At 35.8% G+C, this 72,089-nt stretch overlaps 3 protein-coding genes and 2 long non-coding RNA genes across 8 annotated transcripts; all 5 read right to left on the bottom strand.

Annotated features, from left to right (window-relative positions):
• Positions 1-35,844: 35,844 nt before the first annotated feature.
• Positions 35,845-39,606, bottom strand: LOC110930490. Of its 3 annotated transcripts, XR_002587863.2 has the most exons (8): positions 39,065-39,606; positions 38,389-38,503; positions 37,960-38,055; positions 37,105-37,174; positions 36,885-36,935; positions 36,742-36,798; positions 36,551-36,668; positions 35,845-35,884 (listed from the first exon to the last, which is right to left on the bottom strand). It is a non-coding gene; the product is annotated as an uncharacterized LOC110930490 (long non-coding RNA). The 3 variants fall into 3 exon arrangements; XR_002587862.2 differs by lacking the exon at positions 37,105-37,174; XR_002587864.2 differs by lacking the exons at positions 36,885-36,935; positions 37,105-37,174.
• A 4,303-nt stretch (positions 39,607-43,909) lies between these two features.
• On the bottom strand, positions 43,910-46,132 carry LOC110930491. Its single transcript, XM_022173803.2, has 2 exons — positions 46,025-46,132; positions 43,910-45,149 (listed from the first exon to the last, which is right to left on the bottom strand). Exon 2 carries the CDS (start codon positions 44,907-44,909, stop codon positions 44,028-44,030), a length of 882 nt encoding a protein of 293 aa, XP_022029495.1. The 5' UTR covers positions 44,910-45,149; positions 46,025-46,132; the 3' UTR covers positions 43,910-44,027.
• An 8,949-nt stretch (positions 46,133-55,081) lies between these two features.
• On the bottom strand, positions 55,082-56,535 carry LOC110930492. Its single transcript, XM_022173804.2, has 2 exons — positions 56,434-56,535; positions 55,082-56,313 (listed from the first exon to the last, which is right to left on the bottom strand). Exon 2 carries the CDS (start codon positions 56,227-56,229, stop codon positions 55,258-55,260), a length of 972 nt encoding a protein of 323 aa, XP_022029496.1. The 5' UTR covers positions 56,230-56,313; positions 56,434-56,535; the 3' UTR covers positions 55,082-55,257.
• A 7,181-nt stretch (positions 56,536-63,716) lies between these two features.
• LOC110930493 lies at positions 63,717-66,278 on the bottom strand. 2 transcript variants are annotated; one of them, XR_002587867.2, is made up of 5 exons: positions 66,218-66,278; positions 66,017-66,087; positions 65,029-65,156; positions 64,089-64,196; positions 63,717-63,997 (listed from the first exon to the last, which is right to left on the bottom strand). It is a non-coding gene; the product is annotated as an uncharacterized LOC110930493 (long non-coding RNA). The 2 variants fall into 2 exon arrangements; XR_002587866.2 differs by having other exon boundaries at positions 65,029-65,193; positions 66,218-66,234.
• Positions 66,279-67,078: 800 nt separating this feature from the next.
• On the bottom strand, positions 67,079-70,689 carry LOC110932461 (ketol-acid reductoisomerase, chloroplastic). Its single transcript, XM_035988255.1, has 6 exons — positions 70,638-70,689; positions 67,992-68,059; positions 67,848-67,874; positions 67,689-67,754; positions 67,443-67,583; positions 67,079-67,357 (listed from the first exon to the last, which is right to left on the bottom strand). Exons 1-6 carry the CDS (start codon positions 70,687-70,689, stop codon positions 67,094-67,096), a joined length of 618 nt encoding a protein of 205 aa, XP_035844148.1. The 3' UTR covers positions 67,079-67,093.
• Positions 70,690-72,089: the final 1,400 nt, after the last annotated feature.

Here is a 72,089-nt window from a genome sequence, read left to right as displayed (position 1 = left end):
CTCGCTACAAGAAGAAAGCAAAAGATGTTAAATTTGTAGCATCAAAAGGTACGGATAAAATTGAGACTTTTGAAAACAAATCAAACACTGATTTTGTACAACAAGTCAAGATTTTGAAACGTAACAGTGATAACAATTACACCCAACACACAAACGGGTGTGATGAAAGAGCAAGTACCTCAGGTTCTACAGGTTCGACATCTGCTAGTCGATCAAGTTCTCCTAAGTTTGTTGAAAGGAGAACTTGTTTCAAATGTGGGAAGTTTGGGCACATCATTAAAGACTGCACAAACTCGCCCAAACCAAATTTTGTTGAAAGAACCCCTTCTGAACAAGGTCACTCACAACGTCGTCCTGTTTCTCCAAAACATGATAAAAGAACTGTTAAGGAACAAGAAACGAAACAACGACGTCATAACATCAAAGCTGTTGAAAAGGCTTTAAAATCTGAAGTCAAAACTGTTAAAAGAAAACCTAGTTTGTCACAACCATTAAAGTCAGAAACTGTACATAATACACAATCTGGTAAACAAAGACAAACTTGGAGATCTAAAAAGGGTGATAGTTCAGGGGGAGTTAATGAAGGGCGCTTCGAACAAAATAAAAGCAAGAAGGTCTTCTTTATTTCTTTTTCTATTTGGATCTTTCGAGCATCTAAATGGAATTGCTAATTCTATAATAACGATAAAGAATGTGAAAGAAATACTTGGGTTAAGGATTTACCCGGTGTGAGATATCACATTGTTCGAGGAACCCTAGATGCTGGTTTGAAAACCATCAACAGATCGAGCTCACGTTTCGAGATGCTCAGGGACGACCCAAGACCACTAAGGCTTGGGTCCCCATCCTCAACTGATGTTTTTAAATGACATGTGCAGGATGTTCTAGGAGGAACTATTAATAGTCACTGGATTGTTGATAGTGGAGCATCCAGGCACATGACTGGCGACTTACGGCTCCTATATGACGTGAGAAATATTAGAGGAGGGTATGTTGCTTTTGCGGGAGACAAAGGCGGATTCATCACTGGAGAGGGAAGTATCTCAAATGGTTTTGTGTGCTTCGATAAGATCAATTATGTTAAGCAAATTGATCATAATCTTCTCAGTGTGTCGCAAATCTGCGATAAAAAATTCTCAGTGCATTTTGATGATGCCGGCTGCTATGTGCTGAAACCTGGATTCAAAATTCCACAAGAATGGATTCTCTTATCGGCTCCGAGAGTTAATGATCTTTATATTCTCGACATGAGCCAGGCGATTACAACATCTGCACAAGTCACTTGTTTTGTCTCAAAAGCCACGGAAAAGGAGTCTATATCTTGGCACAGAAGAATGGGACACATTCACTTGAGAAAGATGAACCATTTGGTGAAAAATAATCTTGTGAATGGTGTGCCTGTGAGAAGTTTTCATCTACAAGATATCTGTGTCTCGTGCCAAAAAGGGAAGCAAACAAAGAAGTCTCACCCTTTGAAGAAAATCAACACTGTCAGCATGCCTCTCGAACGACTTCATATGGACCTTTTTGGACCTATGAAGCACAAGACAACATTCGGAGATGCTTATTGTCTAGTTGTTACTGATGATTACTCTAGATTTTCTTGGGTATCCTTCATGGCACACAAGAGTCAAACTCCTGGCATCCTCAAGGATCTTCTTACAATGTTGGAGAATCTCTATTCGTTGAAAGTGAAGAGGATCCGAAGCGACAATGGAACCGAATTCAAGAATCAAGTTATGGATGAGTTTTGTACTTCTAAAGGCATTCTTCATGAGTACAGTTCTCGTTATACTCCACAACAAAATGGTGTCGCGGAGAGAAAGAATCGAACGATTATAGAAACTGCAAGAACAATGTTAGTAGAGTCGGAACTCCCTATTCAATTCTGGGGGGAGGCTGTATCGGCTGCATGCTACACGTTAAACAGAGTTCTTACAGTAAAGAGACATGGCAAAACTTGCTTCGAACTCCTTCAGAAAAGGAAACCGGATCTTTCTTACCTTGAACCGTTTGGTGCTCCATGTACTATGATTGAGCCGGATGGAAAGTTTGGAGCTAAAGCTATCGAGGGTTTCTTCCTTGGATATGCTACTCCGAATTTTCGTGTTTGGAATCTTGCTACCAAAAAGATTGAGCTATGGAGTGAAGTGAGGGTTCAAAGGTATACGAGTCCTGTTAGGGCTCCGGGTGATCCGTGGATGTTCGATTATGATGGACTATTTGACTCCTTCAATCTGCCAACCTTTGACGAAGAGTCAGCAGCGGCTAGGATGTTGTTGGAAAGTGACAACGCTGCTGTCTCGCCTTTGGTTAGACCTATTGTTGTTGACCCTCAAGCTTCTTCGTCTGTCAACAATATGGTTCAAAATGAGGTTTATGAAGATGCTGCTGATTATAATGAATCTTCTGAAGATGATGAATATCATGATGCAGCTGAAGGATCTTCGGCTCCAGCTGCTCCTGTTCAAGGTGCTTCTGTGGATACACCTCATACGCAGAATGTAGACACTGCTGAAGGGAATGCATCCACCTCTACACACATTCCTGGTGTGGAGTTGGTTGTTGATCTTAATTTTAACAATTTGGGTATCAATGCTCGTGTGCCAGACAATCCTGAAATGAGGATTCATGATACCCACCCCCAGCAGAATATTATAGGAGATGTCCATCGCGGTGTGCAGACGCGTAATCAGCTGAGAAACAACCGGAATGCTGGTTTGTATTCAGCTATAAGAGAATCTGGCCAACAGAATGACTGGTCCTTCGCGTGTTACGTGTCACAAGAAGAACCAAAATCGTGGAAAGAAGCATTGAAAGATAGTGCTTGGGTTGAAGCCATGCAAGAAGAATTGCAGCAATTTCAAAAGCTTGGTGTTTGGAAGCTTGTTGAAAGACCTGAGAATTACAAGAAGATTGGCACTCGATGGGTCTTCAAATGCAAGAAAGACGACCGTGGAGTGGTTATTCGAAACAAAGCTCGTTTAGTCGTTCAAGGTTTTCGACAGATAGAAGGAATCGACTACAACGAAGTCTATGCACCTGTTGCACGTCTGGAAGCTATTCGGATCTTTCTGGCTTATGCCTCATTCAAAGGATTCAAGGTTTACCAGATGGACGTCAAAAGTGCATTCTTACATGGTGTGGTTGAAGAAGAGGTGTACGTCGAACAGCCTCCAGGTTTTGAAGATCCTGTCCATCCCGATCGGGTTTGGTTGCTCAACAAAGCTCTCTATGGTCTTCATCAAGCACCGCGAGCTTGGTATGCAACCTTATCTACATATCTGCTGGAGAACGGTTTTCGAAGAGGTCTTATCGATTGTACTCTTTTCATCAAAGAACAAGATGGAGATCTTCTTCTGGTACAGGTATATGTTGATGATATTATTTTTGGTTCTACTAATGATGTCTTGTGTAGGAATTTCGAGCGCATTATGCAGGATAAATTCGAGATGAGTGCTATGGGGGAAATGAATTTCTTCTTGGGCCTACAAGTGCAACAAACGGAGTCTGGGATATTCATCCATCAGACTAAATATGTTGGTGACATCTTGAGCCGGTTCCAGATGTCCGATGCAACGCCCATTGGTACCCCATTGCCAACTAATCACGGAATTACTCCTGACTTGAAGGGTGAAGCTGTTAGTCCTTCATACTACCGCGCAATGATCGGATCTCTTATGTACCTCACAGCATCAAGGCCAGACATAATGTATCCAACGTGCCTGCTAGCCAGATATCAAGTCCACAACGGCTAGATGTCAGTTTTTAGGAAATCGCCTAGTCACATGGCAGTGCAAGAAGCAGACGTGCGTCGCTACATCAACATGCGAAGCTGAATACATTGCTGCCTCAAGTTGTTGCTCCCAAGTTCTTTGGATCCAACAACAATTGCGGGACTACGGTTTTGAATTCCTAACTACTCCTATTTACGTTGATAATTCTGCTGCTTTACAGATCACTAGAAATCCTGTACAGCATTCAAAGACCAAACACATCGAAATCAAATATCACTTCATACGTGATTGCTTTGAGAAAAGGCTAATCGATGTTGTTAAGGTCCACACCGATGACCAACGTGCCGACTTATTTACCAAAGCATTTGACAAATCTAGATTTGACTTTTTATTATTGGTAAACGGCATTAAGGTCAAGCAAGAGTAAACCAACATCGGAAAATCATTTTTGTAAATACCTTTGTGTTTTTAAATTTATCTTAGTTTATTGATTTTAGGGGGAGTAAATCCAAAATTCGGAAAATCCAAAAACATCGAAAAATTTCAAAAACACAAAAACAATAGAAAAACAAAAATGAGTTTCCTGGCGAGCAAAAGAGAAAATGATAGTACATCAGTGGTCTATCCAAACCTCTTTAAACCTTAAAATGAAAAACGATAAGCAGCTCTATATAAGATGTATCGGTAGGCTCACAATCATTTTAAAGTGTGCAGGGTGATATAAATCTTAAATCGACTGAAGACCAGGTGGGAACCATTCATTGGCATATGGTCTTAGTACCGAAATTTCGTTTGATAGATTGCCGAGGTTCTGAGATATTCGGTCTTTATGCTGCTTATCATCTGGGTATCATGGTTGTATCTTTTACCGAAAAATAACGGGGACGCAAGTCTAGATCTTCCATGATACTATACATACGTGTACATATTGCATACTGCATTCGACCTCAATAAGTGATAAACAATCACATGTCCAAACAAATAAGTGATAAAATATCACATTTATCCGGGAGTCAAGTTCGTCTCTCTGCTGTACGGAAGTACTGACCTGTTCACGGACTTGCTCCTGTGCCCTCATGCATATGAAAATCAAGTTCCTCATCAATAAGTGATTATATCACATAGGGCTTGTTTTCAAATCAAAATAAGTGAGAATCTCACATCATATACGGTCAAACAGATGATAATCGGTATACTCACCGGTAAGATGAACTCTCGTGCATACCTTGATACGGGAATGTGTCGTGATGTGGATGAACACCGGTCGGTAAGTATAAATTATACCTTAACGTATCCCCTCGCCATGATTACATCTGATAAGTTGAGCTTAAGTGGACAACAATACCGATAATTGTTATAGGATGCTTGTCTTAATGTTAACTAACTGAACAACAAGAATGTTTTGACATGACCGTACACTGATATGATTCTCTTACCCTCGAAACTCGCAAAAAGAATGTCTGTATATATTTATTTACTGCTTAATTTTTATTGTCTTATTTTAAACAGTTTCGTCGTTTGGTGCATATCAGCACGACATTAGCGGTGATGTCGTTTGATAACACTCAAAAGATATTAAAATTGTTGTCTTTTAATTTATTCAAAAAATACCAAAAAGATTTTAGGTGTGTTTTAATATAAACTTTATAAAAACCAAAAAGATTTCTCTTCTACTTTATTTTCGATCGTACGATGTTGGAGCTCGAGTCTTCGTTACCTGAAACCTGAACGAAAACCGAATTGACTAAATCTTCATAAACGGTCGAAATTTGCAAGTTTTGAAAGCTAAATCTAAAATTGAGAAATTTATTAAACTTTCAAACTGTCGGACGGTGTTTGATAGTGACATGGTCATTCGTGTGTCATTTGTTTATGTTTACTATATTCCAAGCAGTTGTTCTCATTACGCGTTTAGATTTCTTGCATGTGCAGATTCTAAAGGCTAGGAGAACATGGTCGATGACAAGCTTTGGAATGAAGACACGACGAGAAGGCGCTCAAAAGATGAAGATGATCGAGTTGCTGCTGGCCATCATCAACACCACAAGGATCTCACTTCATAAAGATCAAGTCATTCACGAGCATAACTCAAGGGGGAGCTTATGTTAAGGGGGAGTTTGTCAACACACTTCCTACATGATACGGGTAGTTTGTTGATACACTTTCTGCTTTCAAGACGTGAAGACTTTGAAGATCCTCCGACATTGAAGACTCGAAAGGACATCAGAGTCTTGAAGACATGAAGATCAAGGATGATCAAGGTCAAGACAAATCTGCAAACATCGAAGATCGAGACAAAGCTACAGCCAAGGGGGAGTTTGTTGGTGCACTTGTGTCTGTACTTTGTCTGTATTTAGTCACGATGTAAACGATGTCCGTGTCAGTCCTGTAAGTTGACCAAGTCAACCATCCTCCTGGTTTGACTTGGCCAAACAGTTAGTTTATGAGTGTATATTGTCTGGCTCGAAGGATGTCTCATCGAAGGATAGTTAGATCCTTCGATGAGCTCGAAAGTTGAACCTTCGATGGATAGACCTCGATAGATCAACCTTCGAGGTCACTGTGAACCCTTCGATGGAAGTATGATCGAAAGATGATCTTTCGATCAGTATTCCTGATCCTTCGACAGGTCCAACATCGATAGATGATCCTTCGTGACATCTATCGGATCCTTCGGTCAGACCTGCTGTGTATGGGTATATAAACCCATGCAGTGTGTTGTTTTCAGATAAGAGAAAAACAGACAGAAAGATAGAGAGTGTTGAGAGCATTCTGTCCGAAACACACACACACACTTTGAGAGTTTGCAAGTTTGGTTTGTAAACATTGTGCTTGTAACCGGAACCTTCATACGTATTAATACAGTGGTGTTAATCGGTGAATCTTTGTGTGTTGTGCTTTATACTTGTTTCATCTCGGTTTGCTTGCTAGCTTGGATTCCGCACTCGCTAGTGGGTTTGTATAACAAGGTTTAGGTTCGTCATCCTCCGAGAGGGACCTACAATATCAATACTTTTATCACTATCATCCTGCAATAAAACACACATATAATAACATAACGAACATGTGAATATGAAAGATGTACGCAAAAATAATACTTAAAAACCAGCAAAATCAATACCTTAGAAGCTTGTTTGTAACACCCGTTCTTATAATTAAGGTTTTACGTAAGAAACCCGTGATTTATGATTAAAATGATAGGAGATATTGAAATTATGAATCACATGAGTTTATAGATCAAATAAACATGTTTGTTTGATAAAAATCACGAACGGGTCAAAATTTGGTAAAAAGGGTAATAAGCCGAGGATTAAAAGTCTGAAATTTTATTATGTTGGATGTTGGGTTTTAACTCCATAAGATGGAGGATTTAATTACGGACGCATAGGAAAAAGAATCGCGTAAAACGGATCAATAACGAAGAAGTTATGGCCGTTTCCGTGAAATCAGGTTGAGCTGGGAACATACAGCAACAGCTGAAGCAACATTCTGTGAAAACAGGGGCTAGGCGTCACGCGACGCCCCTAGGCGTCACGCGACGCCCCCTAACTCCGAAAATTGTTGAATTTTGTCATTTTTAACCCCTGTACTTGTTTGAACTTAATATTTGATTATCGAAACTAACTTTTAAGTTGGTTTTGATCATAGGTGAATGCCAAGAGTGCACGGATGAAGATCAAGCTCGACGAGGAACCAAACACGATAAAATACAAGCTTCCGCGCGGCGTTTTGTCGTATCTTTAAAACGACGAATCCAATTACATTATTGTTCAAACTTTTAAAAGTGTAAAAGTTTTAGTAAACTCGTATTTTCTAGGATACTTAATAATAATTACACGTTTATTTTCGTAAATGATACGTAAAACCTTAATTATAAGAACGGGTGTTACATTGTTCGACAAATGTGTTCTTTAAATTGGCATGTTCATCATGCAACTGAATCTGAAAAATCAAATAAGTTAACATTCACATAAAAGTAAATAACAGAAAAAACATATTCACTGTTGCGATATAACAAAACTGACATTTCGCAACAATTGAATTCAGAATTGGATCCATTTTTTTAACTTTGTTTAGCAATAGATATAGGAGTATCCTGCTATATTTATAGTAGTAACTATAGAAGTGCATTAGGGTTTAATTTTAGATTTGCCACCCCTTTATTTAGGAAGTTTGTTGTGGTTAGTTTTAAGTTTCTATAAGATATATCTAAGTACAGATATTAGGCAGTTTTAATAAAATAAAATGTGACAGAAAATATCTTCATTTTATGTTACGGTACTTTTAATTCCTTTTGTTTTTGTTTGCATAGATGGAGCCCAGCTTTGTAGTTTAGGCGCATTAGATCACAAGTATTAATTACTTGTACATTAACGCATAATCGACTTGTACTTTTTAATCCGTGCGTCGATATTGAACAAGACAATTACCGAAACGTCGACAAAAATGTGTATGTCGTCATGCTATCTTTGGATTTTTTTAAACAGTATAGTTTATAAGATATGTCAAGAATACGTAAAAAAATTATAAGTTTGTTATGGAGGGATGAATTGTAACTAATTATCTATATTTTTGTTAAAACCTTAGGGATTTAAGTGTAATAATTTTAAGGGCTAAAAATAAATAATGTTTAAAAGACCAAACTACCCTCATTTTAGGGGTCTTTCTATAAATAGAGGGAAAAGTTCTTATTTTTTTGGTATCTTAAAATGTCCCTCCCTCATGCATTATAATATAGTATAAATAAGCAAATATATCTAACTAGTGAGTTTAACCCGCTTTTTGCGACGGGGATGCAACATGCATTTAGTCAAGTCACTAAATACTCTAAAAAAGGTGGATTTTAAGTACAATTTGAAAATGGTTAATTAAAACTGAGGTCACTAAAAAGTAATAAGGGTCTGTTTGTTATGATGTAATGGAATGGACGAAGGAATGGAATGGACGAGGTAATGGAATGGACGAGGGAATGCAATGGATCATTACTTTTCCATGTCTTGTTTGGTTACCATGTGTGAATGAAATAAATTATTATTGTGTATTGTTCAGTAGACAAGAAAAACGGAGTAACAAAATCAGCGGTGAGTGGTGGTCGGTGGTAGTGATTGTGGGTGGTTGTAGGTGGCTGTGGTGGGTGTCGATGGCGGCGATGGGTGGTGGTGGTGGCGGTGCGGGGGTGACGACGAGTGGTGGCGGCAAGGTGGTCGTTGGTGGTGGGTGGCAACAGAGGTGGCGGCGACGGTTGTTGGTGGTGGCGGTGGTAGTGGTGGTGTCGACGATGGTGGTGGTGGGCGGCGGCGAGTGGCGTTGGCGGTTGGTCGCAGCTGTGGGTGATAACGGAGGCGAGTGTGCGGCAGCGGTGGCTGTCGGGGTGAGATGGTGGCGGGTGGCGGTGATGGCGTCGGTGGTGAGTGGTGGTGGTTGTGGGTTGTGGCGAAGGTGGTGGGTTGTGGTGTTGTTGATGAATGGTGCAAGGGGGATGAAATGGAAAAAAACATCGGGGTGGAAGGAATGATTTTGAGGGAATGGAATGCCTTTTGGAATGGGTGATTCCATTCCATTGACCAACCAAACACCCTTTTCTTCATTCTCTCGTAATCATTCATTACATTCCTACCCTCATTCATGCATACCAAACACTACCTAAATTTATAACATTTATTATTTTTTTCTTAGCATTCATAACTTCAGTTTACGAAATATTTCTTTCGAACTTTTTAAAGGATTTTACGAAATATTTCTTTAGAACTTTCTAAAGGATTTTGTTTTCTTCATAAATTTCAAAGTCAATAATCATTGTATTATTTTCTTAACAAAATAATCCTTGTTTTTTTCCCCTAAGAAATCATGTCTTTAAAAATCTAAAATAATTAAAATATACAAGCATTTTGTATTTTGTTTATTACTTACACGCGCCTGGTTAAATTCGATAAATTAATCATGATTAGACGTTCATTTATGTATAACTTTTATAGTCATTTTTTTACAAATATCCGTCGCAACATAAGAGTCTTTCTACTAGTTATTCTACAATCTACATCTACAATGTAGTGATGACACGATATTATGTTATATTAAAAGGTTAGAACATATTAATGTATTGCGTCTTAATATTTATCGTACTAAAAGAGCACTAAAAAACAAATCACGATTACTACTGTAGCTGGTTGTTGTGTTTTAATATATACTAGCTTTTTTAACGTTATGCTTTGCGACGAAAACGAGCAAATAATAATGATCGGATGGTTCCGCTGGTGGCACGATGATACTCCAGTGGTTCGTCAGTGATCCAAATTTGTCATTAAAAAAAGTGATTTAAAAAAATAAAGCATGTTGTTTAGAAAAAAAAAAAACAAAGCATTAGAACGGTTTATTTATCATCGTACAATTTTATGATATCAAATAAATACTTTATTTTGAGTACAGCTTCGTTTTTAACAAAAGTTGTAACGGAATGTCAGAGAAAAGATCAAGCGCAACTACATACTTAAGTTTTTAGAAAAAAGTTATAAACGTAAATGATTAAAGCATTATCAAATTAATCGATAAATTAATATATGTTCTAAAAAAAGAAAAAAAATATATTAAAAAAATGGTAAATGAAATATATGGTTTTAAAAAAGAAAGAATATTAAAAAATATTCTAAAAGTAAATATAATAATAAACTATTATAATATATTGAATAAAAAATAACCAAAAGCTATATATTGTTATAAAAATAAAGTTACTATTCATCGTCTTTAATCAACAATATATAAATATATAAATATATAAATAGAGTAGAATTTCCCCACCGCGCGTTGCGACGGGGAATCCGCGTACGAACTAAACGTAAAGACCAGGATAAAGCTGTAAAATATAAATATGTAAAGGGAGAAGTGAATATGGGGCTGTTACACACCTAAGCTTAGATGCGAAACCTTCAAAACTACGTAGTTTTGATTAAAAACCCTAAAAATTCACTATTTTATATCTATCTTCTGTTTTTCTACGATGAAGAAGTTCTACAGATCTCTATTTCAAAAAACATATAAAAGGTAGCTTTAATTAAATACATGTTCTTCAATCCTATAAAGCAATGAACTTTAATTAAAAAAAATCAAAACTATCAAATCAAATTGAACGAAATGAAAATCAAAATAGATTGAAGATAAAATCCTGATGACCGGAACTGGTGGTGGCATGATGTTACAAAATTGAAACATATTTCACTATTTGAAGAACAGAGACGTTTACTTTGCTTAGAGACTAAGGTTAATTTTTTACATATAAATGCTTAAAAATGTGTGAAGGTTTGAGCCAGTTGAATCTTTAAAACCAAAAACGATATATGAGGATTTAATTTGAGATTTAAATAGTCAAGATTTGATCATTTGTCTGTTCTGTTTTTTCTTTCATTTGATATTGATATGATTCTTAGTTTTGATTTTCCATGAAAATTTCGTGATCTTTAGGTTCAGAATGTATTTGATTAAGCTGCCACTTTTATATGTTCTTAGAAATAGGATTTGTAGAACATCAAAATCACATAGAAAAAGGAAAAACCGAAATGGTATGTTTTGGTTTCCAATATTAGTTTTTTTTAATTAAAATGAAGTAGATTTGTGGGTTTCGCATCTAACCTTAGGTGTGTGACAGCCTCATATTCACTTTCCCCATATGTAAAACAACAAAAAACGAAAAAATGTAGCAAATAGAAGAAATATTGTGACGTGGTGTTACGACCCGACATGTTGGATATTACCGACCTGCAACAACAACCACTCGCGATAATAATAACTTTTTTCAGTGGGGACCATGTTTGTCCGTTAAAAAAAACGATATCGCGTATTTAGTTTTTGTAAAAGAAAACAATTACCAAAAGTTATAGAAGAAAAATAAAACTATTGTATTAAAGACATATATTCTTTAAATGTAAGTGGTTAAAATGAAATTTTAAAAGTAAGAAAAAAACATTGTAGCCGATCAACATAAATAATAGTGCAAATTAAATCATTAGGAGGTAATTTAATATATATATATAATAATTTCTACCTCTTAATACTAATTAATAACTAGTCAATAGACTCTCGCGTTGCGGGGATATGGTGTAAAATCATTGCAGAGAGGCGGCGTAAAACAATTGTAAGTAGCAATCGAACGATGATCAACATAATATAAAAATAAGAATTCTAACACTAAGTGACTCACATAACGTGACACATAGACGAAGTAGAATTTATACGACACATATTAGAAAATCGAGGCTGTAAAAAATTCTGACGAATCAAATATGACCACTAAATACCGTTCTAAGTAGCCACCGGACGACGACCATATCCGAGAAAAAGCCTAAAGAAAAACTAATAAAAAAATTTAACTCGTTTTAACTATTGTGGAAAAGTTATAAAAATCTAAAGTTTTATAATGTAAAACATTAAAGTTCAAAAAAAAAAAAAATAACAAACCTATAAAAGACAAAATAGACACTATTCCTCATATTTGTTATGGATTAATACATATATATATGAATAAGAAATACAAAAGTTTTGTGGCAAATATATAAAATCAAAAAAGTTTCATGTAGTAATCATAATAATGATATTTAATTTAATATATATAATAATAATAGTAGTTGTTTCCCCGGTGTTGCGGTGAGGTGGCGTAAAACCATGCTATCAACGTTGCAGGGGGGGTGTCAAGCCATGCTAAGTAGCAACTGAGCGACGATCAAAATTAGGAAAATTGTAATATAAAAACAACAATTTCTAACACCAAGTGACTCATGTAACGTAAAACGTATACGAAGTTGTATTTATACCGATACATATTAAAAATTGAGGGGGTAAAAAAACTTGAGTCACCAAATGTGACCATCGAACATCATCAAACACCGTGCTAAGTAGCAACCGAACGACAACTAAATTCGAGAAAAAACGTAAAACAAAACTAAAAGAAACTAATTTAGCTTTTGTGGAATAATAAAAAACAAAATCTTATTACAAAATTAAAAACCTTAAAGTTTACTATGAAAAAAAAACATAAAAAATCATAAAAAGACAAAGACGTTACTATTCATTCTAATGTTATGAATATGAATTAACTAGTGGGTTACTGTCGCGCTTCGCGGCGGGGCGACCTGATTTTTGATTCGATATAGCAGTCGAAAGAGAAAACCTACACAATAAAGTCGTCGTAAGTACAAAAATATGTCGACACGTGTTTTACACCGACCGGAAAACTCGATTACAAAAGTACTTAGAAAGTTAAAGGGTTGTCAGTGTCAATGCTAAAAGTTGAGAAAATATAAAAAAATTATGTCGAAATGAAAGTCAACTTAAGTTTATATCGACACGTAAATAAAAATAAAGACGTAAAAGTCGATTAAAAAGTATTTAGAAAGTTAAGAGGTTGGAATAGTCAATGCTGAAAATTAAAGGTTAAAGTAAAATAAAAAAAAGCAAAAAGACAAAAAAAAGAAAAAAAAATCACCGACTACAAAAGTATTTAGAAAGTTAAAGGGTTGTCAGTGTGAATACAGAAAATTGAGAAAACACAAAAAAAAATATGTCGAAACGTAAATCAACTTAAGTTTATATCGACACGTAAATAAAAATAAAGACGTAAAACGCGGTTAAAAAGTATTTAGAAAGTTAAGGGGTCGTAAGAGTTAATACTGAAAATTAAAGGTTAAAAGTAAAAAAAATAAAAAGACAAAGTCAAAGATCAAAAAAAAATTACGGTAGCACTATTCATCCATATGTTTCAAATTAATACATGAGTAAATTGTCATTTTAGTCCCTGAGTTTTGTCCAAATTTGCCATTTTAGTCCAAATAGTTTTTTTTTCGCCTCTGGGTCCCTGACTTTTCCATTTTGTTGCCATTTTGATCATTTTGTCTAACTCCATCCAAAAACCCAATTTTTAACAGGGGTATTTTTGGGATTTCCTTAAAAAATGTTTTTACTTGCATTTTTGATCCATTCTTTTTATCCCATATATAAAGACATTTTACCCCAATTAAAACCCTATTTCACCCTAAGTGTCAGCTTCTTCCTCATACGATCATAAAAAATCTTCCATAATCACACAGTTCAGGCGACGACGATTGGAAATCAACAACAATGTGGATTGCTCGGCCTCCTGGTTCAAACTTTAATCCCGAATTAGATTATGGTATGTGCTAAATTAGTGTAATGATCCCCTGTTTTCTTCGATTAGGGTTTTTTAATGGTGTGTTTTGTTGTTGATTTCAGCTGACGAGCCAGACCTGTTCACGTTTGAGATACATCATGGAGGGGAATTGATTGACTTTCCAGAATTTGGGTATGAGGGTAAAGTATCGTATATCGACAAGGTTAACCCTGACTACTTTTCTTTAATCATATTTAATGATATGATGTGTGAGCTAGGTTACACAGAAGATGAACTAGGGGGATTAAGATACAACTTTAGGATTCGAGGGGAATGTTTTGAATTCGGGATAAGATCTTTAATGGGTGATAGTGATGTTATTAGAATGATCAAGTATACGCAAACTAACAAGGTCATTGAGGTGTATGTTGAGCATATTTGGGGTAATAAAAAGCAAGGTGATGCTACAAACTTTGGTGATGAATCACAAGCTGATCCTGCAAACTTAGGTGATTTAACACAAGCTGAAGTGCAGGGTAAAGAAAAAGAGGTTAGGGATGATGAAAAAGAGGTTAGTGCAGTAGATGTAAGCTCTGACTCTAGTTCAGATGACAGTGATGAAAGTGCTGATGTAGTAGACAATGAACAGAGCAAAGAAACTGAGGTAAAATATGCAAAATTTATTGATCCTGATGGTGGTGATGATCCTGATTACAGTGGTAATGAGGATGAGGGTAGTGATGAAAGTGAGCAGGGTAGTGATAAAGGTGAGGATGGTAGTGATAAAGGTGAGGAAGGTAGTGATAGTGAGGATCCTGATTACATAGTAGATGAGGAATACGTAGATGATGTTGATATGGATCAGGTTGAGTTTAGAGCTGCTGTAGAATTTGATATCAGTGATGATGAAGGGGAGGCTCAGGATGAGCAAGAAGTTGATGACTTTGAGATAGACAATTTTGATAGTCTTAGTGATGAAGAGCATACAAGTGTTAGAGAAAGGGCAGTTAGGGGGATAAGGAAGAAGAAAAAAAAGGCAACTGATGATTGCCAATTCTATGTTGGTCAGTGTTTTAATGATAAAGAGGACATTAGGCAAATGGTGAAAGAATATGCAGTCCAATCTAGAAGGCAACTCTTTATCTATAGAAATGATAAGGTTAGAATGAGGGTTCTTTGTCATGGTATTAATCCAAAATTAGTAGTTGTGAAGCTGATGTTAGTAAGGGCAAAAAAGTAAAATCAGGTAAAGATGAGTCAAATGTTGGTAGTTCAAGTGCAATAAATAAAGGCAAGAAAAGTAAAGGGAAGGCACATGGTGGTGGGCCCAAAACAAGACAAATGTCTAAAAAGAAGAAGATTCCCTCTTGTCCAAAACAAGACCTTGCATGTTTCCAAAGTTAAAAGGGAAGGCACATGGATGGTGAAGACATTTAATAAGGAGCATACCTGTTTACAAACCCGAGACGTGTGTCTCTGCACAATAAGTTGGCTAGCAAAGGAAATTGAACCCATCATTCAAGTTAATCCAGAAATACCACTGAAGGCACTTGTAGATGTAATACAAAAGAAGTATCAAGTTGAAGTGACTTTTCATAAGATGTTTAGGGCAAAGGCAACCAAGAAGGTTCAAGGTGATTACTCTGATCAATACAGTAACCTTAGAGATTACTGTGAGGAACTTATTAGGGCAAATCCTGGTACGACTGTAAAAATTGAAGTTGAGCCTGAATGTAACCCAAGTAGTCCAACAAGGCAATTTAAGAGGGTTTATATATGTTTGGGGCCATTAAAGGCAGGGTTTAACAAGGCTGGAAGGGATCTACTTGGGCTTGATGGCTGTTTTCTGAAAGGACCTTGCCTGGACAGATTTTAACAACAGTAGGGGTTGATGCAAACAATGGGATTTACCCACTTGCATATGCTGTGGTGGAGGCTGAAACAACAACAAGCTGGAGTTGGTTTCTTAGGTGTTTGGGAGATGACTTAGAGCTGCATCGAAATGTCAATTTCTCCTTTATAACTGATAGGCAAAAGGTATGTTTATTGTTTATTTAAATGAACCATTTCAATCATCAAACTCACATGTTCATTGATAACCATTGTAGGGTTTAATACTTGCCATTCAGCAAGTGTTTCCAAATGCTGAGCATAGATTCTGTTTGCGTCATATTCATGAAAACATGAAACCAAGGTGGAAAGGTGCAGTTTATAAGAACCTGTTGCGGGCAGCTGCTACTTCAACTACACCTCAGAAGTTTGAGAAGAATATGCAAGCAATCTTGAAGGATGATGCAGACTTGTATAATTGGCTGAAGGAGATTCCATCTAAACATTGGTCAAGAGCATTTTTCAATGGTATGTACACTTGTTTTAATGCACCTTTTATTAACAGTTCACCTATTTAACTTGTCTTGTTGTTGACACAATGCAGAAAGGCCTAGGTGTGATGTCTTGTTAAACAACCTTTGTGAGGTGTTCAACAGACACTTACTCATTGGTAGGGACAGACCAATCATTACCTGCCTTGATTTCATTAAAGAATATATCATGAAGAGGATAGTGGTAGTTCATAAGATAATAGGCAAGTCACAAGGACCATTAACTCCAAAGGCAACTAAGATATTTGAGAACATAAAGACTGAGGCTGCAAAGTACACAGCAATTTGGTGTGGCAATGGAAAGTATGAGGTAAGTTGTTCTTTACTCTATTAAACAGGCTTCATTGATCCCTTGCTGATATGTTAATCTGGTTATATTGTCATTATAGGTTTCTGGTCCTGAACCTGAAAAAAGAGCTGTGAATCTTGTTGAAAGGACTTGTGGTTGCAGAAGGTTCCAGTTAACTGGCATGCCATGTAGGCATGCAGTGGCTTGTATCTGGAACATGGCATTGAATGGTGAGGGTAGAGGTGTACCAGAAGAATGGGTGGACAAGGCGTATTGGCTAAAGACATGGAAAGATGTCTATAATCACACCATAGAGCCAATCAATGGTATGGATTTGTGGCCTAAAAGTCAATGCCCAACCACTTTAACAGCCCCAAAGTATCACAAGCCTGCTGGGAGACCCAAAAAGAAACGAAAGAAATCTGTTGTGGAGTTGGAGGAGCTAAACCAGACAATTGAAAAAAGTGGAAAAATGGCCAAAAAAGGGTATACAGTGACTTGTCTTACATGTGGGCAAAAAGGTCATAACAGAAGGACCTGCACTAAAAGTAAGGGTGGGGAGGCTGCTGGTGCTGGACAGGAAGGTGGGGAGGCTGCTGGTGCTGGACAGGAAGGTGGGGAGGCTGCTAGTGCTGGACCTGATGGTGGGGAGGCTGCTGTTGGTGCTGGACATGATGTTTAGGCTGTTATATAGGTCTTTTGTTGGTTATTAAGTCATTTTGTTCAAGCTGTACTTTGACTGTTTTGTATGGTCTTTTGTTGGACATGATATTTAGGCTGATATGTAGGGTCTTTTGTAGGTTATTAAGTCGTTTTGTGATGGTCTTTTGACAAGTTGGTTGTCGTTTGTAATGGAACAACATTGTTATGGTATGCATCCACGTTATTCAAATGGTGTCGTTTGTAATGGAATAACATTGTTATAATGGTTTATTGTAGTCTTTTGGTATGCATCTAGGTTATTCATCTGTACAAATGGCAAATTTGTGCCAAAAAGTTTGACGCATTTGCATATCAAATGGTGTCACAAGTGTTCATGCCAATGTGCATATAACTTCGACACATTCGAATATCAAATCTGCCTAAACTGATGTGCAAATGGTGTCGACACTTTGACCAATTTTCAAAACAACCAACGTGCTGCATTTCAACAATAATCTATACAAAACGGCATTTCAATACATTAACAAACAAGTTGCATAACATTACTTGAAGACACTGCATTACATATATGCTTCATACATCTGAAACTACATTACACCCATCCCATTTGTTACTTACAAAAGAAGTACACCACTACAAACAACAAAGTCACCACTAGAATCATCTTCAAACTTGTGTTTTCTGATTTGTATTGTTCAGCAACTTCATGCAATTTCCTGACTTCAGCAGCCAAATCACCTTGATTTTCAGACTTTATGGTTGTTTGTGCTGGCACGTACAAAGGGGGCTCAGCCCAGCAGACGAACCCACAACTTTTTTGTAACACCTCGAAAATTTATGTCCAATAATGTATCGACACGTGTCATGGACTTAAAATGTGTAAAGGATTGATTTTGAGGGACTAAAGTTGACAAACAAGAAATCTATGTGCGTAAAAGGATTCAAAATGTCAACAATGAGTAAATATATCTTTCAATAACCCTACATGATGTTTATACCCTTAAACGAATAAATCATGGATCATACGAAGCCAATTGTGAAAGAAAGTGAGGAATTACAAACTACAGGGGCTAAATGTGTCAACATGTTTAAGGTATACCTCTGAGTAATCTTTTAGTAGACCCAAAGCTTTGTAATGGTTAATTATACTCAAAAGAATGTGTGATAAAAATTTCACAAGGTTTCGATAAAGTATGAGAAAGTTATGACAATATTCGTATGCGAGGGGTTAAAAGCGTCAAACCGCAAAAGTATGTCAATTCGTAAGGTTTCGGACCTTCCGGAGTATGACCATGAGTTTAGTATACTCTAATTAACCTTTAGATAGCTTAGATATAGGCTTAGAGGTGTTTGGTGCGCAAAAATAAACTTTTGTGTCATGCAGGGACTAAAAGTGTCAAAAAGTGCGCAAGTTTGCACTTTCGCGCATATCTTGCATTCTGAATATTCCCGGACACCCAAAAATTTATGTAAGCACTAAAATATTTTATTTTAGTGTTTGGCTTGATAAAATTCCATTCGTCGCGTAATTTGGATCGTTTTAAGCGTCCGTCCGTGTTTCGTCGTAATTAGCCGAACAACGGGACCGTACGACCAAACGAACCGACATCCGGCATATTTTTGAGCATGTTTCATGTTCCCTATGCTTAGTCATCTTTGTAGAGCCTTAAAAATGGTTTAACGGGCCTCAAATGTGTCGGGAATGACAATTGGGAGTGCAGGGGCCAAAACTGTCAATAGTTGAAAGACCCCATGTGCAGGTCAGGTCCTTACGGACCGTATGAGGGACCTTACGGTCCGTATAGGGGTGCCAGTAACCTGATTTTTGAAAACCAGCTTTGGTTTTGCTCTTGTCTCTCAATCCTTGAATCTAGGGGTTGCCCATTGTTTTGTAAACTATGGGTATGAAGTGTAGGGCTGAGATTGAAGCACGATTATCGATGAACGATCCTAACGGCCCTCAAAAACCTATAAATACCCCCTTGTTCTTGGCCTTCCTTGCTCATTCACTTCCAATTTTGCTCTCTAACACTCAAATCTGAGGAGCCTGATCAAGGGAACCTCCTTTTGAGTGATATTCAAGTCCTTTGGACTTTTGTAAGTGATTCCTTTCATGCTTAGTTGTTTGTTTAGCGTTTAAACCGAAAAGTCAAGCGTTATCGATAAACACTTTGACTTTTAATTGGTTGAGCCATGGTTCGCGTCAAACATGGCTACGTGATCGTAATTAGGTAGGTATTTAACCCTCTAAAGGGCACCTCCTAATTACCACGTTTACTTAGTTTAATTGTCGGGTCAAATTAAAGTCAATCGGGTTGTTTTAAATAAAATTCATAACTAATGATATAAATCTTTAAAATCCGTTTTGTCACTCTAATGACTTGGTAAATATTAGTTGAACATGTCTAAACATGATTCAACCCGACAATTCTAAGTATAGGCTCGGTTCGCAACCGAAAGTCGCAAAGTTTGACCTTTGCTTTGACTTTCAGTTCTGACCCGAATTAGCTTGAGTTTATTTATGCCTTAGGGTCCTTTGTGACCATGTTATATGATAGTATAACCTCCCAAAGTTATACTACTTGGTTCTTTAGAATTAAAGACCATCGCATGTTTCCATAATGCCTAAATGTGACCATAATGCCCTTTAATGTTAAAACAATATTTTTGAAGATGTGAAAGGACTAAAACCTTTATTACTGACCTATAAGCATGTCCATAAAATTTCACATCAGTTTGAGGTCTAGATTAGGAGATATGCTCATTAGCGTAATTAAGAAGCTTTTCGGTAAATTAACCGTATGATTAGCATATAGCCTATCTAAACCCAATTGTTGATACCAAACTTTTTACCCACTGATGTAATATAATATTTTAGGATTTTTATTTATTTTTGGGTTGATCATAACCTAGAGTTCTAAGCTTGATTCGGTAGTTGTCGGTTTTACCCTTTAAGCCATAAAATGAGTTTTACCAAACCTTTTGATACCAAATCTTCTTCTACTGATATAATATGATAATTAGAATATGTTAAGCCTTTTGGAATAGTAAAAATATCAGCTTTCCTTTAAGAACCCGGAAATAGCCCAAAATCGCCTTTTAAGCGTTTTTAACGCATAGTGCATATTAAAACCATTTTAGGTGTATAAGACTTGATACCTACTGATGTTTTAAGTAAACTTTCATACTTTAACAGTAAGCAAAAGTCTTAAACTCAGAATTCTAGTTTTAAGCCTATGTGAAATTACCAAAATGCCCTTAAGATGCATAGTTTGGTTATAAGTGATAAATTTCACATATAGGTTATACCCTACTGATGTAACTTAGTAAATTAAGTATTTTTACTGATATAATCAGAACCGAAACTCAGATTACTATTTAACCTCTTTTATAACCTTTAAAATGACCAAAATACCCCTACGGGGCATAAATTGGTTTTAAACTCGTTTTGGGCATAATGGAAGATATCCTACTGATATCACAACATATCAAAGGCATATTAACTTATGGAACATGTTCATGATTCTTATGGTTACCCGTTACGCATATTTCGCGTTCGGATCGGTCTATGTAACTAGTTTACTTATATTAGCCGAAGTGGGTCAAACCATATCATTTTTGTCTCAAAATTCAGAATGTGTTTAAGTTACCCATATTAAACAAGTATTCAAGCTTGTTGGGTCAAAACCACATTCTAAGCCGGTCTTCGCTTCTTCATGCGTTTGAACCGTGCCTTCCTTTGAAAACTAACCGATCTAAGGCTTAGGCTAAATTAAAGACCCGTTAGGATTCTAATAGGTTATTAAAACCTTCGTTCCAGATTAGGAGCCCAGTAAAAGCTATCTGTACTTTCTGATTTGATATACGGCTGGGATTGAATTTATATTCAGCTCAGGTAAATACCCTTAACTTATTTTCCCTATACGGGCTTGGGATACAGTACTATAAAAGTACCGCTTGGTCGGGTGTATGTAGTCATTTAAATCGTATTGTGATTGATGTATTTACATAACCTGTTTGATATGTATTATTTGGTGTATGGCCCTTGGGGGTTAAATGACCATGTCCCGGATATCCTTGGCATCATTCATGAAATGGCCACGACCTAAGCACGGGGTGTAGGCGTACACCTGACAGCTGCATTATGTAAAAACTGGTATCCCACTATAAGGAATCGACCTTGTGGGCATTATACCTGTGGCGTGTCAGTTAACTTAAGTCCGGCCCTACAAACCGGCCCTAATGGACGACAAATGAGTAAAACTGTATACAAGATTATTTTGAATAATTGTCCCAAGTTATAAAAATATTTTGCCGAAGTGCATTTAAATCAATTTTCAAACTCTTTTCAAAAATGAGTCAGTTAAGTTGTATTTACCAGTGCAAACTGACGTATTTTCCAAAAAGGCTAAGTGCAGGTGCTAGACGAAATAGGCTGGCTACTCCAGGCATCATTACTCAAGTCTCGCAAGCTTTAGATGTCAAAGTCTGTTGAACAGTTTTCCTTTTTATTTGATCCGCCTGTGGATCTGTTTCGACTGTTTTGTAATACTTAAACATTACATTTTGTTCAGTTGAAATACATCTATATCTTTTGCTTCCGCTGTGCATTTTATATGTTGTGTTGTTTGACTATGATGATATCAATGACGTCACGATACTCCCCACCGGGCCCACCGGTGACACGTGGAAAATAGGGGTGTGACATTTTTCTTGGCCCCGATTGCAACAATGAAAATGGCGACCTGGATTTTGTGAGGTCCTCGAGGTACGGATCTTGGTTTCAACCACATATGCAGTATACCATGATGAATTGTTGAGCAACCCTCTAAAATTAGGGTTCTGATTTGAACAGGGGGTTCTGATTATTGTTTGATGAATCGTGAGGTAGAAGATGATGAAAGTTAGGGTTTTAATTGGGGTAAAGTGTCTTTATATATGGGATAAAAAGAATGGATAAAAAATGCAAGTAAAAACATTTTTTAAGGAAATCCCAAAAATACCCCTGTTAAAAACTGGGTTTTTGGATGGAGTTAGACAAAATGATCAAAATGGCAACAAAATGGAAAAGTCAGGGACCCAGAGGCGAAAAAACTATTTGGACTAAAATGACAAATTTGGACAAAACTCAGGGACTAAAATGGCAATTTACTCTTAATAAATATATATGAATATGAAAAAAAAACAAAAAAAATCATAAAAGACAAAAAAGTTACTATTCATTCTAATGTTACGAACTAGTGATTTTTTCCCGCGCTTCGCGGCAGGCATTTGGTCGGTATTTGTTCGGTTTGTTACGTTATTGACATACGCTATAGTAATCAAAACAGAAAACCTTACATCGATCAAGAACAATAAAAATGAATATCGATACTGCTACCGATGTTGTTTAGTTGATATCAGTTTGGTTGGTTTGCGTCTTATGTTTAGTTTTTTTCAACATTGCCATATAAACTTTAATGAAAATGGCTATTGTGCCGCTATTGTAACAAACCGAACCAAAACCGACTAAACAACATTTGTATCGGTACTTGTGTTTATTTTATTGCTTTTACTTTTGATAAACTAAAATTGTATCGCTACCGTACTGTACCGAACAGAACAACCGTATTGGTATGTATTATTTTTATGTTTTCTTGTTTAATAACAAATATCGTGTCGCTACTATAGTGAACCGAATTGAAACCAAAAGAACATCAATTCGGTACCGATATTTATTTTTGTTGTTTTTCTTTCAATAAACTGACATCGTATTGCTAACGTACCGTACAAAACAACATAAGTTACTGATACCTATATTCATTTTTATGGTTTTTGGTTTCAAAAATCTTTAATTAATACAACTCTATTTGTGACGATAAATGAATATCGGTATTAGTACCGTGACAATCTAGACTGATCGATAACGTTCGAACAACATCGGTGTGGGTACCCGTGTTCGGTGTAGGCGTACACCTGACAGCTGCATTATGTAAAAACTGGTATCCCACTATAAGGAATCGACCTTGTGGGCATTATACCTGTGGCGTGTCAGTTAACTTAAGTCTGGCCCTACAAACCGGCCCTAATGGACGACAAATGAGTAAAACTGTATACAAGATTATTCTGAATAATTGTCCCAAGTTATAAAAATATTTTGCCGAAGTGCATTTAAATCAATTTTCAAACTCTTTTCAAAAATGAGTCAGTTAAGTTGTATTTACCAGTGCAAACTGACGTATTTTCCAAAAAGGCTAAGTGCATGTGCTAGACGAAATAGGCTGGCTACTCCAGGCATCATTACTCAAGTCTCGCAAGCTTTAGATGTCAAAGTCTGTTGAACAGTTTTCCTTTTTATTTGATCCGCCTGTGGATCTGTTTCGACTGTGTTGTAATACTTAAACATTACATTTTGTTCAGTTGAAATACATCTATATCTTTTGCTTCCGCTGTGCATTTTATATGTTGTGTTGTTTGACTATGATGATATCAATGACGTCACGATACTCCCCACCGGGCCCACCGGTGACACGTGGAAAATAGGGGTGTGACAGGTTGGTATCAGAGCCAACACTGAGTGAATTAAACACTAGCCTTTTGTGTTTAATCTCAGTTACACAATTGCACATTCTCGAGTCTAGACGAGAACATAGGACTAATCCTAATTCGTTATATTTTGTCTCCTTTGTTATTTTCTGATTAGCCCTTGCATGGGCAAGTCATTTTGATAGAAGTCCCGTTTAGGGCAACCATATACTTGTCTAAATTTAATGGGATGATTAGATTCCTATATTATAAGATCTACCATTGTGAGAAAATGGCAAAATCTATAAAGGACAAGACCTAGCTCGGGATAGGGCCAAGATGGTAGTTCCTCAATTAGATTCAGATCCTTGTTAACATCTCAAATTAGGATTGCTCTGCGTTTAATATTAAAAGAATCTTAAAGGTAAAACCTAGCCTAAATGTCATTGCAGACATGGCCAAGATGGTACAACCTATTCAAAAAGATTCAAACCTTGTTAACATAAAGCATGTTAATATGCTTGACAAAGTGTGATCCGATAAAATCACATAAGTCATTATTAAAAAGGGGTTATTCTGAATTCCTTTATTTATATAATCATCCCCTAAGGATGAAGTGCCCACGGGCTATAATTAACGTCCTCTGGGACTAAAGACAGTGGTAGCCTACAACTCCCTGTCAAGAAAAGGTAATGAACTTTGATTCAAACCTTAATGCCTCAATTCTATAAAATCCTGGTTTAATAATTAAATCTGTCTACGTGACTAGGCCTTTTGTGCTATTGTATATAACATAGGGTTATCCTGGATAATTAACTAAAATGGATATTATAAACCATGGTTAATAAATCGTTTAAAACGATAAAACTGTGTAAACTTCCGTATAACCTCGACTTTATTTAATTTTATGTAGCAATTAAGGCTACATGGCGAGGCCGGAGGAAGTAAACAGTCATTCTCTGGAAAATGACGATAATGATAGGATTAATATAACCAAAGGAGAGCTCCGTACACTGATTGATACAGCTGTATCTAAAGCTGTGAAGGAGCAATTCAAGGAGGTTAGTGAGACGTATAGTAGAACCTCTTCGGTACCTCACTCTAAGTCTGTTCCTAAGACTCATTCAGAAGCTCATAGCAAGCCACCCTCGAAGAAGGATGGACCTAAGAAAGAGGATGTCAAACATTCATCAAACCAACATAGTGTTCCATCCAAGAGAATAGTGTTCGATGATGAGCCACGTACCAAGTCTTGTACTTATAAGTACTTTGTTTCCTGCAAACCCCGGGATTTCACTGGGGAGAAAGGAGCAATTGATTGTATGACTTGGTTAGATGAAATGGAGACTATTGTTGATATCAGCGGATGTGCTGAAAGGGATATAGTGAAGTATGTATCCCAATCGTTCAAGGGAGAGGCACTGGCATGGTGGAAGTCTCTCATTCAAGCTGCTGGGAAGATCCCACTCTATAATATGACATGGGAGCAGTTTGTTGTTCTCATTAAGGAGAACTATTGTCCACAGCATGAGGTGGAAAGGATTGAATCGGATTTCTTATCATTGGTGATGTAGAATTTAGATTGTCAAGCATACCTCACCAGTTTCAATACCATGTCTAGATTGGTTCCTTACCTGGTGACACCAGAGCCCAAGAGGATTGCTCGCTTCATTGGGGGTCTAGCCCCAGAAATCAAAGCCAGTGTTAAGGCTTCGAGACCTACTACTTTTACATCAGTGCCTGATCTATCTCTATCCTTCACCTTGGATGCGGTCAGGTTAAGATCGCTCAAGAACTCTGAAGAGAGCAAGAGGAAGCGTGAGGAGGATAGCTCACGAGGGTCGGAGAAGAAGCACAGGGGAAACACTGAGTCCAAGAAGTTTGGGTCTGGAAAAGGTAGTCAGCGAGCAGAGGAAAAGCCAAAGTGCTCAACTTGCCAAAAACGCCACTTTGGAAAATGCAGGATTGAGACCAAGTCTCAATCAGGATCACCTGCATGTGGGTTATGCAAGTCTAAAGAGCATAAGACTATTGATTGCAAAAGGATCAAAGATGCTACCTGCTATGGCTGTAACGAGAAAGGGCACATTAAGACTAACTGCCCTAAATACGCTAAGAAGCCTGAGGAAGCAAAGAAGACCAATGCTAGGGTCTTCCAAATGAACGTGCAGGAGGCCATTCAGGACGACAATGTGATCACAGGTACTTTCCTCGTAAATGATGTATATGCTAGAGTACTGTTTGATTCTGGCGCTGATAAGTCGTTCATAGATAACAAGTTTTGTAAGTTGCTGAATATACCTGTTAAAACCTTAAGTGTGAAATATGAGGTGGAATTAGCTGATGGTACCTTAGAAACCGCCTCAACCATTTTAGATGGATGTTTTATATCCATTAGGAACCACTCTTTTCCTTTGTCCTTGCTTCCTTTGAAGTTATCCGGATTTGATATAGTGTTGGGCATGGATTGGTTATCGCATAACCAAGCCCAGATCATCTGCAACAAGAAGCAAGTAGTGATTAAGACTCCGTCTGGTGAGTCACTTACCATTCGAGGAGATACCCAACACGGATTGCCTGAGCAAGTGTCTATGCTCAAGGCATCTGGGTGCATGAAGAAAGGTTGTGTTATTTATATGGCACAAGTGACAGTCGACGAGCAGAAGCCCAGGATTGAAGATATTCCAGTCGTTTCTGAATACCCTGAAGAACTACCTGGTTTGTCACCAGATAGGCAGGTAGAATTCCGAATTGACATCATCCCCGGAGCTGCACCTGTTGCGAGAGCACCTTATAGGTTGGCACCAACAGAGATGAAGGAATTGAGGACGCAGCTAGATGATTTGCTAGCCAAGGGTTTTATAAGACCTAGTTCGTCTCCATGGGGAGCGCCAATTTTATTCGTCAAGAAGAAGGATGGATCAATGCGTCTATGCATTGATTACCGTGAGCTTAATAAGGTTACTATTAAGAATAGGTACCCATTGCCCAGGATCGATGATCTATTCGATCAGCTTCAAGGGGCAAGCTACTTCTCCAAGATTGATTGGAGGTCAGACTACCATCAATTGAAGGTTAAAGATGAAGACGTACACAAGACTTCGTTTAGGACTCGCTACGGTCATTATGAGTTCTTAGTGATGCCTTTTGGGCTCACTAACACACCTGCCGCATTCATGGATCTCATGAATCACGTTTGCAAGCCTTATTTGGACAAATTTGTCATCGTCTTCATTGATGACATTCTCGTATACTCAAAAAGTCAAGCTGACCATGAGAAGCACCTCCGTTGCATTCTGAAGCTACTTCAACAGGAGAAACTTTATGCCAAGTTCTCGAAGTGTGAATTTTGGCTTCGTGAAGTCCAATTTCTTGGACATGTTGTCAGTAAGCGTGGTATCTAAGTAGATCCCGCTAAAGTTGAAGCTGTCATGAACTGGCAAGAGCCAAAGACGCCCACGGAGATTCGCAGTTTCTTAGGATTGGCCGGGTACTACAGACGATTTATCGAGAACTTCTCAAGAATTGCAGCACCCCTGACTTTGCTGACTCGCAAGAATAGTAAGTTCAATTGTGGGCCTAAGCAGCAAGAATCCTTCGATATATTAAAGCAAAAGTTGAGCAACGCTCCTGTTCTGACGTTGCCTGATGGAATTGATGAGTTTGTAGTATATTGTGATGCATCACACACCGGGATGGGGTGTGTGCTTATGCAGAAAGGCAAGGTCATTGCCTATGCTTCACGTCAATTAAAGGTGCACGAAAGGAATTACACCACCCATGACTTGGAGCTGGGTGCCGTTGTGTTTGCACTAAAACTGTGGAGGCATTACTTGTATGGAACCAAGTGTGTGATCTATTCAGATCACAAGAGCCTTCAGCACCTGTTCAACCAGAAGGATTTGAACATGAGGCAGCGACGCTGGATGGAAACTCTGAATGATTATGATTGTGAGATAAGATACCATCCAGGTAAGGCAAATGTGGTTGCTGATGCCTTAAGCAGAAAGGAAAGAGTGAAGCCTATAAGAATCAATGCCAAGAGCATTGAGATCAAGAATAGTTTGAATGAAAGATTGTTAGCAGCACAGAAGGAAGCAGTGCTGGAAGCCAACTATCCTGATGAGAAGCTAGGAGTAACTGAGGAGCAGTTATCCTACGGCAAGGACGGAATCCTAAGATTAAATGGACGAATATGGGTTCCTGTTTATGGAGGACTTCAGGAAGTTATCCTCCAGGAAGCCCACAATTCCAAATATTCCGTTCATCCTGGAGCCGATAAGATGTACCAGGATCTAAGGGCTAATTATTGGTGGATAGGCTTGAAAAAGTCTATAGCCACTTATGTAGCTAAATGCTTGACGTGTGCTCAAGTTAAAGCTGAGCATCAGAAACCGTCAGGATTACTGCAACAGCCTGAAATCCACTTGGAAATGGGAAATGGTGACAATGGATTTCATCACCAAATTGCCAAAGACTAAGAAAGGAAATGATACTATTTGGGTGATAGTAGATAGACTGACTAAGTCAGCACATTTCCTACCTATTAAGGAAACTTACAATTCTGACATGTTGGCCCAGTTATATGTTGATAAGATTGTGTCTCTGCATGGAGTACCGGTGACTATTATCTCGGACAGAGATACCAGATACACATCTCATTTTTGGAAATGTTTCCAACAGTCTTTGGGCACGCGATTAAATTTCAGTACGGCTTACCATCCTCAGACGGATGGGCAGAGTGAGCGTACAATTCAAACATTGGAAGACATGTTGCGTGCATGTGTGATCGATTTAGGAGGTAGCTGGGATAGGCACCTACCTCTGATCGAGTTATCCTATAATAACAGCTACCATACCAGCATTAAGGCTGCGCCTTTTGAGGCACTATATGGTAGAAAGTGCAGAACACCCATTTGTTGGGCAGAAGTAGGAGAAGCTCAATTATCAGGACCAGATATAGTCCTGGAAACGACGGACAAGATTGTCCAGATTCGTGACCGCCTAAAAGCTGCACGTGATAGACAGAAGAGCTATGCTGATGAAAGGCGAAAACCCCTCAAGTTTGAGGTTGGTGATAAGATTCTGCTTAAAGTGTCACCCTGGAAGGGAGTGATGCGATTTGGTAAGAAAGGTAAGTTAAGCCCAAGATATATAGGACCATTCGAGATCATCGAATGTGTAGGGTCAGTGGCTTACAAGTTAAACTTACCTGAAGAGCTTAGTGGCATTCATAATGTCTTCCACATCTGCAATCTGAAGAAATGTCTAGCTGATGAGTCGCTAGTCATACCACATACGGATGTGCATATAGATGAGAGCTTGAAATTTGTGGAGAAACCTTTGTCGATTGAGGATCCACAGGTTAAGAAGCTTCGGAGGAAGCATGTGCCTATTGTAAAGGTTAAATGGGATGCCCGCAGAGGTCCCGAGTACACGTGGGAGGTAGAATCCACAATGAAAGAAAAGTACCCTCAATTGTTTCAGTAAATCTCGAGGTCGAGATTTCTTTTAAGGGGGTGAGGATGTAACACCTTGAAAATTTATGTCCAATAATGTATCGACACGTGTCATGGACTTAAAACGTGTAAAGGATTGATTTTGAGGGACTAAAGTTGACAAACAAGAAATCTATGTGCGTAAAAGGATTCAAAATGTCAACAATGAGTAAATATATCTTTCAATAACCCTACATGATGTTTATACCCTTAAACGAATAAATCATGGATCATACGAAGCCAATTGTGAAAGAAAGTGAGGAATTACAAACTACAAGGGCTAAATGTGTCAACATGTTTAAAGTATACCTCTGAGTGATCTTTTAGTAGACCCAAAGCTTTGTAATGGTTAATTATACTCAAAAGAATGTGTGATAAAAATTTCACAAGGTTTCGATAAAGTATGAGAAAGTTATGACAATATTCGTATGCGAGGGGTTAAAAGCGTCAAACCGCAAAAGTATGTCAATTCGTAAGGTTTCGGACCTTCCGGAGTATGACCATGAGTTTAGTATACTCTAATTAACCTTTAGATAGCTTAGATATAGGCTTAGAGGTGTTTGGTGCGCAAAAATAAACTTTTGTGTCATGCAGGGACTAAAAGTGTCAAAAAGTGCGCAAGTTTGCACTTTCGCGCATATCTTGCATTCTGAATATCCCCGGACACCCAAAAATTTATGTAAGCACTAAAATATTTTATTTTAGTGTTTGGCTTGATAAAATTCCATTCGTCGCGTAATTTGGATCGTTTTAAGCGTCCGTCCGTGTTTCGTCGTAATTAGCCGAACAACGGGACCGTACGACCAAACGAACCGACATCCGGCATATTTTTGAGCATGTTTCATGTTCCCTATGCTTAGTCATCTTTGTAGAGCCTTAAAAATGGTTTAACGGGCCTCAAATGTGTCGGGAATGACAATTGGGAGTGCAGGGGCCAAAACTGTCAATAGTTGAAAGACCCCATGTGCAGGTCAGGTCCTTACGGACCGTATGAGGGACCTTACGGTCCGTATAGGGGTGCCAGTAACCTGATTTTTGAAAACCAGCTTTGGTTTTGCTCTTGTCTCTCAATCCTTGAATCTAGGGGCTGCCCATTGTTTTGTAAACTATGGGTATGAAGTGTAGGGCTGAGATTGAAGCACGATTATCGATGAACGATCCTAACGGCCCTCAAAAACCTATAAATACCCCCTTGTTCTTGGCCTTCCTTGCTCATTCACTTCCAATTTTGCTCTCTAACACTCAAATCTGAGGAGCCTGATCAAGGGAACCTCCTTTTGAGTGATATTCAAGTCCTTTGGACTTTTGTAAGTGATTCCTTTCATGCTTAGTTGTTTGTTTAGCGTTTAAACCGAAAAGTCAAGCGTTATCGATAAACACTTTGACTTTTAATCGGTTGAGCCATGGTTTGCGTCAAACATGGCTACGTGGTCGTAATTAGGTAGGTATTTAACCCTCTAAAGGGCACCTCCTAATTACCACGTTTACTTAGTTTAATTGTCGGGTCAAATTAAAGTCAATCGGGTTGTTTTAAATAAAATTCATAACTAATGATATAAATCTTTAAAATCCGTTTTGTCACTCTAATGACTTGGTAAATATTAGTTGAACATGTCTAAACATGATTCAACCCGACAATTCTAAGTATAGGCTCGGTTCGCAACCGAAAGTCGCAAAGTTTGACCTTTGCTTTGACTTTCAGTTCTGACCCGAATTAGCTTGAGTTTATTTATGCCTTAGGGTCCTTTGTGACCATGTTATATGATAGTATAACCTCCCAAAGTTATACTACTTGGTTCTTTAGAATTAAAGACCATCGCATGTTTCCATAATGCCTAAATGTGACCATAATGCCCTTTAATGTTAAAACAATATTTTTGAAGATGTGAAAGGACTAAAACCTTTATTACTGACCTATAAGCATGTCCATAAAATTTCACATCAGTTTGAGGTCTAGATTAGGAGATATGCTCATTAGCGTAATTAAGAAGCTTTTCGGTAAATTAACCGTATGATTAGCATATAGCCTATCTAAACCCAATTGTTGATACCAAACTTTTTACCCACTGATGTAATATAATATTTTAGGATTTTTATTTATTTTTGGGTTGATCATAACCTAGAGTTCTAAGCTTGATTCGGTAGTTGTCGGTTTTACCCTTTAAGCCATAAAATGAGTTTTACCAAACCTTTTGATACCAAATCTTCTTCTACTGATATAATATGATAATTAGAATATGTTAAGCCTTTTGGAATAGTAAAAATATCAGCTTTCCTTTAAGAACCCGGAAATAGCCCAAAATCGCCTTTTAAGCGTTTTTAACGCATAGTGCATATTAAAACCATTTTAGGTGTATAAGACTTGATACCTACTGATGTTTTAAGTAAACTTTCATACTTTAACAGTAAGCAAAAGTCTTAAACTCAGAATTCTAGTTTTAAGCCTATGTGAAATTACCAAAATGCCCTTAAGATGCATAGTTTGGTTATAAGTGATAAATTTCACATATAGGTTATACCCTACTGATGTAACTTAGTAAATTAAGTATTTTTACTGATATAATCAGAACCGAAACTCAGATTACTATTTAACCTCTTTTATAACCTTTAAAATGACCAAAATACCCCTACGGGGCATAAATTGGTTTTAAACTCGTTTTGGGCATAATGGAAGATATCCTACTGATATCACAACATATCAAAGGCATATTAACTTATGGAACATGTTCATGATTCTTATGGTTACCCGTTACGCATATTTCGCGTTCGGATCGGTCTATGTAACTAGTTTACTTATATTAGCCGAAGTGGGTCAAACCATATCATTTTTGTCTCAAAATTCAGAATGTGTTTAAGTTACCCATATTAAACAAGTATTCAAGCTTGTTGGGTCAAAACCACATTCTAAGCCGGTCTTCGCTTCTTCATGCGTTTGAACCGTGCCTTCCTTTGAAAACTAACCGATCTAAGGCTTAGGCTAAATTAAAGACCCGTTAGGATTCTAATAGGTTATTAAAACCTTCGTTCCAGATTAGGAGCCCAGTAAAAGCTATCTGTACTTTCTGATTTGATATACGGCTGGGATTGAATTTATATTCAGCTCAGGTAAATACCCTTAACTTATTTTCCCTATACGGGCTTGGGATACAGTACTATAAAAGTACCGCTTGGTCGGGTGTATGTAGTCATTTAAATCGTATTGTGATTGATGTATTTACATAACCTGTTTGATATGTATTATTTGGTGTATGGCCCTTGGGGGTTAAATGACCATGTCCCGGATATCCTTGGCATCATTCATGAAATGGCCACGACCTAAGCACGGGGTGTAGGCGTACACCTGACAGCTGCATTATGTAAAAACTGGTATCCCACTATAAGGAATCGACCTTGTGGGCATTATACCTGTGGCGTGTCAGTTAACTTAAGTCCGGCCCTACAAACCGGCCCTAATGGACGACAAATGAGTAAAACTGTATACAAGATTATTTTGAATAATTGTCCCAAGTTATAAAAATATTTTGCCGAAGTGCATTTAAATCAATTTTCAAACTCTTTTCAAAAATGAGTCAGTTAAGTTGTATTTACCAGTGCAAACTGACGTATTTTCCAAAAAGGCTAAGTGCAGGTGCTAGACGAAATAGGCTGGCTACTCCAGGCATCATTACTCAAGTCTCGCAAGCTTTAGATGTCAAAGTCTGTTGAACAGTTTTCCTTTTTATTTGATCCGCCTGTGGATCTGTTTCGACTGTGTTGTAATACTTAAACATTACATTTTGTTCAGTTGAAATACATCTATATCTTTTGCTTCCGCTGTGCATTTTATATGTTGTGTTGTTTGACTATGATGATATCAATGACGTCACGATACTCCCCACCGGGCCCACCGGTGACACGTGGAAAATAGGGGTGTGACATTTTTCTTGGCCCCGATTGCAACAATGAAAATGGCGACCTGGATTTTGTGAGGTCCTCGAGGTACGGATCTTGGTTTCAACCACATATGCAGTATACCATGATGAATTGTTGAGCAACCCTCTAAAATTAGGGTTCTGATTTGAACAGGGGGTTCTGATTATTGTTTGATGAATCGTGAGGTAGAAGATGATGAAAGTTAGGGTTTTAATTGGGGTAAAGTGTCTTTATATATGGGATAAAAAGAATGGATAAAAAATGCAAGTAAAAACATTTTTTAAGGAAATCCCAAAAATACCCCTGTTAAAAACTGGGTTTTTGGATGGAGTTAGACAAAATGATCAAAATGGCAACAAAATGGAAAAGTCAGGGACCCAGAGGCGAAAAAACTATTTGGACTAAAATGGCAAATTTGGACAAAACTCAGGGACTAAAATGGCAATTTACTCTTAATAAATATATATGAATATGAAAAAAAAAACAAAAAAAATCATAAAAGACAAAAAAGTTACTATTCATTCTAATGTTACGAACTAGTGATTTTTTCCCGCGCTTCGCGGCAGGCATTTGGTCGGTATTTGTTCGGTTTGTTACGTTATTGACATACGCTATAGTAATCAAAACAGAAAACCTTACATCGATCAAGAACAATAAAAATGAATATCGATACTGCTACCGATGTTGTTTAGTTGATATCAGTTTGGTTGGTTTGCGTCTTATGTTTAGTTTTTTTCAACATTGCCATATAAACTTTAATGAAAATGGCTATTGTGCCGCTATTGTAACAAACCGAACCAAAACCGACTAAACAACATTTGTATCGGTACTTGTGTTTATTTTATTGCTTTTACTTTTGATAAACTAAAATTGTATCGCTACCGTACTGTACCGAACAGAACAACCGTATTGGTATGTATTATTTTTATGTTTTCTTGTTTAATAACAAATATCGTGTCGCTACTATAGTGAACCGAATTGAAACCAAAAGAACATCAATTCGGTACCGATATTTATTTTTGTTGTTTTTCTTTCAATAAACTGACATCGTATTGCTAACGTACCGTACAAAACAACATCAGTTACTGATACCTATATTCATTTTTATGGTTTTTGGTTTCAAAAATCTTTAATTAATACAACTCTATTTGTGACGATAAATGAATATCGGTATTAGTACCGTGACAATCTAGACTGATCGATAACGTTCGAACAACATCGGTGTGGGTACCCGTGTTCGGTTTTCGTTTTTGGTCGATATAGAACACATATTGATTTCTATACCTAGTGCATGAATCGTACCGGTACTGTAATGAACCGATACCAATCCAATACCCGTGGTAACGTATCTTCATAATGAGCCGGAAAATAACTTGGCATGCTAAGAAATAAATAAACATAGATACAGATTTAAATTTTTTTATTTGAAAGGTTAACGAACGTACGTTATCACTAAAAAATCATATTGAATGCTAAATACAATATTACTATTAAAAGATTAAAAAAACAAATATCTAAGAATTATCAATTACTATCAAAAGAATAATAAATTGTTTGTTTATGTTTGAAAAAGAATATATGTTAAATCAATTAAAGGGATGATAATAAATCAATTAAAATTAAAACTTAGAAAGAATTAATACTAAAATCCTACAAACACTGTTCATGGTAACTTTGTATTAATATGTATAATATGTATAATATAATATATAATATGAATTACTATAGATAGATAGAATGTTATGAATATGAATTAATATAGATAGATGAGTTAATTGCCAAAATCGTCCCTGAGTTTTGGGCACGTTTGTCATTTTCGTCCAAAATGACCTTTTTGTACCATTTTGCCCCCCACGTTTGACATTTTTTTGTCATTTTCATCCAAATGACTAACTTAGTTAAAAAAACACCGTTTAATGAGGGATATGTTTGAAATTTTACATTATAAGTAGGGGTATTTTGGTTTTTCTAATTGGAACCACTTTCACAATTGAAATGTTACCTTAAATTTCAGAAAACCTGCACACATTCATTTAAGTTATTCGGATAACATAAACTTTGTAACATTTAGCCCGTTTTTGTTGAGTGTTGAATGTTAATCTCACTTGTTTCATGACTTTGTTCTCTTAGCTATTACTTTTATCATTTATTTTAATACTAGTGGGAAACCCGCACGTTGCCGCGGAGTCGACAATTGTAAGACGCTAACAGTTCATGGATCGGTTGATGAAATGCATTAACTGTAAATAGATTAAAATAGATTAGAAATATTACACATTTTAAACACGTCTTATTTTAACTATAAATAGATTAAAGTAGTTTAGAAATATACACTATCAATGACAATTGTAAGGCACTATCAGTTCTAATCTATAAACACATTTTATTTTAAACTGAATGTTAAGATCAGGTATGCATGTGATTGTTATACAAATATAGCATTAGCTTTTATTATATCAATATATGTATATCAATTCTCATGCACTTGTAACTAAAAGACTGCAAGAATCCTCAGAAGTTGATATGCATGATCCTTACGATATTGAAAGTTGTAATGCAAACCTTGTAGATCAACGTAGCCTTTACCCTTGTTATAGCTCCTTTCTCGATGTCGGTCCTTTACCTGTGAGGCGTACCGAAACCCAAAATCGAAACCAACTGACTACCATAACTCATTACAGGTCCGGTTTCAATATCCACAGCTTTAGCGGTCTCAGATCAGTTTGATCTTCTGTCAGTTTGTCCATTCTGCTTAGCCCTATCATGAGGGGCAATTCTATGGTTCACTACAAGAAATAAATTGTTTTAAGCTCATTGATATGAAAGCCTTAAAACATTAGTGGGAAAGCTTACTTTAAAGATATTTTCATATTAGTACCTTCTCTCATAAAGGTGGGATAGCATATTGTTCTAAATTCTTTGAAAGTATACAAGTTTTTCTAATTCACTAATGCAGGACAATTTGTAGACTTATTAGAGAGAATAAAAAGACTGGTTGTAGAGCAAAACCTTTTTTATGAAAAGACACGATTCGCTTGAGCCACCAAAACATTTTGAAAGTATAGACAATATTCATATTAAGAGTCAAAACACACATTATAACATCTACCATAAAGTGGTCATTGATTTGGTATTATCCGAACATGGCAAAAGTCAACAAAACGTTTTTTTTTCCTGAAAGATAAAACTAAAGTCTTCAAAAACTTTATTTAAAAATAAGCTAATCTAGCTTATACACTGCTATAGCCAACGAGAAAGACCCCACTTCTGTTTGTAAATAAAGCTTATTTGATTCTGCACAAATCAACACTTCTGTCTCACACCACACTTTTAGGACCTAAACGCCTCGCATTTGTTTTAACCAACATTCTCCTTTGCACACGAAAGGTACAACATTTCCACACCAATTAATACAACTTTCATAGCAAATAAAGTGAAAATAAAGTATATACCTCAATATTGAGAGGAAAGCTTCTTTTCCAGACCATTCATCCTGCCATTTTAGATCAGTTTATGGGCTGCCTTGGTATTTCTAACTACCATAACAACATGTGCCCCTGATTCTGCCATCTGTATGATCAATTGAAATGAGCCAATGCAAATGTTAGAAATCACCAATATCGAGCACTATAAAGGCATGTACCTGGTCAATGAAGGGGATAGAAACCCTCGAAACACGATCTCCTCTCAAATCAGGGCACTGCAAGTAAGCCTAGGAAACATGAGCTTAAAAACAGAAATGTGTGAATATATCTTCAAGTGTACAGATTTAAACGTGTCACGTACAATCATTATAGCAGAACTATCACTTAAGCTTTCCATCTTCCTACCCCTTACCTATATTTTGCAGATAACCAATAAAGTGTTTTACAACTTTTTAGTACCACCATATTTTGTAGATCACCAACAATCATTCTCTAATACTGTATCCAGCTCTTTATGTACATAGCATTTTTTTTTTGTAAAATAATGAAATGAGGGCCGGGGGAGGAGGGTACCGATTTACCATGAGTAATCCGCAACAAGAAATGACCCAGCAATTCAAACCAGTCGTGTATGCTGACTGACCTTATATCCTTCGGTTAAGAAAAGTTTCCATCATTTTCAAGTCCATTTTGGTACCATACCGGTACCGAACCGTACCGGGTATATTCGGTACCGGTACCGGTACCGGTACTCACTTTCTCTGTTTTTCGGTACGCTACCGGTATTTACGGGTAAAACACCGTACCTACTTTTCCCGTTTTTCCGCACCGGTACTTTCAGTACCGAACGGGTACCGTGCTCATCCCTAGTTGTTAGTAGCTTATAACCAAAAATTCAAAAAGAGAATAAGTCACAACAATTAACAATGTGATCTTTGACTTGAAATTGCTCTAAGTTCTAAAATATTATATTGCACATTATATTGAACACACAGACATCTTAGTTATACTTGACAAAGTGGGCAAGTCGGGTGGGCAACTGGGTCAGAACGGGTCGTTTTAAAAATAGCCATTTTGGTTCTTGACAAAACGGGAATGAGATACCAGCAAAGGAAAAATAAATAGAAGATAACCGAAAGTTGAACCAACAGAGAAAGATTCACAACAGAACCAAACTCATACATCTATTTATGAAAATCTTTTGACCCCTTTGTTAATCTCTATTTAACTACCATCCTGTAATTAATTAAAAACTAATAAAAATCTGATATTGAAGCAAGAAAAAAACAAGGACAGAAGCAAATCGTAGGGATACTTCAAATATGAAATACCACACTCTACCCTCCTTAAATTCATCTTTCTGATAGTGAAAATAATGTAGGGTGTATATAGGTTTTTCATATGTAGAATATTTGGGTTAAGTAAGAGGGACTAACCCTGTCCCATAGGCCTATGCCCTTTTGTCTGCCTTATTCCTCAAAGTGTAACAGTTTAGTATGCTTAGGGGTCACCTCTCCTTTAACCTCCTTGACCTGAATTCAGTAATTGCAGTGATGTTGAATACAAAGGTGAAATTTTAAAGACATACTAATGGAGAACCCGCGCGTTACCGCAGAGTCGACAATATGGAACGGAAAATATATTTTAAACCTTAAATGATTAAAAAATCATACATAAATTGTGTGTGTATAAAAGCACCCACGTCATGGGGTAATTTTTAATGGCTACATGGGTAATTTTCAACGACAATTTTAAGGTTAATTTAGCTATTCGTGAAATAAAACAAACAGATAAAGATTAGACCCGATTTGACCAAATTGATTAGATGTTTAATTTAAATCCTCATATTAACTTATTGAAATTACCTTGCTCTCCTCTAATTGAAATCAACTTCGAGTCTGGCATAAACCTTTGGCCGAAAATGACTTTCATCTGTAGCTTTGTTCCCGGTTGTCAAATTCTGGGCCATGTCGGACGCAGCTAGAAATAACCAATCAACAATGTTAAACTAAATAATGTAGTCTTTTGAAAGAAAAAACATCAATAACATCTTAAAAAAAATCATCAGCCCTCAGCCATTCAGTCATCAACATGAACATGGATCTGGATAGCATTTCCAGTTAACTATTGTCAATCATATCAAGATCCATTAAAGAATATTTCACACAATAGTATAAACTAACCTGGGTAGCAAAAAATCGTTTACCAAATTCAGATTAAAGACAAATTCGGATTAAAAAGTTGTGCATATAGATAGTTTACCATCTCTTTTAACAATCAAAACGCGACTGTATAAACTATCCTGGCTAGCAAAAAACAGATTCGGATTTGGATATTTGATTATAAGACGTTCATCTTTCTTACCAGTACACCATTTAAATAGAAATATCCACTCATAAACTGGCATGTGAATTCAAGAAACAATATAAATATGACATTCTGAAGCAATGCTATTCCATTATGAACACAAGTATAACCAGGATTAAGATTAACCTAAGATGTTTAGTGAATCAAGATCCAAGGAATATTCAGTAATCTTACCTGGTCAGAACGCCTCTTGGATTCGAGCAATGGCGTCACGGACAAGAACCGAACAAGAACATGCCACTTTCTTCCTCCTTGGGAAACCCTAATCGAATACCTTTGGTCACTGCCCACACTCTTTCTCGTGGTTGACGTCCATCCAAAGTTCAGCGTAATGTTCGTTGTACCTGTAGACAGCCAGAAAAGTTTTCATCTGACTTCCATTGGCGAAAGGATATATCACGATGGTCAATCAGAGGGTTAGGGTTACGATTCACTTCCATTGGCATTGAATTGAAGGATTTCACCAAACAGGGAGGGGAAGCAACGCCGATTCAATGCTCTCATCAATTGAATCATTAATCTTCAGTTACTCAAGGGCTAATCAATTGCAATCGATTGAAACATAAATATTCAGTGAATCATCAACTGAATCACTCCAAGATACGTAAGAATTGAGTGAAACCTCATTGAATGAGGGCAAATTTGGGAGCAGAGATGAAAAATTAGGGTAACAAAGCGTGACTGTTGGGATCACGTCTTAAAAAGTTGCTCGGAAATTACATTAATAGACATGGGAAATGCTTATATATATTATATAGATATCTATGTTGACTTTACTTGATAATTATAACTGCTTTTTTGTTATGAACTTAATGCATTCTTTTAAGTTGTAACAACCGAAATTTAGTTATAGTTTATTTGATAAGTATACCATAGACAGTGTTAGTAGCTATACATGTTCTTCATATATCCATAACAATTGGGTCAGTTTCTACCTCCTTCACGTCTCTCTTGAACATATCTTTACCAGAAGTCAGATCTACATCCGAATAAAACAACTGACCCAACCCGGACAGTATGATGACCCCCGCAGGGTCGTCGGAGTTTAGAGAGGTGAATGCACGCGCCATATTTGTCATCATCGGCTTCGTCAACGACTTTGGGCAGTGGTAGAGAGGAATCCAGTGATGCCAGGTGGTTGGTGGAGGTGGAGGCGATGGGGGTGGTGGATTATGACGATGATGGAGGTCGTGGCGGGGTGGTGGTTGATGGCTGTGGTAGTTGGGTGGAGAAGTACTGTCTGCGATGATTAACATTTATACAAAGCATGATGATCAGATTTTTTTTGGTTTGAGTATAATATATAAATGGAAACAAATAATCAGATATACATTTTTAGATAATATATAAAATCATAAAGCCAAATGACCAAAATACCCCTACTTATAAATGTAAAATTTCAAACATACCCCTCACTCATTAAACGGTGTTTTTTTAACTAAGTTAGTCATTTGGATGAAAATGGCAAAAAATGCCAAACGTGGGGGGCAAAATGGTACAAAAAGTCATTTTGGACGAAAATGGCAAACGTGCCCAAACTTCAGGGACGATTTTGGCAATTAACTCTAAATAGATAATTTTCTCTAAATAACATTGATCAATATTTAGGATTATTTGTGTTTACCATTTTATATTAAAATTTTATTTGTTTTTTTTAATTTTCGATCAATTTAAAACACGTCTCATCCTTGGGTGCATATCACGACTTTATTTATGTGGTTTATTTTATTCCAACTGCCATAACAATTGCCAGTATATAATAACATAATATACCCCTTATTCATATACTTAAGCTTCTTATTCATATGCTTCATAACTTAATATACCCCTTATTCATATACTTAAGCTTCTTATTCATATGCTTCATAACATAATATACCCCTTATTCATATACTTAAGCTTCTTATTCATATGCTTCATAACTTAATATACCCCTTATTCATATACTTAAGCTTCTTATTCATATGCTTCATAACATAATATACCCCTTATTCATATACTTAAGCTTCTTATTCATATGCTTCATAACATAATATACCCCTTATTCATATACCCAATATTTATAATCCCTATATCATATCTCAAGCAAACCAACTATGAGAGGTCTCAAATCATTCATGAAACATCAGCTGGTTACAGGCGCGATTATCTACGATAACCAATAGGATTTTTTTAAGCCATACCCCACATTGAGATAAAAGATTATAAACAACAGCTCCCCCAATCTGTAGCAACAGACGATAGTTGGTTTGCTTGAGATATGATATAGGGATTATAAATATTGGGTATATGAATAAGGGGTATATTATGTTATGAAGCATATGAATAAGAAGCTTAAGTATATGAATAAGGGGTATATTATGTTATGAAGCATATGAATAAGAAGCTTAAGTATATGAATAAGGGGTATATTAAGTTATGAAGCATATGAATAAGAAGCTTAAGTATATGAATAAGGGGTATATTATGTTATGAAGCATATGAATAAGAAGCTTAAGTATATGAATAAGGGGTATATTAAGTTATGAAGCATATGAATAAGAAGCTTAAGTATATGAATAAGGTTGGGGAAAGCGGGGATAGGGATAGCGGTCTGGTACCAGTGTTGCGCTTTCGTGATCGGGAGGGTCACGGCCCTCGCAACTCACTGCTTTTAGCTCTATAAAGAGCCGCCTCTCCTCAGAGAGATTGTAGCAGTTATCTATTTTCAAACTCCTTAGGGTGTAGAACTCATCTCGGGCTACTAAAGAATGGGAAGAAGGTAGCTAGCAGCTTCCATAGCTGTCTGGGATAGGCCACAAGGTGAAGCAGAAGGGAATTCATGGACAAATTAGCTGTTCGGGAGTCAATAGACTGTTCGGAAGTAACTGATCCCACATTAGCATTAGTAAGGGAAGAGAAAGACCTGATTGACCTAAGGCAAGAAAGTGTAGCCCAACCAATAGCAAGTGAATCCGAAGAGCTCTTTTGCGTATAGTATAAAGGGCCTCTTTTCGACGTGCATCAGATCCGGGCAGCTAGGAAGGAAAACTCTGAAGCCAACAGGTTGTTTTCAAATGTGCACATGAAGAAGAAATGTTGGGGAGATTAAGTGCCTAGCCCTAGCCTTAGATGGAGCAAAGCAGACTGAGGGCATTAACTGAGATCCGATTCCATTCCTTCTCTTTCTGTGGCATTTGTCCTGTCTTCCAAAAAAAGGAAATTTTCTATCAATCTTCAGATAGAAGTACACCAAGCTAATCTCACTAGTCTTGACTTTAGCATTCTTTTCTTTCTTTTTAGGGGATATCTTAGCTATTGGATTAACAGCATCAACAGGGCAGGAAAGCTGTACCAGGAAGCGAAGGGAATGAAGTAATTGAAAACGAATAAGGAGAAGAATGTAATAACTTTTTTGATAGGGAACGAGCGGAGCCACTCGACCTACGGGATAGGGCGTTAAACAAGGTAGGTAGCGAGAGGGTACGTAGAAGCTTAAGTATATGAATAAGGGGTATATTATGTTATGAAGCATATGAATAAGAAGCTTAAGTATATGAATAAGGGGTATATTAAGTTATGAAGCATATGAATAAGAAGCTTAAGTATATGAATAAGGGGTATATTATGTTATTATTCATAACATAATATACCCCTTATTCATATACTTAAGCTTCTTATTCATAATCGGTTCCGGTTTCTCGTTTTAAGGGTTGGAACCAGTTATTGCTATAACCGGTTCAGTTCCGGTTGCGGTTATTTGACCAAAAAAACCATACCCTATGTGCCGATTCTAGGTAGGGTTCAGTTCCGATTCTTAAGAAACTGGGTATTAAAATACCCTTTTTTCGAGTTTTTATACCCTATTATTTCCTAGTTTTTTAGTTCTATATTTTCGGACTTTTTAATACTCTATTGCGTTTTTATTACCCTACTTTCTTGTATTTTTGTTTATTATTATTATTGTTAAATATGCATTGTATGGAAAATTAAAATAAATGCACTAACATAAATTTAAAAGAAAAATATTAGAATCATGTATCGGGTATAGCCGGGTATAATCGGTTCCAATTCAGGTTCAAGTTCTTGTTCAGTTTCGGGTATTAATCGGGTATGATTGGTTCCGGTTCCAGGTATTAAGATCAAAATGCATACCCTATCTATACCCTACGGGTAGGGTAGGGTCGGTTCCGGTTTTGGTTATTGAATACCCGGGTATTAAAAAAACCGGTTCCGGGTTTTTTTACCAGGTACGGTTCCGAGTATGGTTTTTTGTGCACCTCTAGAAATAACAACTAAAACCAAATTCTCGCCGCATCACGCGAGAAATCCCACTACTTATCAATAAATGGCCCAAAGCTGAGAGAACTAGAAAATGAATTTCCATTATTATCGAAAATCATACTTGAATCTGGCCTAAGCCCCCAGTTGGAAAATGAAGCCTGACCTTCAAATTGTGTGTTGCGGGTCAAACCCGACCCGATTACGCCATTCATGTTATTGCTGCCATTTCAGAAATGAAAAGAAGACAGAATTGAAGAAGAAGAAGAAGACAAAGGTGTTACAGACCAAACACAAATGAAGAAGTATTGCATAACATATCCAATATTTGCAGTCTGCACCAAACATAAATGAAGACAAAAAAAAAATGACAAAAACAGTAGCCAGACTTCATGGTATGTGTAAGATAATGTAACATCTCACAGAGATACTATACAAGAGGCTCCAATGTATATGAGACAAAAATAAAATAAAATCAGAAACATGTAAACCCCATGATAAGATAACTGTCTGAACCTACATAACTATATTGTCACGGAGTCGGCTTTCGAGGCCCCGGTTGCCCCGAAGCCACCTAATCCATTCCGCTTACGATATGGGTCACTGGATTGTGGCTGCAAATGCTTTAACTTTACATCAAATTGTTCAAGTTTGTTCTCGGTTGAACCGAAGTTTAAATACATAACATGACAAGTTCAGGGTTTGTAAAAGTTCAACTTGAATTCTTATAAGGTTTTTACGCCATGTACGATATATAAATAAACTCCAATACCAAGTCTAGTAAGATTAACTAACATTAAGGAGACATACTAATTCCCAAACAAACTATAGACAAAAAAACAGTTAAGTATAAAAATGTCTAACCAACTGTTAAAGACTATATTATAAGGCTCGACGTTTCCTCCATCGCACGATTCAATCCCTCCACGGTCTCCTTCCATCGCCTTTCAAACTGTTCAATCTCTTTCCGGGCCTCACTCATTTTCGGGGCTAAATCTTCCATCTTTGCTTTCGCCTTCGAATACGCCTCATCACAAGTAACTTTATCAGCTTTCGCAGCGGCAACTTTGGCCTCGAGTTTCGCCTGTTTCTCCTTTCCCTTTTGTATTTCTTCATATAGCCGCTTAACGTGAGCTGTAATTGCATCAAAATCACACTGCGCGTCTTCAAGCTCCCTATTAACTCTAACATATCTTTCTTTCGCCTCGGAGAACTCGAATGCCGCTTGTTCGTGCAACGCCTTTGTGTCAAACGCATGATGCGGTTTCTGTCTAGCTAAAGCCTCTTTGTCGCAATGTCGATGGATAACAGAACACACGGCTTTGTACACTGGCATGTAATCAATCCCAATAGAATCAAAATATATAAACGCTTTCGACGATAAATCAATCATTTCATTAGCATTTGCAGCCTCTTTGATACCGGATATCAATACCGATGATGCACTCTTTAGCAAGTTGACAAGCTCTTCACCTATTCTGAACCCGCCTGATCTCGATGGAGGCTTGAGTTTTGATAAGTCCGGGTGTTGGTAAACATCCGCTTGAGGATGCCCCCTTTTCTTTTGTGGGATACACGCAGTTGGATCATTAGGTGATCCAACCGCGGGTGAGGGAGACTTTCTGGGTCTCCCGCTTTTCTTCTTAGGGAAACTGGGTAGTGGTGGTAGTCGGATGTATTCCAAATGGAGTGATGGTGTGAACCTCATACTACTATGGTTATGAGCAGATAACTTCTTTTTTCGCCGGACCAGGCTCATCAATATCAAAACACTTAGGGATATGTCGTCTTAAATTAGATGTCCCTGATCTTGCATCCGTAACATACACCTGCCCGCAAGCACTGCATTTTGCTTTTTTGTCCCCATTGGGTGCAATCGGTAATAGGTCAAAATAGTCCCAAACATAAGAACGATGTTTACCCGAACTATAGGTATTGCGATGTTCCTTATGTTCCCCTACTATACTATGTTGTCCAAATTCCGAGTTGTTTGACATACCTTTCAAAATAATACTCAAATTTAGTTATTGCAAGCTAAGTTAATGTAGTTTTGTAGACAACAAAGTGTAAAATCAACGATTTAGTGTCAACGATTTAGTGTCAAATAATGAGCTAAACTTGCTACACACTAGTTTCATCAGTTAATTCTTTAAATAATTACAAGCATGAAACACTCAACAGCATTAAAGAGATTATAACAAGTTCAAGCAAAAGAAACACACCACAACCATCTATCCTCCAACACTTTATTATATTATAGGTTTTATTTTTTTTATATATGTGACATAAGTCAATAATTCACTCCATACTCCCATACTGATTTTTCTAAAAAGCCAATAAATCAATAAGTTGTTTCAAAAAGCTTAGCCAAACATGCCCTTAATCAACCCAACTTGACCCGTGAATAAAAGTTTTAACTTTTTAAGTGACCCATTTCAACCCCTTATTTATTTTTTTTAACCCAAAACAACTCATTGTAGTTTTTAAAAGGGTAAAATGACCCATTTAATAGCTTCGGGTTAGGATTACCCACTCTAAGTTTGATTGAGGCTCAAAACCAGGTGGGTGTGGGAGACCACTACTCTGATTAACAGACCAGCCATAAGAACCTGACCCATGACACCCTCTGTTCAAATATAACAATGGAACTTCTTGCTTTTCATCCATACATTTACTTAACAATAATCTCACACCCACAATCACAAAAGATAACAACAAGTATTAAATCTTAACCCTCTAAATGCTGCAAATTCTGACCTAAAAACCAGAAAAGATCAACTAAAAGATCAATGTGTGAAAAAGATTGAACCTTTTGCACCAAGAAATTGCAAAAACAAAATTTCTTTAATGCTAAGAAAGTTGGGGGAGACAAACCTGTGAGTGTGTGTACGAGTACGATCATGAAAAGGATGTGCTTTTAACATTTTTATGCAAGTCAAATTAAAAAGATGTAAAATTGCAGATGGGACTTGTAGACCATGTGTAGTTGTGAAGAAATACAATGTCTCCATCATGGGGCAGTGTCATCCCATTCAGCATTATAGCATAAAGTGGTGTAGTGGGGCATTATTCCAATAACCCCCATATTATTTTTAATAAAAAAAAAAAGCATGTGGGTGTGTCAGAGCTTTGATTGGTGGGTCTTAGTGGTCCAAGCTACCAACATAACATGTGTCAGAGCAATTCGGCGTTTTAAACATAACGCCAAAAACAATTTTTTCCAAAAGTAACGTGTTGGTTCAGTTCTGTTTGTGCATGAAGGAAAACAATATAAATCATACCTGTCACAGCAGATAGTGGAGAGGAGAATCCAGTAATGGAGTTCGACATGCTTGTCATCTTGATCTGGTTCCTCCTTAGGGTGCTGACTGATGATGGGGACTTAGAAACCGAAAAGGGTATCGGTTAGGAGAGGAGGTTTCGTGATGATGTTATGGCTAATGGGGTGTGTGAATTGTGTAACTGAGTAACCCCTAAACCTCCACATAACTCTCCTTATATAAGCACCCAGGAGGAAACCTAATTAGTTACTAAGGGTAATATGGTCCATCAACAATTACCAACTAATTAAATAATAGGTTCTAATATATTTTGATCTCTATAATGTAAATGATTAAGATGGCTATAGATTAAATATTAATACGTAATATATTTAATCTTACATTCTCCCACTTAGCCGAGTAATCATTTACTATGAGTATTAGATAAGCCTGATCAGGAGTTAACACTCATTTTAGCCTTAAACAAGTACTATAGCAGAAAAATACAGCCGTTGAATCATTATGCGACTCAGGACCCCCATTAATCATACTATAGCCTTAATTTAAAACCTAATCATCATGATCAAAATACGCGTAAGCCCTTTGTTTGATTTGTAACTTTTATTTGTCTATATGCCATTATACCGGTTGAACATATTCTAACAGACATACAAAATCAAACTTGAGGAAAATTAACTAATACTTAGTCATTCATAGTACGATATGCAATTGCGCACGACTATTAATTAATACCCGTCTATGAGCTCTCTTAATAAGACTTATGGGTAATAGCCCTTCAGTTATAGGATCCTTAAGCATATCATGAATGTATTCGATACAAAACTTAGTTTCCTCAATTCGTTCATAAACGAATAATTAATTGCGTATCGAAACTTAATGCAGCACCTCTTGAACTGTTACTGTTCAAGGAGTTATGGTAGCTGACTTTATCACACTAATTCTTCAAAACATTATACGGAGTTAATAAACTTATGAGTCTACTGATTAAATTTCCAACAACATTTAGTGACCATGTTATGTCATTATAACTTAGGTTGTTAATATCAGTGCATTATGACTCCTCCATGAAATAGGTTTTGTCTGCTGACATAAAGATATACCCGAAACTGCATTTTATAATCTTTGAATATCTCAAAGTTAGAGTAATAAACCGGTTTTAATTCTCACTTCTTCTTTAAATTGTAGTCTCTCGTTTCTTTTAAAGATATTGTAATACTCCATTAGATGCTACACATTAATCTAGACATATCTAGTGTGTTGCAATATGAGTAATATCTAAACGAGTATAGACTTAAACTTACATAAGGCTTCTAATTAATGAAGCGTAAATAAATAATCTCATTTATCCTATTATCCTCTAAAGGAGAGCAATATTGATTGTTACATATGTAAGGACCCATTTAATGTTAAACTTATGGAACGAAACTAATATCCCATTGGGTCTATCTCAGTATGTTATGATATCAATCACGTAAGAGATATCTCTGATTTTATTATATCAAAGTTTGTGTTAACAATGCTTTGACTTATGTAACATATGCTTGTCAAAAAATGTCATCTATATAGACAAGTTTATTTTAGTTGCTCCCACTCATCTTGAGGTAGGTACATTAATCCACTTGATTCTTGATGAAAATAATTACGTTAGCTTTTCATCACATTATGATGTTTGCATTAACCCATACATGGATATTATTGGCTTACAAATAAAGTGTTCTTTAACCTTCAGTTTGAAACTTTAGGTTGTTATCTAATGAACATGTAAATGTGTCAGCCATTTATTAGGGAAAATCGTTTTAATGTTCATCTAATGTAGCTTAAAACTATTATAAGCTACTAGAACAGTGATGATCCTCAAAGAAATCTTTTGTTAGATATGCAATAAAGAGTCTTTAATAACTTATCTCTTCCTGAGTACAACCTTTGACAATCAATCATGCTTTTGAGTGTCTTAACGCTTATATTAGGATTTGGTTTAGTCATGAACACTCTTAGGTAACTTAATCAAATCCCAAACGTTATAAGAACACACAAAATCAGTTTTACTAGAAAACTGTTTTATTCCATTCAAATGATTGATTTACACTAATGGCTTAATTTGAAGAGATAGGATCAGTAAACATTTCCAAAATCCATTTCAACTTCAATTAGGGAGGTTATGTAATCATCAAAGTTAGTAGGCTTTTAAACCTAGATGACCTCCTGAGTTGATTATTGGGTTCATTAGAAGTTTCAATTTTATGGATTAGCTCTTGGTTAGGTTGCTATCATTTTCATTCTAAGTTTGTAAGAGTTGGTGCAGTATAGTGTACAAGAGGTGTAATCGGAGTTAAATTCGGAGTGAATTTAATGACACTCTTCCCCCCGCCTCTTGTATTCCTTGCAAGTCATAATAAGGACTTTGACTGCTCCCACTAACCTTAGAAATCTTTAGGAACTCAACATGCTTAGGGTCAATACTTAACGACCAACAAATTCTAATAGAGAAAACAAACTAATGACATTAGTCGTTGTAGTTTCTCTTGTTGAGGATTATGTTAGTTTAGGTAAGAAATCTAAGTGCGCCCACAATTAAGCAACAATGAAACTTTTGTAAGAGTAGCATTAGATTTAAGGAGATAAGGTTTGCTTGAACAGTGTCGTGATGGAGCGATGTCTTGTACAAGAGGTGGAAATTTAAAAATTTCAATCCCCCATCTCTTGCAACTATTGCAAGTTATTATTAAGACACTTAATGCTCCCACTGATCTTTAATATCTCTAGAATGCTACAAGAGAAGTTTCAATGAGCTACGTGACGTGGGAACCTATCACATATACGTTAGACTTTATTTGATTTCTTTAATGTCCAGATATCATAAGAAACTTTAAGGACATATTTAATAGAAATCTGACTAACTACATATATGAATAGAGTTCTTCTAAGACCGTAGGCCATATGCGACAAAATTTAGATACAAGTTGATAGTCTTTCAAATGATAAATGAATTATGTCTGAATATTCCATTTGGAATAAGTTCCACGAATGTCAATGAATGACTTATGATGGACCCATACTTATTCCTTAAGCCAAGTAATATTTAGGGCTGTAACGTCATGATTTAGAATCACTGAAAATGAGATTAGATGAAAAAAAAATCATCCTCATTAACCATGTTATGATTTCTCATGAATTTTGGTTCTAATGGATGAAATTTGTAAGTCTCATTTTTCCTTTTGTCAAATTCTCATTTGCATGATGACAAAAGTTGTGAAAAAGTAAGGTATCATCTAGTTTCATCACAGTAATGTTTCTATCCAGATATTTAGAACAAATAAGATGAGAATTTAAGATAAGTGTGACTTTATGTTGACTATGCAAACCTCACAACCTTCATAACATTGCTTAATTATGATACTATATTCTGATTAATCAGAATATATAAGGTATCGAAAAGCGTTGTTGGAAAACTGTTCATTATGGTTCTTATAGTCTTAACATTTAATTTTGTCACTAACTCTCATGTTAGTTATTTGTCAAGTTCTGGTAAGGAAACGTGTGGAACTAGAGTTAACTAATCATGTGTTAGTTGGAATATTAAAATTATCAGACTTAAATATCATTAGTAAGTTACTATCTAATCAATTTATCCAACTGTTCTTTAGAATAATGGACAGTCTCGTTGCTTATGCCTAGTCTAAAGACATAATTATGCAGTGAGATTTTCCCTTGAAGAACCTTAACGTTGGGATTAGCACTTGTAATTTGTCTATGGACCTTAGAACAATCCTCTTGTAAAGTTCTTAGTGGTTGTAAGGTGAATAACATCTTATTTTCCAGTTTCAAACATTTATTTCTATGTACATATGTTGCTTATCAACACACTCGTTATACTTTGGTACTTTTGAGTGTTATAGCTGATTTATAATGCATCAAATTGTACAAATGAAAACTTGGTATGTAATGTACTGGAAAATGTACTTATTTCCATGCGTAAGCCCTTAACTTTATGGGTCATGGTATTGTACATTATAATATATTCACATATACCACTTAACCATATAATTTATAATTAGTTAAATGAAGACATGCACCTTAGGAGTTCTTGTAATTATTCCACAATTATAGATTAGTCTTAGGAAAAAATTAATCTGGAATAACTTTTAGTGATAGCAATTATATTAGAGAGTTCTTGATCATCATAAGAGACATCATATTCGATTTATCCTAATCATCATGCTCTACTTTTCTTCTGTAGTGCCTTATCAGAAGAGAGCAATAAGGTTATCGTGTCTTAAGAGATAATCAAGGATTTAATTTAAGAGCTAATTCTTATAGAAACTTTAAATAAAGCAAAACATTTTAGGCTTAGGAATTAGAGTGGATGAGATATAGATTTATAGAAGAAAATTATAGTGAGTAAAAATATGGGTACTAAGAATAAGGCAGACAAAATGATCACAAAAATTAATTGAGGATCATTAATATAAGGATCATTATGTGAAGAGGTTGTGATACGTCTATTACTAACATCAAAATAATAGACTACTTAAAGTTCTACTTAAACGAAGACAAAACAGCTTTGGCCAGAAATGTAATCATTTAAGCATATGTGCAAAGTGGTTGTAACAAATCAGCTTTGGCCAGAAATTGAGACAAACACTTTAGTTATGCACTTGTTGAGTATGCCATCTATGAATGAATTAGATCAGCTTTGGCCAGAAATTAAGACATTCATGCTTATGATGCACACACAACATAGCTTTCGTAATACTTGGATGATAAGTAGATGCATCAAGTCAGCTTTGGCCAGAAATGATCAGAAGCTCATTCAAGTAAAGCCATTTTGGTTTTGTAAAACATTATTTGATCCTCATTAATTAACTAAATAATTACAAAAACCAATCATTTAATAGCAAACCACCCGTTATGGTTGCGAGTCGCAACTACGGTCTCGACTAATGACGTTATGGTTGCGAGTCGCAACTACGGTCTCGACTAATGACGTTATGGTTGCGAGTAGCAACCTCATGGTTGCGAGTAGCAACCTCGTGGTCTCGAGTAATGACGTTATGGTTGCGAGTAGCAACCTCATGGTTGCGAGTAGCAACCTCATGGTTGCGAGTAGCAACCTCATGGTTGCGAGTGATGACGTTATGGTTGCGAGTAGCAACCTCATGGTTGCGAGTAGCAACCTCATGGTTGCGAGTAGCAACCTCGTTAACAGCTGTTAATTGTGATATCATAACCGAAAATTCGAAATCTAAGGGATTAAGAGATATTCTTTCCTGTTTTAAGCTGATCTAATTTTGTCAACATATTTCGAAAATAATAACTGTTTATCTAATAACAGTTTTGAATAAAATTAAAAGATAAAATTAGATCAAACATGGAAAAAACACCCATTAATCCTAAATCATTCCAAAACATAACAGAATACTTCGAATTTTCTCATGAACATGATGAACCCTAATCATAAAAAATAAAATTCTGGAACCCGAAACCTGAATTTTTTTAAGACTTCTAAACAGATTTCGGTTGTAAAACATGAACCCAGTTAAAATCGAATGAACATATGATTATTTTTTTTTCACGAAAACAAAGATCTCGAGTCGATACTCATGACTCGAAACCGGCTGTTAAGGTTTTAAAGGTTTCAAAATTCCGTCTTCCAAGTTTCAATCCCAGAATTATGGATACGAAAACAGAACTGACTAATCAACATATGCTCTGATACCACATGTTGGTTCAGTTATGTTTGTGCATGAAGGAAAACAATATAAATCATACCTGTCACAGCAGATAGTGGAGAGGAGAATCCAGTAATGGAGTTCGACATGCTTGTCATCTTGATCTGGTTCCTCCTTAGGGTGCTGACTGATGATGGGGACTTAGAAACCGAAAAGGGTATCGGTTAGGAGAGGAGGTTTCGTGATGATGTTATGGCTAATGGGGTGTGTGAATTGTGTAACTGAGTAACCCCTAAACCTCCACATAACTCTCCTTATATAAGCACCCAGGAGGAAACCTAATTAGTTACTAAGGGTAATATGGTCCATCAACAATTACCAACTAATTAAATAATAGGTTCTAATATATTTTGATCTCTATAATGTAAATGATTAAGATGGCTATAGATTAAATATTAATACGTAATATATTTAATCTTACATAACGCCCCAAAACGCCTAGTGTAGTGGGGGAGGGGACGTTTTGGGGCGTTACTTAAATGTAGTTATGTTAACTAGAAGAGCAATTCGGCCATATAAAATGACCGAGTTGTCCTTCTCGTTAATATAAAAAATGGATGAAGTTAACCCAATGGACTAAAATGGCAACGTTTGAAACTATTTAGACTATAATTGCAACGTTTCAAACATTTGGACTAAATTGGCAAAATAGTCAAACCACAGAGACTAAAATGGCATTTAACTCAATTTTGAATTAGATATACAGAGTGATAGGGTATGAAGAGTGAGCATTAAGCGTTATTTAGCAGTTACGCCTGTAATGAGACGTGGTAAAAAAAGCATGGAGTGAGGAGGGGTGTGAAAGTAGCGTTTTTTAAAGACATTTTACATATGAGTTATTTATGAATGTCTATACACACATAGGGTTGTTCACAAGTTGACCCAGATTAAGATTGTTATTTTACATATGAGTTATATTCGAGCAAGCTTTTACCATGATCATTACTTGGAATCTCGGTTCTGACAATTGATATATTTATGTGATAACATTTTATAAATAAGCACTATCAATGTTTAAGTATAAAAACAAATTACGCTTTCAAATGCAGAAAACAACTAATTATCCTAATATTATCCCAATATTAATTTATAAAAATTTTCTCTCTCACACAAATACTATTCCTTTTCCTTTTATTTTGATCCTTATACTTTTTTTCTTTTACTTTTTAACCCATTTCATTTTTTAGATAACACCCATAGTTTTTATCTTTTACACTTTTAACCCTATAGTTCTCATCTTTTACATATTTATCACAAACATTTTCTATTTTTAACCCCAACACTTTTCCACTTACAACTTTGGTCTTATATACTTTACATCTTTTAAAAATTTATCGTTTTATGATTCGTTCTAGATTTTGCGATTTAACATACGGCAACACACGTGTGTGGTTCAAGGTTTTCATGTCAATATTTTTACGATTTAATGGTTCCCTTGAAACTAGCGGGTCCTAAGCCGACTTAATTATTTTTTTCTAGGTTTTACTTTTTAGACTAATTTTTGCGAGTTAACACACCGTAACGTTCGTACATGATTTATCATTTTTACGTTTACTTTTTGTTCGGCTTAACGGTCCCGCTGCAAAGCGCGGGTCATAGAAACTAGTATAAGATTAAAAACAGAGTTCAAATAGTATATACCATATACACCGCAAATGTTCAACAGATTATTTGGGAAGTCGAATGCTAGATCATTTAATCATCACTAGAATAATGAATAAATAAACCAGGATACAACGTATTTAAGGGTCGGAACCGGTTATTGCTATAACCGGTTTAGTCCCGGTTCCAGTTATTTGACCAAAAAACCATACCCTGCGTGCCCGGTTCCGGATAGGGTTTGGTTCCGGTTCTTAAGAAACCGGGTATTAAAATACCCTATTTTCGGGTTTTTATACCCTATTTCTGAGTTTTTTAGTTCTATATTTTCGGATTTTTTAATACTCTATTGCGTTTTTGTTACCCTGTTTTCTCGTATTTTTGTTTATTATTATTATTATTGTTAAATGTATTGTATAATGTAAGAAAACTAAAATAAATGCACTAACATAAATTTAAAAGAAAAATAGTAGAATCATGTATCGGGTATAGCCAACTATAATCGGTTTCGGTTCAGGTTCAGATTCTTGTTCAGTTTTGGGTATTAATCGGGTATGATCGATTCCGGTTCCAGGTATTGAGATCAAAATGCATACCCTATCTATACCCTACGGGTAGGGTCGGTTCCGGTTTTGGGTATAGAATACCCGGGTATTAAAAAAACATGTTCTGGGTTTTTTTACCGGGTCCGGTTCCGAGTATGGTTTTTTTGTGCACCTCTAGAAATAACAACTAAAACCAAATTCTTGCCGCATCACGCGAGAAATCCCACTAGTTATTATCAATAAATGGCCAATGCCGAGAGAACTAGAAAATGAATTTCCAATTCCATTATTATCGAAACTCATACTTGAATCTGGCCCAAGTCCACAGTTGGAAAATGAAGCCTGATCTTCAAATTGTGTGTTGCGGGTCAAACCCGACCCGATTATGCCACTCATGTTATTGCTGCCATTTCAGAAATGAAAAAGAAGACAGAATTGAAGAAGAAGAAGAAGACAAAGGTGTTACAGACCAAACACAAATGAAGAAGTATTGCAGAACATATCCAATATTTGCAGTCTTCACCAAACATAAATGAAGACAAAAAATAAAATAAAATCAGAAACATGTAAACCCCATGATAACTGTCTGAACCTACATAACTATATTGTCACGGAGTCGGCTATCGAGGCCCCGGTTGCCCCGAAGCCACCTAATCCATTCCGCTTACGATATGGGTCACTGGATTGTGGCTGCAAATGCTTTAACTTTACATCAAATTGTTCAAGTTTGTTCTCGGTTGAACCGAAGTTTAAATACATAACATGACAAGTTCAGGGTTTGTAAAAGTTCAACTTGAATTCTTATAAGGTTTTTACGCCATGTACGATATATAAATAAACTCCAATACCAAGTCTAGTAAGATTAGCTAACATTAAGGAGGCATACTAATTCCCAAACAAACTATAGACAAAAAAGCAGTTAAGTATAAAAATGTCTAACCAACTGTTAAAGACTATATTATAAGGCTCGACGTTTCCTCCATCGCACGATTCAATCCCTCCACGGTCTCCTTCCATCGCCTTTCAAACTGTTCAATCTCTTTCCGGGCCTCACTCATTTTCGGGGCTAAATCTTCCATCTTTGATTTCGCCTTCGAATACGCCTCATCACAAGTAACTTTATCAGCTTTCGCAGCGGCAACTTTAGCCTCGAGTTTCGCCTGTTTCGCCTTTCCCTTTTGTATTTCTTCATATAGCCGCTTAACGTGAGCTGTAATCGCATCAAAATCACATTGCGCGTCTTCAAGCTCCCTATTAACTCTAACATATCTTTCTTTCGCCTCGGAAAACTCGAATGCCGCTTGTTCGTGCAACGCCTTTGTGTCAAACGCATAATGCGGTTTCTGTCTAGCTAAAGCCTCTTTGTCGCAATGTCGATGGATAACAGAACACACGGCTTTGTACACTGGCATGTAATCAATCCCAATAGAGTCAAAATATATAAACGCTTTCGACGATAACTCAATCATTTCATTAGCATTTGCAGCCTCTTTGATACCAGATATCAACACCGATGATGCACTCTTTAGCAAGTTGACAAGCTCTTCACCTGTTCTGAACCCGCCTGATCTTGACGGAGGCTTGAGTTTTGAAAAGTCCGGGTGCTGGTAAACATCCGATTGAGGATGCCCCATTTTCTTTTGTAGGGTACACGCGGTTGGATCATCAGAGGGAGACTTTCGGGGTCTCCCTCTTTTCTTCTTAGGGAAATTGGGTGGCGGTGGAAGTCGGATGTGTTCCAATTGGAGTGATGGTGTAAACTTCATAGTACTATGGTTATGAGCAGATGAATTAGGGTTTGATTGAGGCTCAAAACCAGGTGGGTGTGGGAGACCACTACTCTGTTTAACAGACCAGCCATAAGAACCTGACCCATGACATCCTCTATTCAAATATAACAATGGAACTTCTTGCTTTTCATCCATACATTTACTTAATAATAATCTCACACCCACAAAAGATAACAACAAGTATTAAATCTTTACCCTCTAAATGCTGCAAATTCTGACCTAAAAAGACACAAAAGATCAACTAAAACATCAATGTGGGAAAAAGATTGAACCTTTTGCACCTAGAAATTGCAAAAACAAAATACAGAAGAAATGCTAAGAAAGTTGGGGGAGACAAACCTGTGAGTGTGTACGAGTAGCTGTACTTTTAACGTTTTTATGATAGTCAAATTTAAAAAGATGTAAAATTGCAGATGGGACTTTTATAGGTAGTTTGGGAAACTGAAATAGGCAGGGAGCAATGAAAAGGACTTGTGGAATTTTGAAGAGTTAAATGAAATTTTAGTCCTTGTGATTTGAGTTATTTTGTCAGTTTAGTCTAAAGGTTTGAAATGTTGTTATTTTAGTCCACTATGTTAACTTCATCTATTTTTTCTGTTAACGAGAAGGGCAATTCGGCCATATAAAATGACCGAGTTACCGTTCTCGTTAACATAAAAAATGAATGAAGTTAACCCATTGGACTAAAATGGCAACGTTTGAAACTATTTGGACTAAAATGATAACGTTTCAAACGTTTGGACTAAACTGGCAAAATGACCCAAGCCACAAGGACTAAAATGGCATTTAACTCGATTTTGAATTAGAATATACGGAGTGGGAGGGTATGAAGAGCGGGCATTAAACGTTATTTAGCAGTTACGTCAATAATGGGACGTGGTAAAAAAGCATGGAGTGGGGAGGGGCGTGAAAGCAACGTTTTTTTTTAAAGATGGTTATTTTACGTATGAGTTATTTATGAATGTCTATATACATATAGGGTTGTTCACGAGTTAAACCGAGTTGACCCAGGATAAAGATTGTTATTTTACATGTGAGTTATATTCGAGGGAGCTTTTACCATGACCATTACTTGGAATCTCGGTTCTGGCAATCGAAATATTTATCTGATAACATTTTATAAATAAGCGCTATCAACGTTTCAGTATAAAAACAAATTACACTTTCAAATGCAGATACAACTAATTATCCCAATATTAATTTATAAAAATTTGTCTACTCACACAATTACTATTCCTTTTCCTTTTCTTTTGATCCTTATACTTTTTTCTTTTACTTTTTAACCCATTTTATTTTTTCGATAACACCCATAGTTTTTATCTTTTACATTTTTAACTCTATAGTACTCATCTTTTACATATTTGTCACAAATATTTTCTATTTTTAACCCCAACACTTTTCCACTTTCAACTTTGGTCTTATATACTTTACATCTTTTAAAAATTTATCGGTTTATGATTCGTTCTAGATTTTGCGATTTAACACACTGCAACACACGTGAGTGGTTCAAGGTTTTCACGTCAATATTTTTACGGTTTAATGGTTCCCTTGAAACTCGCGGGTCCTAAGCCGACTTAATTATTCTTTTCTAGGTTTTACTTTTTTATACTAATTTTTGTGAGTTAACGCACCGTAACTTACGTACATGATTTATCATTTTTACATTTACTTATTGTTCGGCTTAACGGTCCCGCTGCAAAACGCGGGTCATACAAACTAGTATAAGATTAAAAATAGAGTTCAAATAGTATATACCATTTACACCGCGAATGTTCAACAGATTATTTGGGAAGTCGAATACTGGATCATTTAATCATCACTAGAATAATGAATAAATCAACCAGGATACAACGTATTAAAATTTGGGTTTAACTTAAACGAGCCGAGTCAAGCCAGAGACAAGTTTGAACTTAGATTATTTACAAAACGAACCGGTTTCAAGCAAGCTATTTCCAAGCTTTCGAATAGGGATGAGATTTTTTTTCTCAAATACCCATACCGATTTTCGGTATTCGTTACATGTATCGGTACTCAATTTTATTGATTTCAGTATCGGTACGAATTCGTTACATGTATCGATACTCAGTTTTATTGATTTCGGTATCAGTACGAGTACAGTAAAAAATGGCACTGGTACCGAATTTTATATAGAACTTCATGAGTTTTTTTATTATGTTTTATTTCGTATTGTGGTACTTAAGGTACTCATATCGATTTTATCTATTTGGTACCCGTATGAGTACTAAAAAACACAGTGGTACCAAAGCGGGTACCTCACCGAAATGGCCGTATCATACCAATATATTTTGTACCCAGTTTTGTTTAGATTCAGTATTGGCATCTTCGACAGCGGTACAAGTACAGGTATTGTACCGATCCCAACCCTACTTCGAACGCGTTTCGAGTTATTTGAGAACATCCATGTGTGCTTCCCACTTTTAATCATAATTTTAACTTAATATCATATACCTCCTTTTACCTATTTCTAAGTATCCACGTTAAGTTTGGTATATATATATAAGGAAATGAATAGTTTGAATCTTAAATATACAAATTCCTTAACCATTCTCATAAATTATTAAGATAAGGAATGGAATGTATTATAAGGTTTTTAGAAGATGAACATCTTTTTCATGAAATGATAGATTTTAATTAAATTATAAGACCACAGTGGGGCGTGATTTTTAAAAGAAATTAAAAAATAACGCCCCAAAAAGCCCTCACTACCATTACATGGGGCGTTATTTAAAAAAAATAAAAAAAATGAAGTTTGGCGTTTTAATAATAACGCTGAGTAGAGAGAGAGTACTGCACATGCTTCTTTAACCAATCACTTTGGCACATGTGTCTGACAACTTTTGGAGAACCTCATGCAACTTTGACTAGCCAATCACATCCATCTCTTTGCTTTTAATTTTTTTTTTTGTTTAATGATTGGAAGGGGCATTATGAGACATTATTCCCACTACGTCACTTTTGCTATAATGCCCCATCACTGACTAGGACGCCACGTGTCGGATAATGCCCCATGGTGGGGGCATTATAACACATTACCACTACACATGGTCTAAGGATGAAGATAATATTTGTTAATCTTACACAGTTTTTTTTAGATAAATCGATATAAGCATTTGCACACTTGTTTTATATTCAGACTTGAAATTGACTTTTTTGAATTAATCTTGAACTAGTTTTAAGCCCTCCGCGTTGCGGGGCAGGGGACGTAAAATCATGCCAAGTAGCAATCAAACGACGACCAAAATTGAGAAAAACAACTCAAAAAAACGAATTTCTAACACTAAATGACTCACGTGAAGTAAAGCGTAGACAAAGTTGAAGTTATACCAACACGTATTAGAAAGTCGAGGGGGTAAAAACCTGAGATACCAAATGTTATCACCAAACGACTACCAAATCCAAGAAAAAAAGTAAAACAAAAACCAAATGGCTACCAAATCCAAGAAAAAAAGTAAAACAAAAACTAATAAAAAAACTAAACAAATTTAACTTTTGTGACAAATTATTAGAAATCAAAGTATTCTTACTAAAATAAAAAATTTCAAAAGTTTACTATGAAAAGATAAAAAAAAACCACAAAAGGAAAAAAATATTACTATTAATCACCATATTATGAAATATTAGATCATTAAAACAAAACCATAAAAAAAAAGAAATGAAGAACAACAAATCCTATATAAAAAAAAAATAACACACTTCTCAAAGTTTGGATCTCAGACTTCAAAGCAAGGCAAGGAAAACATGGCCAAAAATCTAAGCTTTAAAAACCTAGTGGCCAAACTCTAAAACTTTAAAAGACTAATGACGCAAACATGCTTTATGATTTGATATATATAATATCTAAGCTTTAAAAACCTGGTGGCCAAACTCTAAAACTTTAAAAGACTACTGACGCAAACATGCTTTATGATTTGATATATATATAATAACTAGGTTATAACCCCGTGTATTACACGGATTGAATAACTAAATTTTATATACTAAATAATAAAACAATATATTTTTAAAAACCTCCTTTATTGCACGGGTTGAATAAATATAATTTTATATATTAAATAATAAAAAGTTATATCTATAAGAACCATATTGTACGGGTTGAATAAATGTAATTTTATATATCAAATAGTAAAAAGTTATATTTTTAAAACCACATGTATTACATTGGTTGAATTAATGTAATATTGTTTACCAAATAATAAAAAAAGTTATATCTTTAAAACCCTCGTGTATCACACGTCTTGAATAAAGATGATTTTATATACCAAAAAATAAGAAAATTATACTTAAAAAACTAATGAGTATACTCGGTACACGATAAATATAAAAAACTAATTATATTTATCGTGTACCGAGTATACTCATTAGTTTTTTAAATATAATTTTCTTATTTTTTGGTATATAAAATCATCTTTATTCAAGACGTGTAATACACGAGGGTTTTAAAGATATAACTTTTTTTATTATTTGGTAAACAATATTACATTAATTCAACCAATGTAATACATGTGTTTTAAAAATATAACTTTTTACTATTTGATATATAAAATTACATTTATTCAACCCGTACAATATGGTTCTTATAGATATAACTTTTTATTATTTAATATATAAAATTATATTTATTCAACCCGTGCAATAAAGGAGGTTTTTAAAAATATATTGTTTTATTATTTAGTATATAAAATTTATTTATTCAACCCGTGTAATACACTGGGTTATAACCTAGTATTATTTATATCAATTTGTTTAGGGTAAAAGATAAAAAGATAAAATTTATGGATTAAAATAATATATTTTTTATTTAAATCTTATTAATAAATATTATCTATATCTATTTATTTAGGCGGGAAAAAACTATTGAGATCACCTCATAGAGCACCATGTGTACCCCATATGATTTACTTTATTATATGTATAGATTACAATTACAATTGCCTACTTTTATATCCATGTTTAACCTTCACGTGGTTTAATTTTCAACCCTGGTCTTCTAAAGCATCTCATAAGCATGTTCACCTCCCATTAATTAATTGAATCATTATGGATAAATATAATCGATTGTCGATATGGGGATAACCCATTCGATAGAGGCATATGAGGTCTTAGGTTCATACCTGAGTAATGAAAGTTATTTAAATAATTGGTGTAAACTAAGGTATGAGTAACATTTTCTGTTCAATAAAAAAGTTTATGGATAATCAATCTTCACTAACTTTGACGTCTTAATAAAGGCATACTCAAACACCGTACCATTTGCTAAACCTTGACGTCGTAGTTTTCAAGGTTTGCGGGATCGTGTTTGTATGGCCACATGAAGAATGATTGATTTTATCAATTATTAAGTTAGAATCTCTTGGTGATACAATCAAAAACGACCCTTTCATGCTAAAAAAAAAATCACAACTATAATTTCATTAAATTAATTGCAACTCAAACACCTGCATTTGAAAGTTGACAGTCAGGATTATATTATATATATATATATATATATATACTAGGCTATCACCCGGGAACATCCCGGGCCAGGAAAATTTAGTTTTCATTAATAAAAAGTACATAAACAACATTTTTAAACTCATTAGTATCTTCTTTTCCTTCCACGTGTATTCATAGTTTTCGTGTAAAGCTAATAACCTTTTAATTCTTAATGAGATCTCAGTATAAAAATGTTTCGTAAACCCATACATAATGTTATATTGTTTGTTTTTAAATTATATTATATTATGCTTTTACTTGAATTTTCAACTAATAAAATTCATAAACATATTATCAACAACGTGTTTTAGGAAATTATATGTATCTTGTTTTTTTTTCTTTTATTAAGACTCATCGATTAATGTCAAACTTAGGTAGTGTTTGGTATGCATGAATGAGAGGTGGAATGGAATGGATGATTACGAGGGAATGAAGAAAAGCGTGTTTGGTTGGTCAATGGAATGGAATCACCCATTCCAAAATGCATTCCAATCCCTCAAAATCATTCCTTCCACCCTCCATGTTTTTTTTCCATTCCATCCTCTCTTGCACCATTCATCAACAACACCACAACCCACCACCTTCGCCACAATCCATCACCACCACCACCCACCACCGACGCCATCGCCGCCACCCGCCACCACCTCACCCGACAGCCACCGCCGCCGCCGCCACCCACTCGCCACCGTTATCACCCACAACTGCGACCAACCGCTAACGACACTCGCCGCCGCCGCCCACCACCATCGTCGACGCCACCACCAACCGCCGCCGCCGCCACCAACTGCCACCTCTGCTGCCACCCACCACCAACGACCACCTTGCCACCCCCACCACTCGTCGTCGCCGCCGCACCGCCACTCGCCGCCACCACCTCCACCCATCGCCGCCGCCGACACCCACCACCGCCACCTATAACCACCCACAATCACTACCACCGACCACCACCACCACCACCACGACCACCACTCACCGTTGATTTTATTACTCCGTTTTTCTTGCCTACCGAACAATACACAATAATAACTCATTCCATTCACACATGGTAACCAAACAAGACATGGAATGGTAATGATCCATTGCATTCCCTCGTCCATTCCATTACCTCGTCCATTCCATTCCTTCGTCCATTCCATTACCCCATACCAAACAGACCCTTAGTACTCTGATCATTGTGATGAAATTCTTACATGACAAATGATAAGTTGATTAAGTTAAAATGAAAAAAAAAATATTGTTTAAAAAAGGATAGATTTATTCATATATATATATATATATATATATATATATATATATATATATATATAAGCATATAAAGATCAAACAAACACGTCAAACAAACTGAAACATTCAAAAAACCCAAGGTTTAAAACGTAAAATCATAAAAACTGCTTTGAATTCATAAAGATAGGAACTAAGTCTCTTTCTTGCTAATTTTCTCCAAAATCCTTGACGTTACTTGGAGTTGAAAAGTTGTAAAGAGGGTTAAATGTTAAAATGTACAAACTAATTTTATATTTTAGGTAAATTTTTACAAGTTTTAGAGAATAAATAGAAACTATTGAAAGATGGGGGGACTAAATGTCAAAATACATAAATGTATAACCCTAAACCTAAAAAGTAGCTGCTGCCCACTGTCTTCATCATCATCTTCTTTGTTCTTCATCTTCTTAACCTAAAACACCACCTACCGGAGGAGCCGTCCATGGTGGCCGGAGAAAAATGCAGTCACGTTACCTTCACTCTGCTATGTTTCTTTCAACTTACTCATTTCTGGCCATGAAGGAAACGTTCCCGAAACATCGAATTGTCCATCAAATTTACTACGATCATTAGAAATAGTATAAAGTCCTAATTTACTACGATGATATTGTTGGTGCACTAAAAAAACTGTGAATATAGGATCCTATTTGTAAAAAGATTAGTTTTTTTTATTTGTAGAATACCCAATGGTATAATTTCTTTATGTTTGAAATAAATAGATGCAATCTCACTTTCAAAAACAACCCCATGCCTTACCAACATGCATGATCATAACTGTCAGCAACACCCTTTGATAGCTCAAGATTCTCTCTTAAAAACACATATTGATAAGAACTATATTTCGTAATCATTTTAATATCATCTATTACATATGTAAAATATGCCTCACATTCATCTAAAAATGATAAAGATTTCCATAAATTATCAGAGATGATTGCACGAAGAGCATCTTCAGCAGCCACACAAACTTATGACAGTCTCATGGTATCAATCGAACTTATTGGTGTAGAATCTGTCCTTAGACCCCTGTGCTATGTTGCATGAATTAGTAACAAAGTAGAAATACAATTTAAAGATAGTCAAGTCCCTTTAAAGATGCATATCCTTCGAGTTGCCAAAACATTTCTCTTAGTAAACCGAGTCCCTTCTACAAACAAAACCAGCCAAAAACCATGAGGATAGTCTTGAAAGTAATGCCCCCTATGAAAAAATAACCTTGAAAGTAAAGAGGTATATACCTTAAATTTCGGTAATGGCGATGGTGTTTGGAGACGCGCGTGGTCGCTTGAATATAGGTTCACTTGAACTTTTCTTCACTAATGGGATATCTAATTCGACAACAATGTCTATAGAAAAAAAAAAACATTAACTCCCCACTTAAAAAGCACATCTATTTAAAACAAAGTGATGAAAATTAAAAAAGAAAATATGCCATTCGTACAATTGTTACCTCGGATCCTCTAAATGTTGTCTTCCTATTAGTTAAGTAAGTGAGGACGGTGGTGTAGAGAAATAATAGTTTGACATGAACTTTCTTATGAAGGTGTCCAGAGTCCAGACTGAGTATGGCTCATTACTAATTACTAATTAATAGATGAGAAATTGTGTGATGGTTAAAATAGTACTATGGAATGGAAGGAGTATATCTGGACCGCCAACTTGATAACGGTATACACAAGTTTTGGTAATTTTGTCTCATTGGTTAAGGATATTACTAAAATTTGAAAATTTATAAAAGGTTATTCTTAAACTATATATGTATCATGTGAAACGTTGTATTTTCTTTGTGATATGAAAGGAATACTGAATAAATTGATATTGTAAAACATATATCGTGTGAAAAAGTGTCCTTTTCATCTTCAAAAAAAAATGTACACCTGGATGTGTTAAAGTACTTAGAAGGTGTTAAATAATCGCAGAACCTTTTTCAAATATCAGATCAAACAGTATCAGATGCACACTAATAAAATCGAAATCTCATCCCACTGATATTTCACATTTGTTCCCCAAAAACTATAATAAATATTTCAAAACTTCTTTATTAAATCTTAATCCAACAACTCTTTAGGCGAGATTTTCCATCTTTAAATGGTATTATATAATCATAGCCGGATGATGCATGTAGATGAACAACACAAGAGTGTTTAAGTAAACGAAAACATTAAATAAGAACGGTACCTTTAGAATATTTCCCATGTATGCGGCTAACCATGAACAAATGTCCTCTGCATCACTTCTGCAGACAATTAAGGCCCAACCTACTTCTGCAAGCGTAAAGAGCTTGACGCTATATTAATAGTGGGGCGCTGCTGTGAATAATCCATAAATAATCCATAAAATTCGCTGCATAAAAACCAAAATGAAGAGAGAAACTAATCACACTCTTAATTCCAAATAATAAACTTTAAGAAGATAAACACGCCTAGTGGTGGCGTACACCATATCTTTTAATAATCAATGCATCAGCTTAATATGATAAATACTTAACAAATCATACAAAAAGCATGACATATTAAACGTCTTCACTATAAGAAGAGTTATAATTTTTTTATAAACTTAATCACGAGAGACTATCTCCATTTAAATCTTCATTTTATTGAAACTTATTGCTTTCTTAATTTTCTTCATCTTTATTTAAATCTACTATCTCCATTTTTAGGGCTGCTATTATTTCCTATCTTATGTAGGCTCAAAAACCAATAAAATAAATACAATAACTAAATCATACTAATCCTAACATATTTGAAATTCAAACAAAACAAACAAAAACTCAAATACTTCAACCGACTCATGCTACAACTTGTTTCTAAACCTTCAACATTAGTTCAACAAACACATGGTGTACACTATTTATCACTTATACATCCCAAAAAAGTTAAAATAAACTCCTAGGTACACTTGAGAACAATATGTGGATATGATACCATACATTTTAGGGATGAGCACGGTACCCGTTCGGTACCGAACCGGTACCGGTATCAAAAATACCGGTACTGAAAACGGAAAAACTTGTACCAGTATCGGATACACCGGTTCGGTACCGGATACACCAGTTCGGTACGGTGTTTTACCCATAAATGCAGGTTCGGTACCGGTACCCGGTACCAAATGCTCATCCCTAATACATTTTACCCAGAAGGCAATAAACAAAGTTAAAAATAATTACCTCAGAATATAGAAAGCCTTGTTAATTCAAACTTTACATAAGGTGGTGTTGGACTCAAATTGTTATGCATTCTGCATAACAGAAACCAACAAAGTGATATTATAAATGTAAAAATGCATCATCCTTGTTCCTTTAGTTGAGTTAAGAAAACTGCATACTTAAAAAATAAAGTAAGATATCTTATGCTAAGGCATCTGATACCTCATTTATAATATATAATATTTTTGGCTTTTGGGATCAAATTAGCTAACTTCTCTTTCTTTCAAATGATCATTTCACCTAAAACAACCAACCAAACCATACGCTACATCAAATAAGACCCAAGTGATATCAATTAATTTGGTTTTCTAAATATGACTATGATCTTTCATCACAACTGCGTAACACAAAGACTTCAGTTTCAAATAACTAAAAAGGGTTAAATATAAAATGTACCCTTTTGTGATTCCCATACCAGCATACCTTGATCTCACTCCAGTTAGACTTTCCAACATTAAAATCAACAACACTGATTCCTCATTCATCCTTGAAGGCCACCTGTCCAGCAACCAAGCCAATAACACACAGGGTATACATTTTTATAAAGAAATTAATGGAAACTGAATATATCAGCACTAATAACCATAGTTCATGACTTCATGATATATCTGCATAAATCCCAATTGCTGTGTATAATAAAATAATATATATGTTTTGAATAACAAAATAATTTTAAATAAATAATAAAAAGAGACCAGCGGGAGGATGGCCACAAAGTTCGAATTACATCTAATACACCCTTGACATAGAAACATCAAAGTACCTATAGAAACTGGCATGCACCTGGGAATGGTCTAATCTCCATATAAGCGAGTCGTGTTTAGAAGAGCATATGAAGTGGCTCATACTGTTGTTTGATCAATTGGTTTTGTAGCATCTGTTGGAACAGATATTTGTAACACCGCCACCTTATTAAGCTCCTGAATATAATCAATATCAGTCGGTGACAATGGATTCTATAAGCTCGTGAAGTGGGGCAAGCTCCTTCTTGTCGATCAAAGAATTTAACAAAGTATTTAAATATTCATAAGCTATATGTCACAATATATATAAGGAATAAAGAAGATAAACAACTTGATGGACAGCAAAACTTGCATAGATTCCAGCTCCGTTAATATCTTTTCCTTGAACATACAGTCTCCTGACAGACGGACCCATTCCTTTGGGACACACAGCAACCACACTTATGTTCTTGGGGAAATCAAGCCCAACCGATTGCAGATGACCAAGAAGAAACCCGTGTGAAAGTCCAAGTATGTTGTTTGGCTTCATGTGTGAAAAGATTTTCTCATAATTATCAGCCTGCAACAATAAAGGGCATTAGATTTAATTATACTACATGTTAAAAAGTAATATACAATGATCAAAACCAGCCCGACCGACTAACCTGAGCGGAATCTGAAATTAAAAGCAGAACCAAATCACTGCCAGAGATAGTCTCATAAATATCTCCAAGGGTTCCACTTTCTTCAGAGAAGCCAGCAGCCCGAGCCTCGTTAAATGAGCTTGAACCCTTTCGTAAACCGATCTATTTCATAAAACAATATACAAAAACAGTCAACATTTATAATCTACAACTACCATTAACATACAAAAAAGACTACAAAAAGAAGCCTTTAAAATTAAAATCTACCTTCGCTACAATATCAGATTTAGCTTCTGCAAGAGAATCCCTGAGATTTTGAGCTTGAGTAGGACCCTATTAAATTAATCCCATATATAATTTATTAACATTAACACTAATTTGTTATAAGAATATAGAAATAATTAATCAAATAAATAAATTACAAACCTGAGAACCCCATCCAGTAACATCAATCTGCTTAATACCAAAGTACAGTAGAGATCCAACTCTCATTAATAAATGATATATAGCAGACTATGTACAAAACGAACATTAAAGCTTTCATGTGCGCGCACACACATTCAAACATACAAAAACACCATAAATCTTTACAGTAACACAAGCCCTAACTTCATGCTCCATCATGCTATCACTGTACCCTAATACACAAATCAAAATGACAATTAAAAGATAAAAAACGAAAACAAATTCTATAACTGAAATCAAAATCAATCTTTAGGTAAAGAGAAAAAAGCAATAAACTTATAACCATGCAACCGGCCCCGTAATGCCGAATTAATTGGATTCGCTTCAAATAAGAAAAAAACCCTAAGTTGACACCCAATCCAGACTCCCCAAAATCAATCAAGAATAAATTCTTCAGCGAATGTAATTGACAGCAATCAGAGTAAGAAACTTCAATCCTAAAGCAAAATATCAAATTAAAAAAAAATAAAAAAGAATATAGAACCCTTTTAAGGACAAATTGAGTCGACGGTCTTGGGCGTCGGAACAGAGTGTTTGGAGACAATGGTGGGTGGACCAGTGACGCTTGTGTGTTGCTGCTGCTATGATTAGTGCCATCACCATTTTAGGGTTTGACCAGAATCGCAGATTTTTCAGTCGATGAAAATCCAAAACATATACAAAATTACAAAAGAAAAGACATAAATTAAAGAATCTAAGATGGGCTTGATGTTGTTACCGTCGATTAAGTGCTCCAATGATCAAGAACGTGATGTTTGGATGATCAGAAATCGCTTGAATACTGGATTGCAAGAGAAGATTTGAAAGAAAATGGAAGGTTATGATGTTAATTTAGGAGACGGTTAAATTAGGAAAGTTTATATCTCACGGGTCAAAAATCCGGGTTTGGTTTTGAGACGCGGGATCCGAAAATAATGTAATTGTTTCTCACATTTTCCCGCCAAAAACCACATTTGGTTGCACCACAACATGACATGTGTCCCACACTTTATTCATTTATTATATATATATATATATATATATATATATATATATTGTGTATATATATATTAATTTCTAACAGAATAGTAGACAATTTTGTCACTTAGTGATTTTTTTTTATTCATAAAGTTTTCTAACTTTTTTTACAATTTTATCACAAAAGTTATATGACTTTAGTACGTTTACGTTTAAAGTCACGTAAGTCACTTTGTGTTAGAAATTGTATTATTTTTCCTTCCCCTCAACTTTTAAAGTCGTCGACTTTGCCTTCATTTTCTAAAAAAACTCTATAAAATATCACTTTGACCCCCTTGACTTTCTAATATGTTTCATCAACGTTTTACGGCATTTGAGTTAATTGGTGTTAGGAATTCGTGTTTTTATTTTACGCCTTTTCACGATTTTAGTCGTTGTTCGGTTGCTACTTACGGCCTCCGCACCGCAACGCGGGGAGCTCAATACTAGTTATATTATATATATATATATATATATATATATATATATATATATATATATATATATATTGTTGATGAATGACAATGAATAGTAACTTTATTTTTATAATAATATATACGTTTTTATTATTTTTTATTTAATATAATAGTTTATTATTATATTTACTTTTAATAACCTATTTTTATTTTTTTTCCTTTTTTAAACTCATATATTTTATTTACCATTTTTTATAATTCTTTTCCCTTTTTTCAGAACATGTATTAATTTATCGATTAAGTTGATACTTCTTTAATAATTTACGCTTATAATATTTTTCTAAAAACTTAACTACGTAGTTGTGCTTGATTTTTTCCCTGGCATTCTGTTATAAGTTTTGTTAAAAATGAAGTTGCACTCAAAATAGAGTATTCATTTGGTGTCATAACGTTACGATGATAAACTAAACCGCTCTAATGGTTTGCCTTTCTAAACTATATGCTTTATTTTTAAAACACGTTTGTTTTACATTATCATCTGCTCGGTTTCGCCGAAGCGCGCGACGTCAAAAAGAAACTAGTTAATATTTAAGATTCAGTGGAGTCTTCGAAAGATATAGTCATGTGGACGGATAAGATTAAATGTAATTATTTATTTATTTACATTTTCTAAGCTTACTTTTTTGAAAACTTTTTATTTATTATTGAACTGGCAACCAAATTCTAGATGTTCTAAAGATTACCTATTCAAAGAAAGTTAATTACGATTGTTATTGGTTGCTTTTGACCCAATCTCTTTAAAACTAGGGGTGTAGTGTGGTGTGGTTTAGTTTGGCGTGGCCAGCCATGTGAAGTTTTTTTTTTTAAACTATTTAAAATTTCACTCAGCCAACCAAAGTCAGCCATGTCATCTAGCCCCCCATCCCACGCCAGGCTCGATCCCAGAGGCGTCTCTGAGAATTCACATACCCTGTTCAAGTTTGAAAAAATGTGCCCTTTCGTTATGCTTTGTTATTATTTAAAAAAATCAAATTAGTATTGGGTTCATTAAACCTAATTCCAAGTTGGCTAAATTCGAAACCATAAAAAATGATTTGTAAATGGGTCTATATTAGAAGTGGTATGTGTTTACTATTTAAAAAAAATAACATATACGTATCGGATATTTTTTTAAATTGCATGCCCCTCGAAATCACGGGTCTTGTGCGAAGGTCTTCCCCGCACACCATCGAAGCCTCCCATGCTCGATCCCCACGTCAAAGGGGCAACGCCATACCCAACGCCAACCCAGGGTGGAGTAAAAGATATGAGCCACCTTTCACCACTCACGACGCGTTACCCTGGCTTGGGACACTGCTAGCACGACCACCGCGTGGAGTGGTGTTTCCCATGGGGCCGATAGTCCACCTTGATAATTCTCAGGGTGTGCCAAGAACATAATACATGGTTTAATAGTATATAAGGTTGCTTATTTTGTTTATAGTATCAACGTAATTTGTATTTGATAAATTATTAATAATTAATAAAGAATATAAGAATATATCATAAATTTTATATACTAAAAAAAATATTAAAATTTCTAAACTTGTTAAAAATACTCTAATAAGTAGTTCAAGCTAATTTTGTGTATTGAAGGCCCTAAATATGTAAGAAAAAAAAAAGAAAAATACAAGAAATGGATCCCATGCTAATCATCATGTATTGAAATCCTTATCTTGATTTCAAATGTATTATGTATGCCCTAAATGTATGTAACTAGTTTTTGCCCCGCCCGCGTTGCGGGGCAATAAGCCGAATATTTCTCTCTCATAACATGTATGTCTGTACAGAGGGCAAAATCGTAATTATATTTTGAACTGGAGGCGAAATCATAATTTTAAACTGAGTGCAAAATAATAATTTTGAGCTAGGGGAAAAACATAATTTTATTTTGAACTGTGGGCAAAAACGTAATTTTGAGCTAAGGGCAGAATCGTAATTTTGAGCTAGAGGAAAAAACAACATTTTATTTTGAGCTGAGGGCAAAAACGTAATTTTAAACGGAGGGCGAAACCGTAATTTTAAACTGGGAACAAAATTAAAAGTGAGTTTTTGAACCGAGGGCAAAAGCGTAATTTTAAGCTAGGGGCAAAATTATAATTTTATTTTGAGCTGAGAGCAAAACCGTAATTTTAAACAAAGGACGAAAGAGTAATTTTAAATTGTGAATAAAATTAAATTAAAAATGGGCTGGTCCAATAGGGAAGTGCCAGGCAAGCTGCCTGGCACTATTCCCTCAAGTTGTAAATGTACTGTGGGCACAAACGCAATTTTGAGCTAGAGGAAAAAACAACATTTTATTTTGAATTGGGGGCAAAACGTAATTTTAAATGGAGGGCGAAACCGTAATTTTAAACTGGGAACAAAATTAAAAGTGAGTTTTTGAACCGAGGGCAAAAGCGTAATTTTAAGCTAGGGGCAAAATTATAATTTTATTTTAAGCTGAGGGCAAAAACGTAATTTTAAACAAAGGACGAAAGCGTAATTTTAAACTAGAAATAAAATTAAATAAGAAATGGGCTGGGTACAATAGGGAAGTGCCAGGCAAGCTGCCTGGCACTATTCCCTGAAGTTGTAAATGTAAAATTAAATTGGAAATGGGTTGGTCCAATAGGGAAGTGCCAGGCAAGCTGCCTGACACTATTCCCTGAAGTTGTAAATGTATATGTAGTAAATTGTGGTTTTTTTTTTTTAATATTGACTTGCTGTCTATTAAATTGGTTAAAACAATATACATCAAAATGGTTAAATT

The sequence above is a fragment of the Helianthus annuus genome, chromosome 3 (assembly GCF_002127325.2).
Source record: "Helianthus annuus cultivar XRQ/B chromosome 3, HanXRQr2.0-SUNRISE, whole genome shotgun sequence".
In the NCBI taxonomy this organism is placed as follows: Eukaryota; Viridiplantae; Streptophyta; class Magnoliopsida; order Asterales; family Asteraceae; genus Helianthus; species Helianthus annuus.
The sequence above is the reverse complement of the archived record's forward strand: the minus strand, read 5'-3'. Positions and strand labels throughout refer to the sequence as shown.

What these genes read in the sequence shown, in the direction of transcription:
- LOC110930492 (XM_022173804.2), bottom strand. Translation starts at nt 56,229, where the DNA reads ATGGATGAAAAGCAAGAAGTTCCATTGTTATATTTGAATAGAGGATGT.
- LOC110932461 (XM_035988255.1), bottom strand. Translation starts at nt 70,689, where the DNA reads ATGGGAAACACCACTCCACGCGGTGGTCGTGCTAGCAGTGTCCCAAGC. An exon ending in TAGCAGTGTCCCAAGCCAGG is followed by an intron (nt 68,060 to 70,637) that starts GTAACGCGTCGT and finishes TTTGTGTATTAG; the next exon opens with GGTACAGTGATAGCATGATG. An exon ending in TTACTGGATGGGGTTCTCAG is followed by an intron (nt 67,755 to 67,847) that starts GTTTGTAATTTA and finishes TTAATTTAATAG; the next exon opens with GGTCCTACTCAAGCTCAAAA.
- LOC110930491 (XM_022173803.2), bottom strand. Translation starts at nt 44,909, where the DNA reads ATGAGCCTGGTCCGGCGAAAAAAGAAGTTATCTGCTCATAACCATAGT.